The sequence below is a fragment of the Microtus oregoni genome, unplaced genomic scaffold (assembly GCF_018167655.1).
Source record: "Microtus oregoni isolate MIOR12 unplaced genomic scaffold, Mior012 000022F_ref0000154, whole genome shotgun sequence".
NCBI lineage: Eukaryota > Metazoa > Chordata > Mammalia > Rodentia > Cricetidae > Microtus > Microtus oregoni.
In genome coordinates, this window is record NW_024543081.1 from 12085863 (window position 1) to 12146810 (window position 60948).

At 50.3% G+C, this 60948-nt stretch overlaps 2 protein-coding genes across 4 annotated transcripts; both read right to left on the reverse strand.

Annotated features, from left to right (window-relative positions):
• Nucleotides 1-19656: 19656 nt before the first annotated feature.
• Txn2 (thioredoxin 2) lies at nt 19657-33809 on the reverse strand. Of its 3 annotated transcripts, XM_041672291.1 has the most exons (5): nt 33437-33690; nt 32401-32663; nt 29892-30015; nt 20270-20390; nt 19657-19844 (listed from the first exon to the last, which is right to left on the reverse strand). In XM_041672291.1, the coding sequence occupies exons 1-4, from the start codon at nt 33458-33460 to the stop codon at nt 20277-20279; spliced, it is 525 nt and encodes a 174-aa protein (XP_041528225.1). In that variant the 5' UTR covers nt 33461-33690; the 3' UTR covers nt 19657-19844; nt 20270-20276. The 3 variants fall into 3 exon arrangements, with proteins under 3 accessions (XP_041528225.1, XP_041528226.1, XP_041528224.1); XM_041672292.1 differs by lacking the exon at nt 33437-33690 and adding an exon at nt 33714-33809 and having other exon boundaries at nt 19657-20390; XM_041672290.1 differs by having other exon boundaries at nt 19657-20390; nt 33437-33686.
• Nucleotides 33810-45513: 11704 nt separating this feature from the next.
• Nucleotides 45514-60354, reverse strand: Foxred2 (FAD dependent oxidoreductase domain containing 2). The gene is made up of 9 exons (XM_041671710.1): nt 60274-60354; nt 59325-59825; nt 57510-57761; nt 56464-56733; nt 56142-56308; nt 51707-51872; nt 50442-50683; nt 48995-49165; nt 45514-47919 (listed from the first exon to the last, which is right to left on the reverse strand). Exons 2-9 carry the CDS (start codon nt 59822-59824, stop codon nt 47687-47689), a joined length of 2001 nt encoding a protein of 666 aa, XP_041527644.1. The 5' UTR covers nt 59825; nt 60274-60354; the 3' UTR covers nt 45514-47686.
• Between the last annotated feature and the right edge of the window lie 594 nt (nt 60355-60948).

Below are 60948 nucleotides of genomic sequence, written 5' to 3' on the forward strand. Positions count from 1 at the left end.
GGAGAGGAAAAGGCCCGGGCAGGTTGTGTCTGGAGACCTAGGCAGATGTGCAGGGGCAGATGGAGGATGCACACCCATGGCCTCCCATTCGCACCTTCTGAATTGTGAATCATGAATGTGAATATTTTATCCAGACAAAAAACAAATAAATAAGTAATATAACCTAACAGAGTAGTTTTGTCCTGACCCAGCTACCCGCCCCCTAACCTCTGCATGCTAGAAATACCCCAGTGTTTTTGTCTTATCCTTATCAGAATTCCTGGAGGCCTCTGACTCCTGACTCAGCCAGTCTGTGGCTGCCTGGTGGGCTGCAGGGGTGGGGTGAGTCAAGGCCACCCCAGCCTTCTGCTGTCTGCAGCTCACAGACCTTCCCTTTCCTGCTGGCCTTGGACTATCAGTCAAGAGAATCCCATGCCCATTTATTGGGTGTGCCAAGCACTGGGCTGGGAGCAAAGAAAACAGCACCCTGGTTATCTGAAAGGGAAGCTCACTAAACTGAGGAGAGAAGGGGGCTGCGCAGCCCTGATTGCTAGGAGGAGGGTGGGGGAGGGCTTCCTTGAGTGGATGGTCTGTGGGCTGAACCAGGAGAAGAACTCCAGGGACCATCATGAGTAAAGGCCAAACTGAGGAAAGGAGATATGAGGGGAAAACGCCGGAGGACGCCTAGTGTGGTCCTTCCTGGTTCTGGAGAGAGAGGGCTGGACAGAACTATATTCTAGCAAGCTCTTCCTAAAGTATCTCTTGTTGTCTCTGTAGCCGCTGGGGCTTGAATAATGGTATCCACCTGCCGGAAAGTGGAGGGAAAAGCACGATTCCCAGGCACCCTCTGCACAAAGATCTGTGGAACACAGGGCTGTAGGCAGAACAGGGGACACGTAGAGTCAAGCGGAAGTGAAAAATGCCCTGCATTAGGATGTAACTCCTGTGCTTAGACCTCAGCTGTGTCTGAGAGACAGGCAAGGCTGCAGGGCACCAGCTGGGACACAGCTTCACTTTTTTTGGATACCGAGTCTCTCTATATAGTTGAGGCTGTCCTAGAACTTGCTAATGTAGACCAGGCTAGCCTTGAATTCACAGTGCTTCTGTCCCTGCCTCCCAAGTGCAGGGATTAAAGGTCTGTGCCACCATATCCAGCACAGCTTCATATCTTACCCCAGGCTTCAGGCCCAGGGAGGAGCAGAGAACTGCGCAAGACTGAGGAAGCCAAGTAGAGGCAAAGCCAGGGCTAGACCCCCAAGCCCTGATCTCCAGTTCTGGGCTCTGCACAGCCCCCACACCTCCTGTAGGGCTGCTAACTCAGAGGTAGCATCACAAGGAGCTTCCAGAAACCGGGTCTAGCCACCTCTATGATCCCATTTTGCCAAACACTTGAGAAGTCGAAGGCATTCACGTGTTTTCTCTGGGTGGCCTGGACAAGGCTGAAATCTTACCTCCAACTCTCTTCCTTCCTATGTCCCAGGAATATGTCCTAAAAAGGAACAGGACCCCCCCCCAGTTATTATCAATCATTTATATTTGAGAGTGAATTAGTTATTAGACTCTGAAAGACTGACAGCTGCATTCGGGGCCCTGCCCAAAATGACACGGGATGGGTGAGAAGGGAGGGAGTGATCCCAGGCCTTGCAGCAGCTGGCCCTGGACCCTGTGTCCAGGTGACAGTGAGATGGGAGGGATCCAGGTGGATACAGGGTGATGTTGGAAGTGCACAGATTCTGCCTGGGTTGCGGCCATGTGCCAGTTTCCGACTTGTGAAGCCTGGGGTCAGCCTCTCTCTTCCAGGTCTCACAAACCTCTCACAGGCTGCTCCATGTCTCAGATATGGCTGGCCCTGAGACAACTCCTGAGGGTTAGGAGATAACTTAGAAAACAAGGAGGTGTGGGTGTCCCACAGCCTGGGATCCTGAGTACAAACCTCACCTTGTAAAGAAATTGCACATACACAGCACAGCTCCCCACATCGTTACAGCCAGATAAGGCTACACCCCACCATCACCACAACCAGACAGAGGATGCCCAACGAAGAGAAGTGGCATGAAGACCCCAGGGACTCCTAGGCTCTCTCTGGTATCCATGCCCATGAGCACCAAAGTCTCCCACAAAGCTTAGCATCCAGGGACTTGGGATATATACCACTCAGTTGATGACATGCCGGCCTGGCACTCATGAAACTCTGAATTTGAGTCACGGTACTGCATGGAACACACTTGGGAGGTGGAGGCAGGAGATTCAAGGATTCAAGGTCATCTTTGGTGATATAACAAGTTTGAGGCCAGTCAGGGCTACAAGTGTTTATGTCTGGTCCCTACTCAGAGCCACACTTCTTGGGCAGGAACTGAAAGCCTGTGTCTTCCATGTGGAAGCTGTACTAAGACAGGGGCTTCTGAGACTTGGTGTGGTGCCACAGGCATTCCAGGGGACAAGGTGGGAGGGCAGCACTGGAGGCCAATGTGGGCTACTGGAGCCTTGTTTTGTTTTGTTTTTTGAGATAGGATTTCTCTGTAGCTTTAGAACCTGTCCTGGAATTCGCTCTGTAGACCAGCCTGGCCTCGACCTCACAGAGATCCACCTGCCTCTGCCTCCTGAGTGCTGGGATTAAAGGTCTGTGCCACCACTGCCCAACTGAGACTCTATCTTAAAAAAAAAAAAAAAAATCAGGAGCTCCTGCCTGCTGATAGCCTCAGGGTATCTCGTCTAGCTTCTCTGCGCTCAGAATTCTCAGAACTTGGAAGGGAAATGAGGGACTGTGTTGAACCCGCCAGAGTTACTATGCCTGGCACTCAGCAGGTACTTAAAAGCTGTGAGGCATGGATCTGTTCATAACCTTTTGAACTGTGTGAAGTGCTTTGTCTGTGGTCTCTGAAGGTGCCTCTCGGGGGACCCATGAGGCCAATGTGCTGGCTGCCTGGTGCCTCATACAGTACCTGGAGGCTCAAACATTGAAAAGATCCCCTGGGATTCTCAGGTTCTTCCTAACAAGACTACACAGAGCTGAAGGGCTGTGCTTTGGCCTGCTCTTTCTTCTAGAAAGACTGTCATGCCAGCGTGAGCTCTTTTGATTGAGCACAGTGGGGTGGAGGGGGAGGCATTGGTAGGGATTCATCCAGCCTGGCTGCTAGATGCGGGGAGGAGGAAGGGCTGCTGTCAACACTCAGCTTCCCTGGGAAGTGTCTTCCCAGGCTAACTGCTTTTTGTGCCTTGGGTCACATGGATACTGAAAGAGATGAGCAACAGTTCCTCAACCTGTGGGTCGCGACTCCTCTGGGTTGAACAACCTTTTCACCGGGGTCACTTAGACCACCGGAAAACACGGATATTTACATTATGATTCATAACAGTAGCAAAGTTACAGTTATGAAGTAGCAACAAAATAATGTTATGATTGGGGGGAGTCCCCACAACATGAGGAACTGTATTAAAGGGTCACAGCATCAGGAAGGTTGAGAACCACGGCTGTAGAGCTTTAGGGCTAGAAGTGTTTTGTGAGTCTTTCCCGGATGTGACATGACACCAACATAGCCACCGCCTCCTATCTTTGAGTCTCTTGAGGTTTTCCAGTCCCTGGGAAAGGGAATCTGTTGCCATGGGTCACAGGCCTGAGCTGGAGAGGGGACAGGAGGGGAAGTCCCATCATAAATAAATAGAACAGGGAGGGGAGGGGTGGGGATAACTTCTACACCAGAATGAATGTTTGTGTCCTCTCAAAAATCGTATGTTGAATTCCTGTGCTCCCCACAACATTCATGCATGGGACTTTTGGATTAAAAGGTCACGGACGTGGTAGGACTAGTGATTTTATAAGATATGTTAGAATGTCCCCTCCCTTCCACCATGTAGACATCGTGAGAAGAGTCGTGTCTAGGAGCCTCCTCAGATACTTATCTCATAGTCCCAGCTTCCAGTACTGTGAACTATAAGACATGAACACCCCCTTTGTAAGCCAGCCAGTCTCCAGGAATTTGCTATAGCCACTGAAATGGCCTGAAACAGTCCCTTAGGAAGAGGCTGCTTCTTTGGTCAGAAGAGAGGCTGGCTAGATGGCTCAGCGGGTGGAGGGGCTTGCCACCAAGCCTGGCAACCTGAGTTCCAGCCAGGGAACACATGGTGGAAGGAGAGCTGTCCTCTAACCTCGGCCTGTGTGCGGTGGCTTGGGGGGCACGCTCTCTGTAAGTAAACATATGTAAAACAAACAAAACAGAGAAGGGATTGGAGATGCCCAGGAAACAGAGCAGAGGGGCTCAGCTCTCAGCCAGGGCCCTAGTCCAAATTCCACCAACTCATTTCTCTTTTTCCTCCCTGTTCCCGGTCCCTGTCCCTCAAACAGGAAGTGCCTGTTAGACCTGGAAGCCAGAATCAGAACCCAGTGAGTCCAGGACACTATTACTCGCCTAGAGTGGGCACTGCCAATCGATCCCTCAGAGCCTGGGTCCGGCTTCGTCTTGTCTCCACAGAGCTCTGGGCATCTGATTCTCACCAACTGGAGTTGGCCCAAATATGGAAACTACTGCTCCTGGCCAGCATTGGGCTTCTTGTGATGATTCTTCCAATGTTTTAAAAACAGCAAAATTCCTCTTTGTCTTCCCTGGGAGAGCTCTCTACAGAAGTGGTTTTGGTGCCTGACCCTGGCTGGCTGTTGAGTCAACATGTTTGAGGAACTTGAGCAATACAGAAGGGCTCCATCGGAGTCCCCTGCCCCCAAGACAGGGTCCTGAACAAGGTGTTTATCGCCACTGCAGCTGCAGACAATCAGTGCACACTCAGCGGCTTTAAACCTATCAGGGGAAGGCAGGGATTGTAGCCTTTGCCTGGTACGACCAAGGCCTGGTGTTTAATACTCAGTACCGTAGCCACGTGATGGTGGCACATACCTTTGGTCCCAGGACTCAGGAGGCAGAGACAGACAGATCTCTGTGAGTTTGAGGCCAGCCTGGTCTACAGAGTGTGTTCTGGGACAGGTTCCAAAGCAACAGAAAAACCCTGTCTCAAAAAACCAAAAACCAAACAAACATAAATACTCAATACTACAAAGAAAAAAAAGAAAGGGGGTGGGGGAGACAGAGAAAAGAAGGCAGGCAGGCAGGAAGGAAGGAAGGAAGGAAGGAAGGAAGGGAGGGAGCCAGGCAGGTTGGCTAGCAGGATGACTCAGCAAGTAAAGGTGATTGCCACTAACCTGAATTTGATCCCTGAAACCCACAGAGTGGAAGGAGAGAACCAACTCCTTCAAGTTGTTCTCTGACCTCCACACATCTAACATCCAATAAATAAGTTTAAAAGTTTAAAAAGGGGCCGGGCGATGGTGGCGCACGCCTTTAATCCCAGCACTCGGGAGGCAGAGGCAGGCGGATCTCTGTGAGTTCGAGACCAGCCTGGTCTACAGAGCTAGTTCCAGGACAGGCTCCAAAGCCACAGAGAAACCCTGTCTCGAAAAACTAAAAAAAAAAAAAAAAAAAGTTTAAAAAGGGGAAAAAAAGAAAGAAAAGCCGGGCCAGGTGTGGTGGCAAACATCTATAAATCCAGTAAGCTGAGACAGGAGGACTGTCACTAGTTCAAAGGCGGCCTGAGCTTCATCCCCAGTCCCAGACGCACAAGGAAGATAGAATGTCTTCCTAGGAACCAGGAAGGCTGAGGGTCGGGGATGGGGGTGGGGTGGGGTTGTAGGTGATTGGGAAGCAGGTGTCTCTGCCTGGATTTCAGGCCCTACCTAGTGTCTACAGAAAGAAAAGCCTGGAAGCTACCCACCATCCTAATCCTGAGGCCCCAGGGAAGCAGCTGCTTCCTGAGAGAAAACAAGTTCCCACAGGTTTTATCTTCCTCCTGTTGGCTTCAGTCAGAAGGGACCACACCCTCACCCCCATCTCACCCTCACCCCATCTCACCTCTATCCTCGCTCCCCTATCACCCCAACCCCATCTCATGCTCACCCTATGCCCCCTCCCTCCCTTCCCCCTACATGGGAGTGAGGTCTGGGGATGGCTTAGAACCGGAAGGGACACATGGTCACACCTGGTTCCGCAGACCCCATGGAGCATGGAAAGAAGGTGTCTCTGGGCGCTGTCTTCCTAGGCAGGTGGGCACATGGCCTAGCCTCTCCCAGATGGAATAGTTCCTGAAGCCTGTTCCCTGGTCACCCCCAGATCCTCTTATCCTCAGACCAAGAACACAGAATCACACAAATGAGAACTCTGCTGCCACACCCTAGACTCCACTGCACCCTTGATGCCTATATGAGCTGGGTGATTTCCTCCCCTCTCTGGGCCTCAGTTTCCCTATGATAAAAGGAGAAGGCTGGATTCCATTACTAAGAGATCTTCTATCCCCAAGACTCCAGACAGAAGAAAAAAATGGACAGAGACTTGGATTGGGTTGAGGGTAGGAGCTTGACCCCTGTGTGCAACCCCTGTGAACCAGCTATCAGGCCTGCAGGCAGGCAAGGTGATTGGAGTAGGCAAGAGTCTGGCTGAAGGATAGGGCTTAAATTACTTTCTTCCCGTCCCCACTACTCAACTCCAGGGGCTGGTAGCACACAAAGGTAGTCCGCACCCTAGACTGATGGCCAAGTGGAGACATGGCTGAGCTGGGGGTGGAGGGCCGAGAGGGACAATGTCCTGATGACGTATTTTCTTTCTGTTTGGCTCTCAGGCCTACCTGGGCCTTCTGATGATGGGGGCTGGGAAGGGAGTGATGGGGGAGACTTTCCACCCCATCTCACCCTCACCCCTACCCCACCCTTTTGGCTGCGTTACAAACTAATATAGGTGTGTGGTGAAGGGCCACTCCCCAAGAACCTAAAATAAGAGACTGGATGAATCAGGAAGTACTTCATAGCCACTAAGAGATGGAAATCTCAGACTTAAGACTGGAAATGTTTTTTGTTATTATTTTTATTTAGATGTGAGTAGCTTGTGCTGTCACCTGAGACCATGTTGATGTCCATAACCCATGCTGCCTCTGGGTGCCATGTCTGGGTCTGTGGGCCAGGCTGCAGCTTGGACTGTGTTGGTGTCTGTGGCCTGTGTTGCCCCAGAGGCAGTGTCCATGACTGTGACCCGTCCTGTGGCTGAGGACTAAAATGGTGACCTTGGTCTGAGCTGTGGCAGAGGGCTGTGTTGATGTCATGGTCTGTATTGCCACTGGAGATCATGCCGAGGTTCACAGCACATGGTGACACCAGAGACCAGGTGGGACAGAAAATCCCAGCATGCATCCAGGTCAGTAGGAGCATGCTGACGAAACTTATTTCAATGCTATAGCCTGTGCCAGGTTGTGATGCAATGTGTTTCTTATTCCTGATTATGGTCACAAATCCCGAACAGACAAGACAAAGGGAGTCCACTGAGAGGCCTCCCACTTGGCTGCAGTCCTCCTTCCTCACAGGCCTGACCACCTGCTCAGGTGCAGCCCACACGACCGCACATGCTTATGCCTGCCTGTCTATTTCAAAATCCTCTTCGTAGCCCAAGAGCACCCTTGCCTTTACTCAGCAAGGCCTATCAAAACATGGTGACCATCCCTGTCTCCAAACAGGGTGATTTTCCACAGCTCAGCAGTCCAGGGCTGGGTCTGACAGGAGGAGGAGCGAGCTGACTCCAATGTGGAGATCCATGAAGAGGGCAAACTGATTCAAACTACACTGCTGCGGGCAGGGGACGGCCTGCGGTTTGTGTTTGTTTTGAGACAGGTCTTGTCTATAGTCCTAGGTAGCCTGGTACCATTATGTAGCCCAAAATGACTTCAAACTCTTAGTAATCCTCCTGCCTCTACCTCTAGAATGCTGGCACAGACTTTGTAATGTTGACTACTCATGCCACTGTGTGTGTGTATATGTGTGTATGTGTGTGTTGCTGGGGACTGAACCAGGGATTTGCGCATGCTTAGGTAGGAGTCCTAACAGTTGAGCTTTACCCACTTGGCTGTTTTATGCTTCTGGTTGGACCCACTATCCTGTAACCTTCACAAGGGCCTGGACCATGCCTCCTGACCTTCTCATCACTGTAAGCCTGGGAGTTCTAGTGTCTAGTCCTAGTGTCTTAAAAAAATGTATCTGGGGGGACTGGAGAGATGGCTCAGAGGTTAAGAGCACTGGCTACTCTTCCAGAGGTCCTGAGTTCAATTCCCAGCAACCACATGGTGGCTCACAACCATCTGTACTGAGATCTGGCGCCCTCCTCTGGCGTGCGGGTATACATCGAGGCAGAATGTTGTATACATAATAAGTAAATCTTAATGTATCGGCTGGGCGGTGGTGGCGCACGCCTTTAATCTCAGCACTCGGGAGGCAGAGGCAGGCGGATCTCTGTGAGTTCGAGACCAGCCTGGTCTACAGAGCTAGTTCCAGGACAGGCTCCAAAAAGCCACAGAGAAACCCTGTCTCGAAAAAAACAAACAAACAAAAAAATGTATCCAGTGGCTGGGTGGTAGCAGTGCACACCTTTAATCCCAGCACTCGGAAGGCAGAGGCAGGCGGATCTCTGAATTTTGAGGCCAGCCTGGTCTACAAAGTGAGTTCCAGGACAGCCAGGACTGTTACACAGAGAAAGCTTGTCTTGAAAAACCAACAAATTAGCCAGTAACATTCAGGAAACTGTGAAGGGTTAGCCCAGGAGGAAAGCGTACATGATACAGCAGGCAGGATGGAGAGATGACTCAGTGGGTGAAGGCGCTCTGCGAAGCCTTCTATCCTCAGGACCTACATGATGGGAGGATGGAAGAAGAAAGCTGACTCCTGCAAGTTGTCACACACAATAATAAATAAAGGCACAGAGTTTAAACATTGACAGCAGAGGGGGCTGGAGAGATGGCTCAGTGGTTAAGAGCATTGCCTGCTCTTCCAAAGGTCCTGAGTTCAATTCCCAGCAACCACATGGTGGCTCACAACCATCTGTAATGAGGTCTGGTGCCCTCTTCTGGCCTTCAGACATACACGCAGAAAGAATATTGTATACATAATAAATAAAAATAAATATTAAAAAAAATGTCCTTGGACAGCCTGACAGTTTCCTGTTGGGTTTTTCTTAAAAAAAAAAAAAAAAAAAAAAAAAACATTGACAGCAGAGGGGCATTAGAACCTGGGCCCAGCATAGCACAGAACGCAGGTGTACCCTGGGAAGAGCATGGTGTTTTTCCTGCAGGGGCTGGAACCATGGGCGGACAGAAAAGGTGGAAGACTCCGGATAGTCAGAATTTTAGTTTTGAGAATTCCTCAGATTCTGCTGCTGGGGTGGATATCAGGGGCCAGGTGGGCAGTGAGAACCAAGGCTGGAAGACCCAGGTGTCTTGAGGTAGCTGAGAGGCACACTCTGGTGCGCCAGCATTTGCGTGCAGCAGGTGTGTGCCACTGAGGCCCAGCCAGGCTCCAGGTGCTCTTTCCTCCCTGCCACAGAAGGGAGGGGTGAGATGCCCTGTTCTCTCAGCAGGTGTCATGGCTTGTAGCCACGGGAGGGGGGGGGTGCACACAGCAAGCTTCCTAGTGCGCCCTTGCCTTCTCAAGAGTTTTCTCATCTTACCTTCCTGTCTTCCTCATTCTCCTGCTTGTAGGGGAGAGAAAAGGGTGGGGGAAGAGGAGAGGGAGAACCAGCACTTAGGAGGTGGAAAGGATCAGGAATTTAGGATCAGCTTCTCCCTACATAGCAGGCTCAACGCCAACCTGGGGGACACCGAGCCCCTTTCTCAAAACAATAAAAAAGAAACGCTAAATCACAAATACCCCTAGCTCCATCTCCTGTCCAAGGCTCCTAGTTTAAGACTTCTCTTTATCTTAAAGGAGAGATCCTAATAAGAGCTGTACTTGGCCAAGTCTTAGTCTTTCTTCTCGACCTTAGGATGAATTGAGATGTGAAAAATAACGGAGTCCGGTTCTGGGGGGACGGCTCAGCGATTAAGAGACTGGCTGCTCTTGCAGAGTTCAGTTCCCAGCATCTACATGGTGGTTCACAACTATCAAAATTTCCGTTCATATGAAATAGAACTAAAATAAATACAAAATAAAGAGGCGAGTTCAATGCCACGGTCAGAATTTCCGCCGTGCGGAATGTGCAGAAACCCCCCGCCCTAGGTTCTCAAGCAGCCCAGCACCTATCCTGCCCACTCTCGCCCACTGCTGGTTATGGTTTTCAGGTCCTGTGCAGGCGCAGGTGCTGAGCCGGCGCCCCTCCCAGCAAGAAGGCGTGGTGGAGGCGGGGCCTTGGGAAGGTGCGCTGTGAGGCCGCTCGCCTTATACGGGCTTGCGCTGAGCTGAAGGGCGGGGCATCGCGGGGCATCCCACCCTCCTGGCCCTTGCCGCAAGCCACGCCACGCCCATCCCTGGGTCTCACTCTACAGAAAAACCTGGTTCCTGCTTACTCCCGGCTAGGTTAAGGTGCTACTATTGGCTTTCGACTTCACCGTCACCCCCACCCCGCCTTCCATTTAGCCATGGTCCTTACTAGGCAGCTGGGGCAGGACTAAAAACAGGTCTCGGAGCTCCACAGAATGAACTGGCCTTATGGGGCGACTTTCTCTAAGGGTGCAAAGAAGTGTCCAACCCTAGATTGAGCCCGGATCCTTCGTCCATCAAAGGTTAACTTGCTCCTTTTCGGGCGGGTCAAACCTTTAATCACAGGGGAAGTTCATCTGGAAGCTACCTACTGGTCACCATATTATAATCTTCTCCCTTCAAGTTATCCTCTACTTGTTAAAAACCCAGATCTGTTCGAGGCCAGCCTGGTCTACAAGAGCTAGTTCCAGGACAGGCTCCAAAACCACAGAGAAACCCTGTCTCGAAAAATAAAAAAACAAAACAAAGCAAAAACAAAAACAAAACGAGAAAACCCAGATCTGAAGGGGAGCAGAGAAAACTGTAGACCTCAATAAAAATCAATAATAATAATAACAACAACCCAGATCTGTTTGAGCCTCCACTTGTCTCTGTAAATTCCTTCACACACCCTAGCTCAGGGTACAAGCCTAAGAGTTGACTTCTTCCTTCCTTCCTTCCTTCCTTCCTTTCCTTTTTTCTTCCTTTCTTTCTCTTTTTCTTTTCTTTTTTTCTTTCTCTCTTTCTTTTCTCCCTCCCTCTCTCCCTCCCTCCCTCCCTCCGTCTCTCCTACCCTCCCCCTCTCTCCCTTTTCCTTTTTTTGAGACAGGATTTCTCCAGGATAGCCCTGGCTATCCTGGAACTCACTCCGTAGCCCAGGCTGGCCTCGAACTCAGCAATCCAGCTGCCTCTGTCTTCCTAGTGCTAGAATTAAAGGTCTGGACATAAGTGCTACAAGATATCTGTATGTCTCTGCTTCCAGAAAGCAGGAATTAAAGGCAGGTACTAACAAACATGCTGTTCCTGTTTGTACCATGCTGTTCTGTTTCCAACCTTTGTACCCGCCCCCCCCCCCGCCCCCATTCATCCTTCAGTGTCCTCTTTTTGACTTTTCTACCCATTACTTAACCTTTCTGCTCAAACCCTTGCGTTTTAGACATTCTGTGTCTTCCCAGGGCCAGTTAACCCCTGTTTAAGCAAACTGCTGGTCAACTGGAGACTTTAAGAAACCATTCCTGACTCAGTCATTCATCAGCTGACCCAATCCGCCCACCCCCAATTGCGACTGAGCCGGGGCCTGCTCTGTGAGTAGGAGTTGGTCTCTGGGGGCCTTCTGCCCAGAAGGTCATGACCAATCATCTAGGGCAGCTGAGTTCTGGGAAGTGCAGCCTCTAGAGAGGAGCTGGAAGGCTAAGCTCCGCTGACCGGGTGGGGGTGGTCACTTCACTGCACAGAACCTTGTCTTCCCCAGCTGCTGCGGCCTGCTACATCCTCCAGGGTCACACTGTTCAGGAAGTCCCTCCAGCCCACAGAGGCCTAGGCAGGGAGGGTTGGGCCTAGCCCGGCAGAGTCCCTACTTCCTTTGCTGAGGAGGAGACTCAGGGCCTGAGGATGGACACCCTGTGGTCAGTGGTCAGGGCCAAGTGCCAGGCCAACACGGTGGTCACTGGGCACAGTTCTCCATCCATGGCCACTGTGTGGAGTTCTGACTGCTTAGGCCAGGGCAGCATGGAACGGACAGCTATGGCTGAGCCTTTGCACTGGACATGGCAGGGGAAAGGACTAGTCCTTGTTCACTAGAAGCAGTTTCTTTTCCTCAACCTCACTGACAAGGGAAAAACAACCCTGGGGCTTGATGCAGGAGCTCAGGTCACGTGTCTGGAATTCCCCCTCTTGTTGGATAAACCCATTGGATAACCCCCCACCCCCCACCCTGTTTCCAATCCCTCTCCTGGTCCAAGCCTAGTGACTTCTTTGCCCAGGTCAGTGCCACAGGGGTCTGGTGAGATGGGAACTGATATGCCACCTGGATTGATGATCACTGCCTGGCCCTGGGCAGAGGGGACTCTAGCGGTGCTTTGGGCACAGGTGCAAGCAGCCTGCCAGATGGGGCTGGAACCTTAGGACCTGACCTTGCTTTGGGGAGTCCAAGGCTTCAGGATCTGTTTGGAAAGACACCTTCTCAGCTCCCCGCCCAGACCCCAACCTGGGCCAGAGTGTAGGAACTGGCGCTTGGACTCTGGCTCCCAGGAACACCGGAATCAAAGCCTAGAACGTTCTAAGGCAAAGGTAGAGGAGACAAGAAAAGGTGACTGTGGGGTGAGCCAAGAGAAGGACATTCCTTTCCCTCAGTCTCCCCTCCCCCTATGTAAACTGGCAGGTGGGAGGTGCAGGCGGAGGCCTGCTCCTCCAGTTTCAAGTTAGAGACTCTCCTTCCATGCTCTGAGGACAATAACAGGCTCCCTTTACCCTGGAAATCCTGCTCTATAAAAATCGAAAAGCTGTGTCCGGGCATGTTTGTCTCAACCTTGTTTATAGTGGAAAAGCAATTAACTGAAAAATACCTGAATATCCCACAAGAGAGCCAAGGTCAGCAATGTGACCCCGGCTGGTCAACTGACTTCCCTCCCTGAAGAGCAGACACACGAGAGGGTGACTGCAGGATGGCAGAAGCCCTGCTCTGGGCTGAGGTAAGGCCCTTGAACTGGAGATGGCTAGTGACATTGGTCACAAGGAGACCCAGGTGTCAGTGTCAAAAGATTGGATTTAAGACCTCTGGCCCCTCCTAGCTGTGAATGTTCTCTGGGGCTACAACCTAAAGGCCTAGCTATCTCCAGGTCTTTAGTATAAAGGTTAACTGATCCTGATTATAGGACCAACCTCCTGGTGTGTGTGAGCAATTTGCCTCTTGGGGAGAGCATTAGAATGGCTTGGGTAGAGTCCCTGCATTGTTAAACTACTTAACACGAGGCAACTACATAACACGAGGCAAGAGCGAAGCTGTGTCCCCTTCAAGTTCATCTCTCAAAGCCCTGGGCTTCAATACTTCAGAATGTGACTGGACTCATCGAGAGGCCCTTTGAAGAGGCAATTATATTAAAATGAGGCCATTAAGATGGCCCTAATCTGTACTAATCAATGTCTTTATAAGAAGAAATTTGGTCTGGCAGACATGTGGCACTCACCTATAACCCTAGCACTCAGGAGGCAGAGGCAGGAGGAGGATCATGAATTCCACACCAGGCCTGGGCTACATAGTGAGCCTCTGTGTTTAAGAATAAAACAAAAAAAGAATTGGGGGTGGTGGCTCCATACCTGTAACTCCACCACAACCGGCTAAAATGTGTAGCCCAGGCTGGCCTTGAACTCGTGATCCTCCTGCCTCTGCCTCCTTCAGCAAATCCTACCTGCGTGCGCCACCACAACCATACCTGTAACTCCAGCACTCCTGAGGCAGAGGCAGGAGGATTACAAGATTGAGGCTAGCTTAGGCTATCGTGAGACCTTGCCCCAAAAAGCCAAAAGAGGGTATTGGAGTTCCCTTCGTGGTTAAGAGTGGTTCATAGTCGTGAGGACCACAGTTCTGGCCCCAGTTTTCATGTAATAAGATGGGTGTTCATCCCATGCCTGGAACCTCAACTTCGGGTCGGGCAGAGTCAGGGAGATCAGTTGCTAAGGCTTGCTGATTTCCAGCCTCGCTCAGGGAACGGAAGCCCAACATTGAGAGACTCTGCCTGGAAGGCATAAGTGGAAGATGATAGATGATAGAGGAGGATTGCTGATGTCCTCTTCCGGCCTTCATGCACGCATAGGTCCATGTAGCCATATGTTCTCTCTCTCTCTCTGTCTCTCTCTCTCTCTCTCTCTCTCTCTCTCTCTCTCTCACACACACACACACAGAGGATCTCTGTGAGTTCAAGACCTGCTGACCTGCTACAAAGCAAGTTCCAGGGACAATCACAAAGTCAGACTCTGTTTCAAAAATCCAAACCAAACAAAACCACCCAAAACAACAACAACAACAACAAAAACACAAAATAGAAAAAAAATGGATATACAAGGAAGCAGTTGAGGTGTGTGTGTGCACAGGAAAAAAAAATCCATGTGAGGGCATAGCAAGAAAGCCGTCATACACAGGCCAAAGACAGAGACCTCAGAAGTAATCGACTCTGCCTTCTTGGGTAGGGTCCCCCTCAGCTCCCATTCCTCCTGGGAGCCTGCTTGCTTTCTTGCTTTGTTTCTTTTTCCATTTTTTCTAGATATGAGTTTCTCTGTGTAGCCATGGCTGTCCTAGAACTCACTCTGTAGTCCAGGCTGGCCTCGAACTCACAGAGATCCACCTTTCTCTACCTCCTGAGTGCTAGGATTAAAGTGTTGGACCATCACTGCTCAGAGGGAGTATGTTTTCTAGTTTGCTCACAAGCCACCCCACCTCCCTGGGTGAAGATCTCCTCCTGTAGGAAGTAGGAACAACAGCCTTGAGCTCAGGTGGGTGTGGTAAGATGCACAGGGGAGACTTAGAGGTGTGGGCACTGAGGGGCCCACAGGAGGCCGAGGAAGGCAGTGGGTCAGGGTTCACCCGGTGGGCTGGCGGCAGGTAGAGCCCTGACACACCCCCAGGCAGGAACAGCAGCTGAGAAACGGTGGTGTGCCAAGAGAGGCAGTCAGAATTGGCAGGAGGCATGGCAAGTTGAGGACTCAGAATTCCACTGAGCATTCTCCAGAGGTGAGGTCACCTCTGGCTCTCCAGGGCTGCGAGTAGAGCAGGAGGGGGCAGTGTCAGAGATCAGGGAGGACACAGGTCTAATGGAAGCCATCAGCCTGGTCTACCTGTGAAGCAGGTTAGAGCAGGGAGAACCAGCGAGGGGAAAGTTTACCTAACACTTCTTTTTTGTAAAAAAATAAATAAATTTAACTATTTTATGTGCATTGGTATAAAGGTGTCAGATCCCCTGGAACTGGAGTTGTAAGCTGCCATGTGAGTGCTTGGGACTTAAACCTGGGTCCTCTGGAAGAGGAGTCAGTGCTCTTAACCTCTGGAGCCCTCTGTTCAACCCTCCCTAACACTTAGAATCTCATTGAATGTTGCATGTTTAAACCTGCTCCGCCCCCTAATCCTTCCCAGGACCTCAATCAACTCTGCTGTGAGGCCCAATTTACAGGGGTGCATTTGGGGGACAGCACAGTGAAAACCTGCCCCAGAGGGAAAGCAATCTGGCTGGCGGGTAAGACAGACTTGGAATCTGACACCTGTGAGTTCTAATCCCAGCTCTGACACGTGAGTCATGCTACCCTCTGGGATCCTCAGTTTACCTTATGTGTAAAATGGCAATGACAATAGTTCCTGCATTGAAGGTTATTGTGAGGACTGGGTAAGACAATAGATGATACTGGCCAGGGAATGTGGGCGATCATCATCACCCTCATTCCTCTGATGCAAAAACTTATCAGCTAATACTTTTGTTTTTGTTTTTTGTGTTTTTTATTTGTTTGCTATGTTTTTTGTTTGTTTGTTTTTCGAGACAGGCTTTCTGTATAGCTTTGGAGCCTGTCCTGGAACTTGCTTTGTAGACCAGGCTGGCCTCGAACTCACAAAGATCCACCTGCCTCTGCCTCCCGAGTGCTGGGATTAAAGGCGTGCGCCACCACTGCCCAGCTCTGATCAGCTAATGGTAAACTGAGTTGTGTAAGCCTGTGCAACTTTTAGGTACAACGGAAAGATTTGAACCCAGACCTGATTCCTCCTGCACTGTGGAGTGAGTGACCTGCCAGGAAGTAACACTTCTTGGAACAACGATCAGTTCAGGCTTCCTGTGTGCCCATAGACTCTGGCCTTCAGCTCCTGGCTCCTGGGACTGGGGCTCAGGATTAGGCTTGTAGCTGGTGCTCCAGGCACTGGTGAGGAACCACAGCAGAATGCCTGGAAGTCCTGCTTGCTGCTGGCATCCTGTCCAATGAGGACATGGTCCTGACATTGTTCTCTGGACCCTGCCTGCTAAGGGCCCACAGGTCAGGAATTTCTGAAGCCTGGCCAGAACTGCCTTCCCTTTCTGGGAAAGCTGGGTAGCCATTGTATGGGGTGAGAAGGCCTTGCTCCCCTGGCCAGGCAGAGACTTCTGGTAAGAGCAGCTGTGGCGAGACTGTCAACATTCTATTAGCTTTCCAGGTTCTGGGCCTGGAGGCTACCTCCATGGAGACACAGTGACCTCCATACTCACCTCTCCTACAGTTAAGGGTAAAAACACTGCTTTAGGGCTAGTAGAAGTCAGGGAGCCAGGATTCAGGTCTAGCCTACCCTTCCCTATGCACTAAAGAGGGAGGCTGGATGGAATCATGTGCCCCAACGCCAGCTCAGAGATAACATGCAGGCTTCTCTGGGGTATTTGGAATGCAAGCTTCTAGTTAGCACGGCCAGCATCCTTTCTGTGCTGACCATTAGAAGGCACTCACGTACTGGGAATATGACTCAGTGGTGGAGGATGTGCCTAGCATGTGTGAGGCCATGGATCTCATTGACGGCAGTGCAGTGAAAGGGATCTGTGACCTCCCCAGTCATCCCGGATGTCTGTGTCAAATGCCAAGGCTCCTGGTGGCCGTCCCTGTGGAATGCAGTCCCAGTGTCCATTGCTGTCCCTCTGGGCTTGCTCTCCCGTGACTAGGGAGGCTCTTGCCTGCTGGTAGGGTCTAGCTGAGGGCTGTAGGAGCTAAGGTTGCTTCCACATCTGCTTCCTGCCTCCAGGCCAGCCTCTGCAGGAGAATACTGGCAGGCAGCCCCACACAGATGGTGGAGAGTGCAGGGGAACCTGTGGTCCGTTGTCTCTCTCGGGTTACCCACCTGGTGATAAATGGCCTTTAGTAACGTCAAGCATTGTGCTGTGTGTTTACAATTCCAGCATTCAGGAGGCTGAGGCAGAAGAATGGTCTTGAGTTCCAGGCCAGTTTGGGCCATAGAATAAGACCCTATCTCAGCTGGGTGGTGGTGACGCACACCTTTAGTCCCAGCACTTGGGAGGCAGAGGCAGGCAGATGTCTGTGAGTCTGAGGCTAGCAAGCTCCAGAGCAGCCAAGATTACAATGAGAAACCCTATCTCAAAAACAAAACAAAACAAAAAACCACCAAACCAAACCAAACCAAACCAAAAAGAGCCTATTTCAAGTTAGTAAGTGAAGTGAAAGGCGATTTGTCTTTCTCCACATTGCAGCTGGGCTGCCCACCCTTGTTTCATAGACCCAATGCCCCATGGGGTTCCAAGGCCACTGTGGGACGGCAACATCCCGGTGAGATCAGCACCCAAAACTTTCTGTGCTCCTAGCCCGTGACTCATGGCAGAGGTTGCCAACCTGGGACAACTGTGTCCCTAGCCTTGGGCTCACCTTGCCCGTGGAAGCACCTTTTAAGGAAGAGGAACATGGTTTCCCTCCCTCTCTCTGCCAGCTCTCCATATCCATCTAGGACAAGTCAGACTCCCACCTGGGTTCCTATCTGGTAACATTGTTTTTTTTTTTAGAAGTGACATTGGGCAGGTCAATTTCTCTGAACCGGTTCCTTCACTTATAATATGGGAATAATTCTTGCCTCATCAGAGTGGAATTAAATGAGGTAATGTGTGAAAAGTGCTTGGTGAATGGTACCTTTTAAGGGGTGGCAGTGGGGTATAGTAGGGCAGCCTCTAAGTTCTGACACACCCCTTCCTTACCTGATATCTTTAGTTACTCAACTCTGCTGGGTTCTTCTAAAAAAAAAAGCCCACATTCTATACAATTCTACACATTCTATACGATGACAGAGGGCTGGGGAGGTAGCTCAGTTGGTAGAGTCCTTGCCTTCATATATGAAGACCTGGGTTCAATCCTCAGCACTAAATATAACTAGGGGTGTATGCCAGCAACCCCAGAACTCCAGAGGGGGAAGAAGGAGGATCAGGAGTTCAAGCTCACCCTTAGCAAGTTCAAGACTAGCTGGATATACACGAGACTGGCCCTAAGCAACATGAAGACACAGAAACGTTTGGCCACTGGTGGGTTTCATGACCTTGGCCATGCTCTCTAACCTCTGACCTTAATGTACTTCTTGGAGGCTGCTATAAATGAAGACACTGAACACGCCTGGTACCCGGGACATGCTCGACAATGGTTATCATTCATTTACCTTGTGTAGCAGTCACTAGCTCAGTTTCCTTCTGGACTTGAGGGTTTTTCTAGTTTTACAAGACAGGGTTTCTCTGTAGCTTTGGAGCCTGTCCTGGAACTAGCTCTTGTAGACCAGGCTGGCCTCAAACTCACCAGGATTCGCCTGCCTCTGCCTCCCTAGTGCTGGGATTTAAGGCGTGCGCCACCATCACCCGGCTTTTTTTAAAGAAATAATTATTTTATTTTGTTCTCATGTATACAGTGTTCTGCCCATATGTATCCCTGCAGGCCAGAAGAGGGCGCCAGATCTCATTACAGATGGTTGTGAGCCACCATGTGGTTGCTGGGAATTGAACTCAGGACCCCTGAAGAGCAGTCAGTGCTCTTAACCACCGAGCCCCTAACCGCCGAGCCCCAAGGGGGGGCTGAGGTTTTTTGTATACCCGCCCCCCTTCTGCTTCAGCAATGGCAGCGTCCTTGCCAGTCTGCAGGTCTCAGTGAGAAGACGGAACGTGTGCCACTGTGAACAATGCACACAGCAAAGGGCACCGCAAACTCGGTTCAGAGTGTCAGGACTTTCTGTCATCAAGTGGTCAAGGCTTGCAGAAAGCAGATATCGGGTGACAGTGGCTGCTTAGCCCCAGAAAGGCGTTAGGCTGGTTTTCTTGGTTGGGCAGCCTGGCACTCTTAACGGCCAAGGGCACTGGAGAGGGAACAGGATGGGTGGAGGGTCCGGTACCAAGATTAGAACTTCCTGTGGGCATACATGGGAAGGAGTACCATCCAGCCAGAGGCCAGATGCCAGTCTAGGAAGAAGGCCCCAGAAGGTCTGAGAGTGTCAAAGGTCAGAGTTCAGGTCTTTTATTCTTTAGGTTTTTTTGAGGCAGGGTTTCTCTGTGTTGCTCTGGCTGTCCGGGAACTCAAAATGTAGACGAGGCCGGCCTTGAAGTCACAGAGCTGGGATTAAAGGTGTGCCTGCCACCACCACACGCGGCTCAGAGTCCAGGTTTCTGAGACAACCACTTTTGGTAGAAGTCCCAGCCTGCATTCCTTGAGGCCACATTCACATATGGAAACAGTACAATACCCTCTGGGCTTTAGAGGGCATGGGGACGTGTGTGATGTAATGGACAGGAACAGAAGTCACAGAGGGTGGACAATCTAAGAGGATTCAGGGACAGTCGTGGCCCAGGAACACCCACCCACCCCAGTGCTTGGCACCCACAGACAGAAGCTGGTGGCAGTGCAAACCTGGTTTTATTGGTCTGACTTCTTCACAGCTCCCCCTCCTGCTCAGGGAATCAGAACCAAGGTCCAGTTAGCCCAGGAAGGGGACAAAGGAGAGGGGACAGCTAGAGGGTGTGGGGTGGGCTCTGTTCTTCACAGCAAGAGGTAGAAGGGTCATAGAAAGTTCTTTATTATAGACCTACGAAAAATGAGAGAATCACACATTACTCTCGCTTGTTCAGCTTCTGGTTTCTGTTTTCAAACTGGGGCAGAAGAGAGTGTCAGAGGCGGGAGAGGGGGGCTGGTGGTTCAGAGGACTGCTGATGGGGGCTGAGCCTGCCCAGGCTCTTCTAGCATGTGGGGGAATAAGGACAGGCCCTCGAAGGAGCAGACAGCAGGAGGTGCCCAGAATGCCCCCACGCCAGCAGCACTGCTCCCCTGCTGGCCACCCTGGTTGAGAGCTGGCTCTGCAGCACTGGTGGCTTCTAGTTTGGAGGTCTGCTGCCAAAGGCCGGACCCACGGGGACAAGACAGGGGTGGGGCAGGAAGGATGACAGCTCAGGGACTTCTACTAGGCTCCTCCCCAAACAGGCTCCAGCAAGCAAGGGCAGCCATGACTCTTTCCTGCTTGTCAGCCAATCAGCTTCTTCAGGAAGGCTTCCAGCTGGTCCTCATCCTTGATGCCCACAAATTTGTCCACCACGTCCCCATTCTTGATGGCCAGCACTGTAGGCACAGCTGATACCTGGGTGAGAGAACCACAGGCCAAATCACTTGGAGGTCAATGTGCCTCACTCACCTTCCCAAGCCCCTGCAGAGAAGGCTGAAATCAGACTATGCCAAAGGAAATGGGGTCTCCGCTGGGTGTGGGGCCTAGAGGCCCACCCATTGGAGCTTCTTCCACTGCAAGCTCCCAGCAGTACCCTCCTCCTTGAACCACATAACTGACTCACTGGCCCCGCGGTTTGGCTGGAATGACGAGATGAAAATAACCCGGGTGTGCGCCACACACCAGGCTGCTTTCTGAGCCTCGTGACCTTTCTCTGTATACTGGGCAAGGCATGGTTTACCTTGAGTGTTTGGGATAGATATCAGAGTCCCACTGCAGTGGTCAGGGAAGCAAGCTTCAGGGCTGGCTGACCCTGGTAATCCCTTTACTACCTCAAGCCTCAGCTTTCCTCAGCACATGGGGACACTAACAGTACTTTTAAGTATGATAGGAATGCAAAATGACACACTCTAAGACACAGCACAGGGCACATGGTACACAGTGGGTGTCGTGAAGCTTGGCCCCACGAGAACCACTTTGGTGGATATAGTTAATGGTATCAGGGACCAGACATACATAGCCTCTTCCTGTATAGCGTGGAAGGGAGACAGCCATATGTGACCTGAGGTTTATCAGGGCTGGCAAAAGGCAGAAAATGGACATTCCTGGTCCATGAGGCCCCATTTCTACAGTTCTGGGGACCCATATAGATTACATGAAATATAGATGAGGCCAGCGTGTCTGGCATGTGTTGCCCAAAGCTTGGTATTTGCTGGCATTTGAGAACCTATATAAACAGAGTAAGATAAACAAGGCTTAATTTACATACAAGTTAACTACAAAGTAACAAGAGCAATGGACAGAAACCCATAGGGTCTTCCTACAGCCCGAGGGCTGTGGGGTGAGTCATCTTACAGGCCAGACTGAGATAATATCCAAAGTGGGGCAAAGAGAAGTGAAAGTCACCTTGGCCCTATGGTATAGTCCTCACTTGCTACCTGACAGGCCCTACAGCCATTCCTAATGGGAAAAACACAGCATGGAGAACACAGTCCCTGCTCTTTTTAGTGCCTCTGGCCCCTTTAAAGACGGTCCTGGAGGTGATGTGGGGGACCCAGGGTATGTGCCAGCACCATGGGTGTCCTCGCCTCAGCCTCTCTGCTGGCTCTTGTCCTGGTCAGACTCTAGCATGGGTGGTGGCATTAACAGCCCACAACCAGGCTTGCACTGTCTCCAGGAAAAGGCAGGGAGCAGCAAAACAGGCTCCAGGAAGCGCCACTGGGTGTGTTCCTGCACCATCTAGTGGCTGATGAAAGAACTGCAGCACCTTAAGGCTGGCTCTGCAATTAGAGGACAAGCTCAACCACTTAACTTCCAACTTGGCAGAAACGTTCCGTTGGTGGACATTCCGTCCCCTTAAAATAAATACTCCACTTTTAAGATGTGGTCTGGGGCTGAGGGTGTGGCTCAGCGGTAGAGTACTTGTCCACTAGGCATGAGGCCTGGGTTCCATCCAGCACCAAAAAAACCCCCAAAACAAACAGCTTCCCTTTGTCCTGGCACTTTAAGTAGGCCTCTCCACTCCCTCCCTGAGACAGTCGGAATGGATGGAGTCTCCCTCTTGTGAGGTTCTGCTGTGTGTGCATGCCTCTGTGCATGTTGGGACACGAAGGTCAGGCTGGTGTCCCTGACAGTTGAGGTCTGGTCACTACTGATCAAGCGCTTTCTCAAAACTCTGAGCAACACACACTGTAAACACGCATGCACACAGCTACAGGCTCCCAGAACAGTTTCTAGCTGGGTATCTGGGCTGTGACAGGAGGCCAAGGCATTTGCTGCTCCGTAATCAAGAGGCTTGGTGTTTAGAGCATGGCCATCAATGTCAATGCTCAGGCCCCTGTATGTGGTCCTAGGAAGGTGATGGGTGCCAGGCGGTGGTGGTGTACACCTTTAATCCCAGCCCCTGGGAGGCAGAAGCAGGTGGATCTTTGTGAGTTCGAGGACAGACTGGTCTACAGAGAGTTCCAGCACAGTCAGGAATGTTACACAGAGAAACCCTGTCTCAAAAAACCAAGACTCCCTACCCCCACCCTCCACCCAAAAGATAAAGGTGATGGGAACTGAGACAACCTTGGCTTCCCCTCAGTTTTTTTTTTTTTTTTTTTTCGAGACAGGGTTTCTCTGTGGCTTTGGAGCCTGTCCTGGAACTAGCTCTGTAGACCAGGCTGGCCTCGAACTCACAGAGATCCGCCTGCCTCTGCCTCCCGAGTGCTGGGATTAAAGGCGTGCGCCACCACCGCCCGGCTCCCCTCAGTTTTTGACAGGACAACAGGAACCAAGGGCTAGGGAAAGGACATGCTCAACCATGCTGCCTGTGCTGTCCAAGAAGCCACCCGGGGCCTCCTAGCCTGGAGGAGTCCGTCCGTGGGAATGCTCATGAGGCCCCTGCCCACTGATCTGCAGCATCTTGTCTCACCCACTAGCAACACGGCTAAGAAACCATCAAAGGCTAGCACAGTCGAGAGATACCACAGGAAGCTGGTGACCTCTGTGGCCAACTGAAGGGCGTTTTTAGGTGTCATTGGAGATCCTGGGTTGGTACATTTTTCTTGTTTTCTTGCATACAAGAGCGGTCACTGAGCGACATCCTAACCCTCCTATCCCACCATCTTAGAGATGAGAAGACTGAGGTTCAAAGCACCTATTCCAAGAGGACTCAGAGAGGGAAAGTGGGGATTCAAACAGGAAACAAAGTCTGTTTATCTTTGCTTCTGCCGGAGAGTGAAGGATCAGAACCAGAGAACACAGACCCCAGCAGGGGAAAGGCAATTCAGAGAAGCGGTCAAAGACTTCATGCTTTAAGTGAGAAGAGTCTCGACTACTTAGAGTTCTTAACAAACAAACAAAAGAGGGTGGAAAGGATGGCTCAGTGGGCAAAGGCACTTGCCACCAAACTTGATGACCTGAGTTCAATCCATGGGAATCACGTGATAGGAGGAGAGAACGGACTTCTGCATGTTATCCTAAAAACGTTTAGATACGGAGCTGGGGAGACAGTTCTAATGCCATGTAAGGATGAAGACCAGAGCTTGTGTCCCCAACATCCATGTAAATGCTGGGTGGGTACGGTGACCACCTCAACTCCCAGTGTTTCTGAGGCAGAGTATCTGCCACCAGCAGGCTAGCTCAACTGATCAGTGATTAGCTGATCAGTGAGCTCGGTGCTCAATTGAGAGACCCTGCCTCAGTGAATAAAGCGGAGAGCGAGCAAGAGAGACACCCAACAGCAACTTTAGGCCTGCACAGCACCCACTACACACACATTTGTGTGTACACGCAACCATTAAGGAATGAAGAAATTAAGTCCTTCCTGGAACTCTGGGTCATAATCTGTTCTTTATTTCCCTCTTCAGGGAGAAACCCAGGGCTTTTGGCATAGGTGCTCTAGGCACATGCTTTACCACTGAGCTATACCCTCAGTTCAAGTCCACTCTTTGAGGAGTCCATAGTGCTAGGTAGGTGTGCTGTAGTTCAGCCTCACAAGGCAGGGACGGGATCCTGGTAGCAACATGGCTACTAGCTTTAGGTTTGAGAGACCTTGTTTCAATGGATAGGTAGACAATTCCCAACGTCTAGCATGGGCCTCTGTATGGATGCACATGCATGTGCACACAGGCTCCCACACAAGCAAAACCATGCATTACACATGATACGAAAAACGGAAAGAAAAAACGAATATTCCACAGGGTGGTGGCGCACACCTTTAATCCCAGCACTTGGGAGGCAGAGGCAGGCGGATCTCTGTGAGCTCAAGGCCAGTCTGGTCTACAGAGCGAGTTCCAGGACGTAGGTACTGAAACCCTGTCTTGGGGGGAAAAAAAGAATATTCCAGGAGGACCAGTGAGGTCACTTGGTGAGTAAATGCACTTGCCACAAAGCCTGACAACCTGAAATCAATCACTGAAACCCACATAATGGGGAGAACCAATTCCCACATGCTGTCCTCTGACCTCCACATGTGTCATGGCATGTGGACCCATGCACACACATATGGTAATGATAAAAACAAAACAAACAACAACCCAGTCATATTCAAGTTTGAGAGGCACTTATTTCCAAACAAAGTAATTAGAAATGATTAAAATACCATATATTTTAAACCAGTTAATTGCTGTGGGATAATGCTCTTGTACTCTGTAGAGAAGTGTCATTTGTTTTAGTTTAATAAAATGCTGACTGGCCAGTAGCCAGGCAGGAAGCATAGGCAGGGCGACCAGACTACGAGAATTCTGGGAAGAGGAAAGGCAGAGATGCAGTCACCAGCCAGATGCAGAGGAAGCAAGATGAGAATGCATTACTGAGAAAAGGTACCAAGCCACGTGACTAAAACACAGACAAGAATTACAGGTTATTTTAAGTTGTAAGAGCTAGTTAATAATAAGTCCGAGCTAATAAGTCAAACGGTTTATAATTAATATAAACCTCTGTGCATTTCTTAGGGACTGAACAGCTGCAGGACTGGGTGGGACAGAAACTTCCTTCTACAGTTAATGATTTGTCTACTGAGGTATATGTATGCTAAAAAGGAAAAACAAAAAGAAAAGGCCAAACCAGGCTGTAGACATGGATCAGTTGGTAGAGTGCTTGCTTAGCATGCAGAAAACCTTTAAACTGGGAGTGGTGGTGTATGCCTCTAACACAGTTCTCAGGAAGTGGAGGCAGAAAGATGAGGAGTTCAAGGCCATCCTCTGCCAGTCTGGATGGTGGGACCAGTCTGGAACACCCCACCCCCATCCCACCTGCCCCATCTCAGGAAAAAAAAAACTAAAGCTTTAGATAAGTCACCCAAGTAGTGACAGTGGATATGTCAGATGGTCAGGTCACAGGCGATGCTGGCGTGTTGGGATTATATGTTCAAGTATAAGGCTGAGAGAGATGCCTCAGGGGACAGCAGATGGCCCATTCCTTCCCTACTGCCTCCCCTCCACAGCCCCCGAACTAGGAAGGTCTCCATGGTCAGGAGAGATGGGCAAATGCAGGCCTTGCACCCTCTGAGACCATGCAGAATAGGAGTGGGGGTTGTCAGTGAAACCCTAAAAGCCTCAAGACCCCACCCCCAGGGACTGTGGTAATCAGAGTGGGCATGGAGGAAGCATGAGGGAGTTGGGAGGGCTTGAGGACTTGTAGGAAGCTTCCTAGGGGTTTGGGGATCACTTAGAGGCAATCTTCCTTCTTGGACTCTCTTTAGAAAGAACAGGTGTGGGAGAAGGGATGCGATGGCCAAGATGATCCTGTTGGGATTCTTGAGCCCTCAGGGCTTGACCAAACAAGGAGGCCAAGAGGAGGATGCTGCCCAGATACCCTTCTCTATAACCAGGGTACTATGTGGATGGTGGGCAGGGGGAGGAGGAGGGTCCCAGAGGACTCCTCACCTTCCTGCCTTGCCAAAGGCTGTCCTTACTCACACCACCCCAGGTTTGCTGGAGTGCAGGAGTGCTGGAACTTGTCACCTGTGGGACCCCTGTTAGTGGGAAGTCTGCTTTCTGTCTTACTAGTTCCCAGGCCTTGGCACGTGGTTGGTCTGCAGTAAAAGAAACTGAAGCTGATGTGGTAGCATCCGGAGGTCTCAGGAGGTAGCCTGGAAGTCTTAGTCTGACCGTTGCCCTGTGTGGTTCCAGTCTTGAGTTTCTACCAGAAGTTTCTACCCATTCGCACTTGGACCTGCAGGGGCCCTGAGGGGTGCACTGAGTAAGCTAGGGAAAGTCAGGGGTGGCTCAAAGGTTGAAGGCCCCCTCTGATCAAGCAACTGGTGGGAGGGCTCAGAAACCAGCAACCCCTCCTCCACCCACGCCCTTGAGCGACCTGGGCTATGAAGTTTCCGGGATGGCCTTGCATCAGCAGTGGTCATGGTCATCAGCGGCCCTGTCTTCCCAAAATTAATTTCCTCTCCTCTGCCCCAGGCAGTCTGACTTCCTTTGACTAACCACCCCACTCTGTCCAGCTCAGGGGATGGATGACAATTCTCACACTACCCACCCCTGTTTCCCACCATGGGCTCTGGTCAGAGCATGGGTAACTGTACTTTATAGCTGGTGTGGGGAAGGTAAGCAAAGTTAACAGAGCCTGGATGCCTGAATTCGGAAAAAGAAGTCATCGCCCCCCCCCCCCCACGCCAACTTCCTCCAGTCTTGACAGGGTTTCTCTGTTCTCTCTGTTCTCTGTGTATCTTTGGATGTTCTGGAACTCACTCTGTAAACAGGCTGGCCTCGAACTCACAGAAATCTACCTGCTTCTGCCTCCCGAGTGCTGGGATAAAAGGTGTGCACTGCCACCACATCCAGACAAGAACTTTTTTTTTTTGGTTTTTTGAGACAGGGTTCCCCTGTAGCTTTGGAGCCTGTCGTGGAACTAGCTCTTGTAGAGCAGGCTGGCCTCGAACTCACAGAGATCCGCCTGCCTCTGCCTCCCAAGTGCTGTGATTAAAAGCATTGCCACCACCTGGGCTGGAGAGATAGCTCAGAGGTTAAGAGCATTGCCTGCTCTTCCAAAGGACCAGAGTTCGATTCCCAGCAACCACATGGTAGCTCACAACCATCTGTAATGAGGTCTGGTGTCCTCTTCTGGCCTGCAGGCATATATGCAAACAGAATATTGTATCCATAATAAATAAATATATATTTAAAAAAAGCATTGCTACCACAGAATATTGTATCCATAATAAATAAAAAATATATTAAAAAAAAAAAGCATTGCCACCACAGAACTTGCTAACTATCCCAGGCTGTCCTGATGCTAGATTTATGGCTTGCACAAATCCTTCTAAGTATTAAATATCAATACCTGGCTTCCCCTTTCTTAAAACACTCTGAGAGCCAGACCAAACATGCCTGTGAACCAGAGCTGGCCCCCAGGCGGCCAGGCGTGACCTTGGCTCTGTGAAATCATTGTCAGCATAGCTTTCCTAGGACCCCCTGCTCCAGGCTGGTCTGCTTTCCTAGCTGCTGGGCCTCTCAGCCCTCGCTCTTCCACTCACACAGCCACAGGATAGCCACCTCCCTGGGTAGGGCCAGTGGTCAGCCCAGCGGCTGCTGCCTGAGCTGACACACTTCACTCATCACTGCTTTCAGGTTCTGCTCTCATGTAACCTCCTCGGAAAAGACAGTCCTCAGACAGATGTGACCACACACCTGGAAGCACTGCAGGGGGGGGGGGGGGGACACACGGAACACAGGACAGGGACAGAGGGTCAGAAATGCAAGGTCATTCTTACTTGGTGACATCAAGGCCAACCTGAGCTTCAAAATAAGTCTCCATCCTGTTCCCATCTTTGAACCACGCCCACCAGTGTTTGGAAATTTACATATATTTACTGAGTGTCCCCAAGCCAAAACTTTCAACTCTGAAACCCTCCAAAAGCCAAAGTGCTATCTGTGACTGCCAAGGCCTCTGTACCAGGAGCCTGTACCTGAAAGCAGTAAGCAGACCGCGGCCTTCAGGCCAAATTCCACTGGCTGTCCACGTCTGTAAACAGAGCTGCCGGAACAAGCCACGGCCTTTAGTCTGTCCTGTGGCTGGGGACTTAAGGGACAGCCTCATGCATTTGCCATCTGAGCCTTCAGAGAGTAAAAGTTCTATTTTAAAAAAGATGTATTTTGCCAGGTGGTGGTGGCACACACCTTTAATCCCAGCACTCGGGATCTGAGTTCAAAGCCAGCCTGGTCTATAGAGTGAGTTTCAGGACAGTCATGGCTACACAGAGACCCTGTCTTGAACCCCCATCACCCCCCAAAAGATATATTTGCAAACTTGTTTTGAACTTTGATATTGTTTATTTAAAAACAAGTATGGGACTTTTGTCAACAAAGGCCAGAAGAGGATGTTAGACCCCAGGAACTGGAGTTACAGATAGTTGTGAGCTGCCATGAGGGTGCTGGGAATTGAACCCACGTCCTCCGGAAGAGCAGCCAGTGTATTTAACCACTGAGCCATCTCTCCAGGCCCTCAACATTCTTTTTTTCTTTAATATTATTTCATTTTACGTGCATTGGTGTTTTGTCTGCATTCAAGTCTGCATGAGGGTGTCAGATCCCCTGGAACCGTAGTCACAGACAGTTGTGAGCTGCCATGTGGTTGCTGGGAATTAAACCTGTGTCCTCTGGAAGAGCAGCCGGTGCTCTTAACCACCAAGCCATCTCTCCAGCCCCTTCAACATTCTTGAATGCTGTTTGGTGAGGTCAGTGTGTTTTTTGTTTTATTTTTTCCTTTATTTCTATTTGATGTAAATGGGTATTCTGCCTGCCTACATGTCAAATGCACCTTGTATATGCAGTGCCAGAGGAAGGAGGGAGTCATATCCTCTGGGGCCGTTGTTATGATTGATTGTGAGCAGCCATGTGGGTGCTGGGAATTGAACCCGGGTCCTCTAGAAGAGTCAGTGCTCTTAACTGATGAGTCATCTCTCCAGTCCCAAGGTCAGTGTTGTCTGCTGCCAGCTACATTTATATTTAACTTTATTTTTATGTGTATTGGTGTAAAGGTGTCATCAGATCACCTGGAACTGGAGTTATAGACAGGTGTGAGCTGCCATGTGGGTGCGGGGAATTGAACCTGGGTCCTCTGGAAGAGCAGTCAGTTTTCGTAACCACTGAGCCATCTCTCCAGCTCCGCCAGTCACATCTAGCGCCTGACACCAGGACCTGCGCTGTAGCTGAATGCCCACATAAACAAGTCAAGTCAATTCCTTCCTGTCTTTTTGCTGTTTCTGTACTGAGACCAAGGCTCACTCTGTACCGAGCCTGGTCTCGAACTCCTGCCTCTGTCTCTGGATTGCAGGGGTAAGCCCTCACTTCTAGCTCCTTCAGGTCTCTTTGCTGATTGCTCTCAACTCTTTCCTTCCCTCGGTGTATCCTTTGCTTACACATCAGGTCAGAGGCCCTGGAATGCGAACTCTTCCTTGTCCTGGCCACTTCCTCCCAGAATAACCTGCAGTTTCTCTCCTCATACAACTTCTCATAGGTTGCAATGAGCATGTCATTATGTTTTCTCCTGGCAAGCCAAGAAACATCTGGGGACAAGGAAGTCTCCTTACCTGTGCCATAATTACCCATGCCTGGCATGTCAGCCAGGGCTCATAAGCAATAGCTGACTGCACATGAGGAGGGTAGCCAGATATGGAGGCAAAGTCCTATAATCCCAGCAGCTGAATGGCAGAAGCAGGAGCATCAGGAGTTCAAGGACAGTTTGGGGTATATGAAACCCTATCTCAAAAAATAAACAACAGGGAATGACTAGTGCTTCGGGTTGTGTAACCGGTTTCTGAAGGGTGTCAGAGGCTCAACAGGGCCCTGTGTGCAAAGCCCGGAGACCTTCCTCCTAAGAGCGCTAGAAGAATATCGGACATGCCCCTTACTGATTATTGGGTGATTCCCACCTCCCCTTCCCTGAGGCCACTCCCTGGCAAATCATGGTGATACATACCTCATACTCGATGGCAAGGTCTGTGTGGTCGTCAATGTCCACCTTGGCCATCACCACCTTCCCATGCTGTTTGGCCACCATCTTCTCTAACCGCGGTCCTAGGATCTTACAGGGGCCACACCACCTCAGAAGGTGAGAAGGGACACAGTCAATCTTCAGCGTGCTTGCTGCCCCACCTGCCTCCCCAGAGTCTCCCTGGGGCCCACATGGACTCTGACAGCGGAGCTAAAGAGTGCGAAACCCGGGAGAATATACGATGGCCAGTCTTTGGGCCTCCTTGGCGATATGCAGAGCCTTCAGAGAAGGCAGGCTCCGAGGAAAGGAAGGCCTGTGGCGTTCTTGCAGATGACACAGAGGTAAGAAGCAGAGCCTGGCATGGGGGTGCAGTCCAGTAACTTCTGAACTAGGGAGAGGGCATCTCAGGACATGTCTGTGGGGAGTATCTTGATGAGGTAAACTGAGGTAGGAAGACCCACAGCAGTCGTGGGTGGGTGGCGCCACTCTCTGAGCTAGGATTCTGAATCGTAGAAAAAGGAGAAAGTGAGCAAGCAAGACGGCTTAGCGGGCGAGGGCACTTGCTGCTGGGCCCGACACCCCAGTTTGTCTTGGGAGCTTGCATGGTAGTAATGAACCATCTCCAGAAGGCTGACCTGACCTCCACTGTGCACCATGGCTCCAGCATGCAAGTATGCACACATACAATAAATAATGTTACGGGGCGGGGGGGGGGAGCTAGGGAGCTGAACACAAATATTCACCCCCCTGCTTCTTCATTATGGACAGTGTGAGCAGCTGCCCCAAGCCCCTGCTACTGTGACTTCTCTGCCACGATGGACTGCACTGGCGCTGTCAGTCACAACCTTTTCTCCCTAAGTTTCTTTGGTCAGGGTATTTTATCATAGCAATGAAAACTAAGACAGAAAAAGAAGAGAATTTGAGGCTAGCCTGGACTACACAGGGAAGCCCGGTCTTGATAGAACAAGCGGAGCCAGGATCACAAAAAAGTATTTTTCCTTCTTTCCTTTTTTGGGGGATGGGTGGCAGTGTGAGACGGAGTCTCCCTATGTAGCCCTTGTTGGTCTGGACCTCACTCTGTAGACCAGGCTGGCCTCAAACTCAGAGGTCCATTAGCCTCTGCCTCCCGAGTGTTGGGATATTTTCTTTTACTTCTTTTTTTTAAGGCAAGGTTTCTCTGGTTTCTTATTCTGTGTCACCTGCTGAGGGTCACACTGCAATGGACATGAGTGGTCCCTCCTTAGCTGGGGAGTGGGAATTCCCCAAGGACAGATGCTGTGCTATCAGCTACCATCTTTGTATGTGGTGCCAGAGAGGTGCCTGGCACTAAGTGAACAAACCTGAATCATGCAATCAGCTACCTTATGAGGAAAAAAGGGTTAGCTCACTGACCATCCTTTTCCGAAGCCCTCCACCATAGCAGGAGGGCGGAATGACTGCCTCCCACAGATCCCTGGCTGTCAGTTCCTGCTTTACCCCTTTCTATGAGCTGGCACACACCAGCCATTTCATATATGTAGGAGGTGGAGGCAGGGGAAGCTCAGGTCTGACCTGGGCTACACGGTGAGACCAACTCAACCTGTCATCCTTACCCCCAAACTTCTACTCATAAATTTCAATCAATGAACAAATCTAAATATCTAAAAAGCCGGTCTGTAAGGCCTTCTGTCAGGTGACAAGGACACCCACTGGCCTACCCAAGGCAACTTGGTGAGTCAGAGAAAGGACCAGGCAGAAAAGAAAGAACCTGTGAGATGTGTCTAGAAAACCTCCTGATTCTAATTAGATACACCGGTTTCTTCTGGGATGCTGTTCTACGGGGTCTGCTGGCTTTTTCGGTTGAACCAGGTCTAAAGGCCTGGAAATGAAGACCAGGCTAAAATGCAGACATTTATATCTCTAAAATACATTTCTACAGTACTGAGAAGACACACCTCCTGCCTGCTCCATGTACACTTGGGTATGGGGGCACTGATAACGTTTTGCCCAGCCCTTCCCACAGTTTTACTGGGTGAGATATTAAAACAAAATGATGTTATTCCACACTGAAGAAGACTGAGCGTTTCAGGCAGCAAGATATAAGAGATAGGCGCGATGCAGCTCTTATCCTAGCCCGCTCTGAAGACTGGCAGCCTGTCTTCTCCTACCACACTGCATGCATGCTTCTTCTTCTTCTTTTTTTTTTTTTTTTTTTTTTTTTTTTTGGTTTTTCGAGATAGGGTTTCTCTGTGGCTTTGGAGCCTGTCCTGGAACTCCCTTTGTAGACCAGGCTGGCCTCGAACTCACAGAGATCCGCCTGCCTCTGCCTCCCGAGTGCTGGGATTAAAGGCGTGCGCCACCACAGCATGCATGCTTCTTAAGGGCAGGTATTGGGCCTCGAAGTCTTTATAACGAGTCTGTGTGGGAGAAGCATTGGGCAATGGCTGAGTCACAGTGGCATTCAATAAATCCTTGTTCAAGTGAGAGCCTGGCTCTTGCTGCCCCCAGTACTCACTGCGCATGGAAATCCACAACGACTGGAGTCTCACTGTTGACAACTCTGTCTTGAAAGTCAGGTCCGTCCTGGACATTAAAGGTCGTTGAGCAGACTCTGGTGGTGTGCAACATCCGGGCTGGGCTGGCCGTTCCTGGCAGACCACCATGACCGTGCTGTGGGGTCTGCTGGGTTCTAGGGGTGAGGGGAGCCCACCCACCCTGAGGGGGCATCCTGGGGATGATCGAGGTCAGGAACCTCCTCAGGAGAAGCCGCTGAGCCATCTGTGAGGGAAAGAGGCAGGAAGAGCTGGGGTACATAACAGGAAGGAAACACATCTGGAAAATAAGGCATTCTGGAGTACTGAGGTGTCGGGACACGCTGAGCTAGAAGCCAAATGCATGGAAATACTGTAATGTATGATTTCTGAGGGCCAGGACTCATCATGCCTGCATTTGGGAGGCTGAGGCAGGAGGATACAAATCAAGGTCAGTTTAGGCTATATACTAAAACTCTTGTTTCTGAAACCTCCACACAGCAACAACAAGATACCTAGGTGAGTGAGGAATGAGAACCACAGAACAGACATAAGTTAGAAAGGCAGAGAACAGGTGGACAACCGAAATGAAATCAAGACTGAGGTGGAGGGAGCTGGAGAGATGGCTCAGAGGTTAAGAGCATTGCCTGCTCTTCCAAAGGTCCTGAGTTCAATTCCCAGCAACCACATGGTGGCTCACAAGCATCTGTAATGGGGTCTGGTGCCCTCTTCTGACCTGCAGACATACACACAGACATAATATTGTATACATAATAAATAAATAACTATTAAAAAAAAGACTGAGGTGGTATTAAAAAGGTTGATGGAACAAGAACCGGGCTCAAGTGCGTTACGTCACCGGTTCTCCCAGACCAACTCTGAAGAAGCTGTTTTAACGCCGTCCACATTCAGGGCAACCCAGGTCTCAGGTAGGTTAAGTGACATGACCAAAGCAACCCAGTTTTTAAAGGACAGTTAATTGGAACCCAAGGCCGTCTGGAAAAGCTTTACTCTACTTACCGCTCTTTTAAAATGCGTTTCCATGGGAAATTAAGGAGGGAAAAGGGAGCTCTCGAAGGCTGGGCAAAGAACCCCAATTACGGAAGGAGGAACTAAGAAGCATAGGAACCAGACATGGGGTACCAAAGAGAAGGGGGAACGAGGGTACGGAGAGACCGAGAGCACAGGACGTGCGGCTGCCGAGACCAGGTCTCCCCTCTCGGGTGCTCTCTCCGCTAGTGGCCAGCGTGCACAGCAGCGCGCCACCGCCGCCCAGCCCACCCCGCGGGGCTCCTACCTCCCGGCAGCTCGAGCGGAGGGACCACAGCCCAGCCGGCCTGCCCGTCAAGGGCACTCCTGTTGTCACTTCCTCAGGGGCGGGTCTAGCGTCATTTCCGGGAAAGACTACCCGGACGATGGATCTCCGCAACGTGGGGGCGGCTCGTTGTTTTCCACCAATGAGGATGGCGGAAAAAGGTATAGGCGTAGGGAGGGCGCGACCGGAAGGAATGGGATCTTGGAGGAGGGACCGGAAGAAGGGTGGGACCAGTGAGAGTTGGGGGGGGTGAGGACGGGAGGAAGGAGTGGCTTTGGAACAAATCTCGGCGGCCTTGCGCCCTTTTGGCACCGCCCACCCCTGGATCGGGCTCAAGTAAGGGCTGGCAGGTTGTGTTATCCTATATACCGCGCGGGAGGAAGCAGTGTTCCTGCGGAGGCTTAATGTTTAAAGGCTCAGTTGGTAGAGTGCTTGCCTAGCACACACGAAATCTGGGTTCCGTTCTCAGTACACGTAAACCGGGTGTGATGGCACACACGTGCAATCCCAGAACCTCGAGGCAGAGGCTGAGGACTCAGAACTTCAAAATCAATCTTGACTACATGAGGAATACTTGCGATCCTCTCTCTCTCTCTCTCTCTCTCTCTCTCTCTCTCTCTCTCTCACACACACACACACACACACACACACTCTCACATATCCCTCCGTGGGATTCAAGGGTTTCTTCTGTGGTCCTTGGCCTTATGTCTTATGGTCATGAGCAAGTAATTGGTGGTGTTTCTGAACCCTCGAGCTTTTTGTGGAAGTGGGCTTGCCTTTGAGACCCAAGGTGAAGCTTGGGCCTGGGGCTTTCCCTTCATGCCCACTGGCATGAGTAACTGAGGTCTAAGCACCTTATTTCTGCATATTACAACTTGAAGGGGTTAACTCTCCCACTCTCACAACTGAATTTACGTTTCAGTTCTCTGAGAAGGGCAAAACAGGTGTCTCTCCCAACAAAGGGCTATTTATCCATATACCCTTCCATTCGGGCATGAGGAAGAGAACAAACGTGGGACCTAAGCCAGCCTCACAGTGTCTCAAGGCCAAATCCAGCAGCCCTCATCTGAGTCACGTCCAGACTTGCCCAAGCTTATGCAAGTATGTCCAAAAATGATAAGACTAAACCTCAGTCAATTCAAGGTATACTAGTATAACTGCTGCTTGCTTAATCAATTATGTATGACGTGACCTCACTGTCCCTAAAACGCCCCTTAGCTGTGCATAAAAGGAGCCTGCATGCTCCTCTTGGGTCGTCACCATTTTGTATAGGTGAACGGCCCCACATATGCTGGTATAATAAATGCTCGTTGCTCTTACATACTATTTGAGTCTGGGGTCGCCCTTCAGCGTTTCCTCCGATCTTAAGTATGCCAGCCCCTTATGGTTCTGGGAGCACACTGCTGCTCATATTGTCTTCCACACCTTTGCTTACTTTGAGCTTTGTCTCTCAGTAGTCAGAACACCTGCCATCATGTCTTCTCTGAATAGTTTTGCTTCCTTCTCTCTAGTGCTTGCTTTGTAACTCTTCATAACATATTACAGTGTCTATTCCACCAGGTCTGGGCTTTCTGAGAGGAGAAATTTGTGGTCGTCTCTCATCTGCATATGGAGGCCAGTAGATGCTTGCCGTTCAGTAAATTCTTACTAAATTGAGAATCTCTGCACATCTCAACAGGTTTTTTTTTTTTTTAAGACAGGATTTTTTGTAGGGCAGTGGTTGCGCATGACTTTAATCCCAGCACTCGGGGGTAGAGGCAGGCAGATCTCTGGGAGTTCGAGGCCACCCTGGGCTACAAGAGTTAGTTCCAGGACAGGCTCCAAAGCTACTGGAAAACTCTGTCTCGGAAAAGAAAAAAAAAAAAAAAGACAGGATTTTTCTCCCAAGTGCTGAGATTAAAGACGTGCACCACCACTGCCCAGCTCAGCAAATGGTTTCTGTCGAAGAGTTATGTGATGTCTCCACGCAGAAGCGGGAAAATTGGCTGCCACGCCATTTCAGCCCACTCTGCAGTGTGTGTGTGGTGGGATGTCTCCGCAAACACTACAGCCAACAGAGTAGTGACTTGTTATCTTTGTGAGGCAAGAAGGGAGCCTATTTCAGCATGATTCAGTAGCTGGTGTTGGTTCAAACTTTGAGAGTCTGACACCAGGTGGTTTATTTTAGGCAAATTTAAGCACAGCACAATTTGGAAAAAAGTTCCCTGGTGACAATGAACTCAGTTCCATGCTTACAATAAAGCATAAGACATGACTACATCCAAACTCTTTGTAAAGTACATGTGACCTCTTCCATAAAGATAGGTTCTTAGATTGACTACGTGGGACATCTTAAGGGTCTAGGGGAGGATCTGGTGTGGTCTCAGTCATACAGGTAGCACAGAGGTCACCAGGTTATTAGCCACCTCCACTCCAGCCTTCTAGGTGGAGAAGAGGCTATACATCTCTCCCTTTGAAGAGACAACCCCAAGTTAACATTCCCGGTTCCCACAGTGATTATCTGTGTGTTCAAGAACCTCTGTGCCCCTTACACATCAGGGTCTGTCTCCATTACTTGCCTCAGATTCTGACATCATAGGAGGTCCCCAGTGACTCTAGGAGGTGCAACTGTTGGGGACTACAGACCTTCAGAGAGTAAACAGTTTGTTTTCCTGTGCTTGCAGCTGCTCTGGCCATGAGACCCTCATGAGTTCCTGATGGCAGGGGAGTAGTTTCTGGTGGACTTGCAGCTGAAAAATCTCAAGAGCTAGGGCATGGCCATTAGTCAAGGAGAGCCCTATATAAGCTGCCCTGGAACACAATAAAGGGGGCATTCTTGTTTCAAGGATGACCCGTGTCTCTCTCTCTGTGTTTCAATCTCTAGCCCCTCGCCTGACTCACAAACCGTCCTGTAGTGCAGGCGTTACACTACATGCAGCAGGGTCCCAAATTGAGTCTTCTATCTTCAAATCCATTTTCCTCGCCACATTCCATGGCTCCGTTGTACCGTTCCAAAGCCGTCGTCATGCTCTCATCCCGCTCATTTTGGCCACATCCTGTTATTATTTGTCCTCTGTCTAGTTGGCAGTCCCAGTGCAGGGCACGGCTTTGCCTCTAGGATAGGTAGACTGAGGGAAACAAGTCTCCTTGCCCTAGGCAGCCACTCTTATGCCAATCTTCCACTTAGTAGAGTCTTTTGCCCACCACAGGTAGAAGACTAGGTCAGGTATGGGCAGACCCCATAAGTGGTTGCTCTACCTTGTCTGATCTCTTGTCTTAATGTCTGTCCTCATTCAGGATGACAACCATGGCAGGGGGGATACCCAGACTCCCCCCTCTCCCGGGCTCCTGAGGTCAGCCTCCCTTGCTGCAGCTGTTGCTGATAATGCCAGGCACCATCTGGCAGAGGCAGTCTTGCCCCACCTACTTCCATATCTGCTTTTCTCTGTCTCTAGCACTTTCTCTTCCCCAGCCACCTACCCATCCTATTCAGCATTTTCAGAGCAGTTTCTTGAGAGCCAATTTCCTTGCTTGATTTGCATTCTGAATTCTAAAGCAGGTCCAGTCCTGTTCATGCCTATTCTCTAATCACCTGACCTCTGTTGGCCCAGGCTTCTCATCTGAGAAATGAGAGCAAAGAGAGGTTGTGAGCAGGGTGGTGGCGGCCCATGCCTTTAATCTGAGCACTTGGGAGGTGAAGGCAGGTGGGCCTCTGAGTTTGAGATCAGCCTGGTCTACAGAGCGAGTTCCAGGACAGCCAGGACTACACAGAGAAACCCTGTCTCGAAAAACCTGTGGGAAGGACAAGATATGGGTGCTGGCATGACATTAGTTCCCTTTCCTCCAGCAGGTAGACTACCCTTGACACAGGCTGAGCTCCCAGCAGGTTGCCAAGGCTGAGCTCCCAGCAGGTTGCCAACCAGCCCCTCAGGTACTCAGTGGTAGGTACCTGGAACTGGTGCATCTTCCAGTCAGATTCAGGGTACAAGCCTGAAGCAGAGGGAAGGGAGTCAGGATAGGTAGCCACGGCTTTCAGGTTATGAATTATGAGCATTGGTGCGAACAACACTGTGGTCAGTTTAAAAACTGTTTTTTTAGGTTTACTGTTTATTAATATGTATGAGTGTTTAGCCTGCACGACTATATGGGCATCACATGTCTGCCTGATGCCTGCAGGGGTCAGAAGAAAGTGTTGAGTCCTATCAATTTCATGGCCAATCTGGGCTACCCGAGGAGACCTTGTCTCATACAAAATAAAACAACAAACAGAATAGAGTTGAAAATGCCAGAACATTCCAGGTGTCAGCATCGGTGCTTTGTGCAGCATTTGTATGTATGTGTGGCCAAAAAGACTCTTCTCAGGTCTTGTGAACTTAGCCTCCTGAATGCTGAGGCGACAGCCTTGGTTTTTTGTTTTTGTCTTGTCTTGTTTTGTTTTCTAGACAGGGTTTCTCTGTGTAGCCTTGGCTGTCCTGGAACTCACTCTGCAGACCAGGCTGGCCTTGAACTCCAGATCCACCTGCCTCTTCCTCCTGAGTGCTAGGATTAAAGGCGAGCGCCACCACCTCCTGGCCAGGTAACAGCCTTTAAGTGCTTCTTTTACTGTGGGTTCGGTCAAAGGGTTTGAAATGTGTGAATATGCTGAACTGTTCCCGTATAAATGGCTAGCATTGTTGTCAGACTCTTGCACGTTTAACTCTTCACATCCTGCCACTCACTCTCTGAAGCAGGAACATTTGAAGCCACAGCCTTCATCTTAGAGGAAGACACGGAGGCACACGGAAATCAAGAGGCTTCTTGGGACATGCAGTGAACAGGGGGTGGCATCTTAATGGGGCTTTTCCACCCCCAGAAGAATCTGCCTTGGCTCTAGGGTGCTGCCTCCTCTCCCAACCCCCAGAGAATTTCCAGCCAACTAGCACAGGTCATTTGAGTCCAAGCCAGGGAGGGTGCTTGGCAGCATGCCCTAAGCAAAACTTCCACACGATGGCGCTGTGGTACAGTTTCCACTTGGAAAAGCTGGCAGTCCAGGGCGCAGGCTCCTTAAACCCTGCAGGGCTGGACTGCGGAGGACAGGGCTGTAGGACAGTCGCAGTTCAGCCATTGGGACACTGGAGATGTCAGAGTATAAAGGAGGTACCTTCAGAAAATGAAATAAGCAAACAAAAGTATGGGGAGGCAGGGCCACACCCACAGGGATACCAATAGAGGACATTCGGTTTTTTTCTTTTACTTTGTTTTTTGAGACAGAGGTCTCACTATGTAGTTTTTGCTGGCCTGGAACTCTCTATGTAGATAAGACTGGTCTTGAACTCACAGAGATCCATTTGCCTCTAGAGTGAAGGAATCAAAGTTGAATTCCTCTCCTGGCTCAGTTTCCATGTTGTTGGTAACGTCTGATGTTACTAGCGCCATTGCAGAACAACCTAAGCCAGTCTCATGCCAGTTGTGACTCCCGTACTGTCCTGTTTCCAGCTATTGCACCATGTCCTGTCTAGTACCGTGCATGGCGGAGGTGGCCTGGGCAGCAGAATCGTTCCAGGTTCAGGCTGCTGGTGTGTTCCTGGGATAGGCAAGCCTGCAGCTGTGAGAAGAGGATGCAGGCTCCTTCCTCTTTGCCAAATCTTGCCGAGCTTGCTCCTCCTCGCTGGTCCTTCAACAGGAGGCAGCTGCGGGCAGAGGAGGGCCATGCTGGAGAACGGGAACCACTTCCACCCAGGGTTCTTCTCTCCCTCTGCCTTAGGAAGAGACCTGGGCCATCTCGGCAAGCTTTGAACAACGAGGGGCAGTCTGTGGTTCTCACCTCAGGCTTCCTGTCCAGGCACATCGCCTGGTTTAATTCTTGTTGTTTTGTTTGGGACATGATCCTTCTGCCTCTGTCCCCCGAGTATGGAGATTACAGATGTGTGCCGCCACCCCCAGCTTAACTCATCATATCTCAGAGGAAGTGAGGTGCTGTTGTCAGTAACATTTTACAGAGGAGCGAAACTGAAGTCTGGGAGAGCCCAGTGTCAGAATGGGAACTCAAACTCAGATATCCCCCGAAGGTTATGCCTAACAGTTCAGCTCTATGCATCTTTAACTATCTAAAATAAGAGGTAACATGGCAGACGGGCAAGTTAGTATACATCAGCCTAGCACTCAGGAGGCGGAGGCAGAAGAATTGAAATAAGACCAGCCTGTGGCATATAGCAAAATCCTGTCTCAAAAAAGAGGTGGGTTTTTTTTTTTGTTTGTTTGTTTTATTTTCCTCAAGGGACCAGCTTCCTTTCTGTAGAGATGACTGACATTCTGCTCAAAGGAACTGCTGGCCAATAAGGTCATTTGGCTTCTATTCTGGAGTCTAAGGTGTGGTGAGCAGTGTCCATCTCACAGTAAGGAAGGCAGAGAACCTACCAAGAGTGAAATGAGGCTTTTTATCTTTATTTAGGAATTAACTTTGAGGCAGAGTCTCATGTGGCCCATGCTAGCTTCAGATAGGCAGTATAGTGAAGGATGACTTTGAACTTCTGGTCCCAACAAGCCTGGCTTGTGTGGGGCTGGGATCTCTTGCACCTCAAGCCGGCATTCTTATGAACTAAGTCACATCCCTAGCCCTTATTTTTACCATTAATTCTATAAATCTTTTTGAGAAAGGGTCTTGCTCTGTAGTCCAGGATAGCTTCAAACTTGTGATCTTTATGCTCAGTCTTCCAGTTGCTGAGATTACAGGAGACACACACAGGGTTGGGGAGCGAGAGGAGAGAGACAGAGATGGAGAGGCTGAAATTTGGGTAGTACTTGATAATTGCAGGGACTCTCTGTTCCACATGGTACCCACTAGATCAGTGGTTCTCTACCTTCCTACTGCTGGGATCCTTTAACACAGTTCCTCATGTCATGATGACCCCCAACCATAAAGTTATTTTGTTGCTACTTCATAACTGTAATTTTGCTAGTGTTATGAACTACAAGGTAAATATTTTTGGAAGTAGAGGTTTGCCAAACGCTGCACTAGGGATAGTCAAGTGAGCCAGAGAACCTGTTTCCATGTAGCTCACTCATAGGCCTGCTGTGGAGCTGGCTGGCAACTCGGTCAGGTGCCTAACTCTTGTTCTTGTGAGCCTCTGTCTCCATGGGGCTTCCTCCCAGGGTAGCTTGGGTGCCTAGACAGGGAGCTGCCAATCTCCCAAGGCTCTGCCTGATAGTTGGGACATCACTATTTCTACCTCTCTTCTTTGGCCTACCTACCATGATTCAACAGGAGGACATGGATACACCCCCATGGTGGCCAGACTTTGAACCATGTTTAATCAATGGCAGTGCCTTAGATCGAGGCTTCTGGGTGCATTTCCCAACACAGTTTAAACCTCATTGAAGCTGTGGCAGGGATCACCTCATGCATTTTGTTGTCGCTCTGTTTCAAAACTGCAAGGCCAGATGACGATGCCACACACCGGACATTCTCAGACATTTCATTATCATCTTTTGCTGAGGGTTTTTTTTTTGCATTCAATTATTTACTGATGATTTGAAAGAACTTGAGAGACTAGGTTAGCAATGATAGCGTCTCAGAGAGAAGTGAAGAAGCAGGTGACAGACATCTCTTTTAATGGGGCTTCTGCATAAGAGCCAGCAAAGCAGACTTATTTATGCAGACCAGAGGAAGGAGCGAGACAGGCTCGCCTGCTGTTCCTTTCTTCCTTGCTGAAGTACATCTGTTGAGTTCTATTTTTTATTTCTGGTTGATGGATCGGTCGTGTGATGCACTTGGACTAGATACTTGGGCTGCAGCGTCTCCTACTTGCCCACCAGCTTTGCTCTGCGGCAGATTTGCATTCCGTCTGGGATGCCAGCTTGAATTAAATGCTTTTTTAAAGCCCGCAGTCTGACAGAGATCTTTATCCAGTCAGCGTTTCCCCCGTATTTTAAAACAAGCATTTGCAGTGGAAAGATGCCGTCGATGGCTTATTTTGGAGAGAAGAATCCAGTTTGGCTGGGTGGCTGATGTTCTAATTGGCTGTGGAGCCGCGGGCACAAGGGCTGGTGTACCGAGTCTAGGGGTCTCCCTTACCACTCCGAATCACCTACCATGCCTTTGGGGAGGAGGGGGTTCATTTGGCGCCTGCTATGTAATTAGTATCGCTCAACTGTCTCTTCACTTCACCCAACCCCCACCCTGTGGGAACCATATGTCTTTCTAGGTTTGAGAATTCTTGGGCTAGCAAGACAAGACAGCTCTGTGGATGAAGACATCTGCTGCTAAGTTTGACAATCTGAGTTCAATGTCTGGGACTTAGGTGGTAGGAGGGGAGAACCAACTCCCTCAAGCTGTCCTGATCTCCACATGTCTGCTGTGGTGTGCAAGCCCACACGTGTGTGGACACACACAATAAATAAATAAAGTGTAAAAAAAATTTGAAGCCCATGGAAGTTGGTGAGGACACATTAATAAAAAATTAAATAAAAGGAAACACACACACACAAAAACATAGCACCCCAATAAAAGAAAAAAGAACTGTCACTCAGGGTTCACTTGAAGGATACCCATGTGGAGGACGGCAGGACTAGGCAACCATGACAGTTAGTCCTCAATGAAACACATGTCTCTGAAGGACAGGGAAGACCTGCCCAGAATGTGGGAAGCAGCGCCCCATGAGCCGGGCTCCTGAACCGAATAAAAAAAGAGGAAGTGAGCCAAGAAGCAGCACTTAGTTCTTTCTGATTCCTAACTGGGGACGCAATGGGACTGGCAGCCTCACACTCTGGAGGCCAAGCCTTCTCCCCCATGACTGACTGTATCCTCACACTGTGAGTCAAAGCCAAACACATTTGGGCTAGAAAGACGGCAGTTAAGAGCACCGGCTGCTCTTGCAGAGTGCTGAGTTCAAGTTTCAGCCTCGCTCAGCAGTCATCTCTCCTCATGCGGTCGTGGTGAGGATGGAGTTGGTGTAAAGGATGCATGAGTCCTTAGATGCTGTGTAACAACGTCCATCCATGTAACAGCTAAGCTGCAGACACCGTTCCGGAGTGTCTGTGGTCCGGAATCTGGAGCAGCTTGCCTGGCTGGTTTCGGCTCAGGGTCTCTCATCAGGCCCTGTTGGGGCAGAGCTGTGGCTGTGGCAATGCATTGTGCTGAAAATGTCTAAGAAACTGGAACTTTTGCTGGATCTCACACCTAGAGCTCACTTAAGAGCGCTGTCCCTGTGTGTACTCAGCCTGTCTGCTTAACCTGCCCTCAAGAGAACCATGTAACAGTCTCGGATTTCCCATGTAACTTAAACCAATGCATAGCTGTAATCTTTTTTTTTGTTTTTGTTTTATTTATTTTTATTTTTTTAAATTTATTTATTAAAGATTTCTGCCTCCTCCCCGCCGCCTCCCATTTCCCTCCCCCTCCCCCGATCAAGTCCCCCTCCCTCATCAACTTGAAGAGCAATCAGGGTTCCCTGACCTGTGGGAAGTTCAAGGACCACCCACCTCCATCCAGCAGCCTGGATGGAGGTGCGTAGCTGTAATCTTAACTAAGTACTTTTTCATGCCCCTGATCCAAGAGTAGTGCGTGTGTTACTATAATCATTTGCTGGGAACATCAGCAATCTTATAAAAATACCCATAAATGTTGATTGCGTCGAATGGATATTGGTTGATAAACAGTAATGTTTGTAGTAGTGTTTGTTGTCTGGGTCAGTTGGTCTCAGTTGGAGCCAGTGACTGAATCCCTTATAAAACTCTGTTCAAGATTTCTATAAAGTGTCCCATTCCTTACCCCATCAAACAGCTTCTGCGCTGTTCAGTAAAGGAGAGGGCAAAGTCCCTCCTTAAAGACACACACTCAGATATACTCAGAGAAAGACGAGGGCCAGGTTCACAAGACAGCTTTCAGGTAGGCACCGATCCAGACTCATACAACAGACAGACAGGACGTAAGTCCCAGGGAGCCCGAAGCAGAGTTCAAATCGACTCACTCTTGATTAAATGACACTGGGGGATGTGCTTTGATTTCTTAATGTGACCCCAAAGCACTATTGGTGACTTGGACTTACTACTGCAGGTATTCCACTTACCTGGTTTGCCTAGGGTAGGGTCCATGCTTAAGGTTACCTGTGCTTGCAGGCAGGTCTCATGTCTTGTGTGTGTGGTTTAAGGTAGGGCTTACATACTTCATGGGGGGCTTCAAACTCACATGTGGCTGAGGTTGGCCTTGAACTACGGATTCTCCTCCCTTCATCTCCTAAATGTAGATTGCAGGATTTTAACATTATATCTAGCATATATGAGTTTTTATTAAATCATTTAATATATCCTAGGTTAGCTATAGCTGAGTACGACCTTGACTTTCTGATCCTCCTGTTTCTGCCCCCAGAAAGAACTGGAATTTCTGCTGTGTGCCACCACACTGGATGACCGTGAACCCAGGGCTTCGTGCATTATAGGCAACTGATCCACATCCCCAGGGCTTTTAGCCCACTGGTTTCCGGGCAGACTTCAGGGACACCTCCACTTTTGTCATACAGAAAGAATTTGGGGTATCCAAGGCATTGGAGATCAGTCCTGGGGGGTCTCTCCCAGAGGAGGAACTTTGTCTCTGGTTTCCTGTCATTCGGGAGAAGATGTTTCCAAGGATGGCCATGTGGTCATGTGTGCTCAGTCGTCATTAGAGACTCCGTGTGAGGAGCGAGTGCATGGTCTACCTACTCACTTCCTTTAGCCCGGACAGCCTTTTTATTTCCTTAGAGACAGGATCTCACTATGTGGCTTGTTGTTCTGGAACTCGGTATGTAGACCAGGCTGGTCTTGAACTTACCTGCTTCTGCCTACGCCTCCCGAGGGCTGGGATTAAAGATGTGGTGGTGTTTCTTTTTTTCTTAAAGACAGGATCTTGTGTATCCTAGGGTGACCTTGAACTTCTGATCCTCCTGTCTCTACCTCTCATTTTCCAGGTGCTAGGGTACAGGTGCGTCTCCCATACTCTGCCCTGAGCATGCTTACATCCTGACCCCCTCCCAGGTGCTAGGGAACAGGTGCGTCTCCCATACTCTGCCCTGAGCACGCTTACATCCTGCAGCACGGTGCTCCTTCCCTCTAGTGATTCTCTAGGGTAACCCACCCGGTCACCTCCTGGACCATCAAAGCAGAGCACAGTCTCTTGCAAGGGCTCCCATGTCCACTCTTTCCCAGCAATTCCAAAATTCAAGAGCAGAAATGGTTTAAAAATAAATGTATTTTTACTTCAGTAGCATAGAATCACATTTGAAAACTAAACACAAATTTGATCAAAAGAGGAAAAAAGAACCCATCCCCGGTCCCAGCAGAGCCACTGCTGGCATCCTGTGGTTCCTATCTTCACGGCTATCAACAGCCCCGGCTGCTGTCCCAGCTCACCTGGGGCAGTGTCACGTGTGGAGGCACAGACTCACCAGCCCTTCTCTATCTACACCACAGAAGAGATGATCATGAAAAGTTGCTTAGAATTTCTCACGCGTTTCAATCAGGCCCTTCACCATAACTATTTTTGCTCATGCTTTTCAAAAAATTTATTTACTTTTGGGACAGGATTTCATACTGTAGCTCTATTGGCTTGGAACTTCCTGGGTCAACCAGGCTGGCCTTGAACTCACTCACAAGCGCTGTTCCAGCCTATGCCTTAGGAGTGCTGAGATTAAGGCATGTAACACCGCACCCAGTTTATTTCTGCCTTTTTAAAATTTCTTTTTTGAGAGCCGGGCGGTGGTGGCGCACGCCTTTAATCCCAGCACTCGGGAGGCAGAGGCAGGCGGATCTCTGTGAGTTCGAGACCAGCCTGGTCTACAAGAGCTAGTTCCAGGACAGGCTCCAAAACCACAGAGAAACCCTGTCTCGAAAAAACCAAAAAAAAAAAAAAATTTCTTTTTTGAGACAGGATCTTGTTCAGTTGCCCACATTATCCTAGAACTTTGCATGTAGCCCAGGCTGGCCTTGAACCTCCATTTTCCTGCCTTGGCCACCCTATTGCTGGGATATTGGTGTGTACCCCATCCAGTTGGCTTTATCTTTAATCTTTTCTTTGAAATAGTTCTGGGGCAGGAGGAACTGGCTCAGCACTTACTGTTCTTTAGAGGACCTGAGCTCAGTTCTCAGCCTCCACATAGGCTTGCTCATAGCCTCCTGTAACTCCAGCATTAAGGGGCTCTGACATCCTCTTCTGACCTCTGGGCACCTGTGCTCACGTACACATACCCACAAACAGACACATACAAGTACACATAATTAAGAATAAACCTTAAAAAAGCTCATGTGGTTCGAGCTTGTAATCCCAACTCCTGGAAGGCTGAGGCGGGAGAATGACCATGAATCCAAGTGCAGGCTGGGCTATGTAATATGTACCAGGCCAGGCAGGACATGGTGAAACTCTCTCGGGGGGTGGGGTGGGGGAAGTAGAAATCATCTCTAGCCAACTGAGCAAGAACAGAATCCTTCATGTTAAAAACAAACAAGGCTGCCTGATACTGTAACAGAATCAATGATCTGGCAGATGACAGGAAGCAGCAGATGTCATATACAAGGGTGTCAGCCAGCTACTTGCTAAGGCACCGAACAAGTGGCTCAGCCAGCCTCAGTGAGTAGAGGGTAAGATGTGAGGAATAGGATTCGATGTCATGGGATAGCATTAAATCAACGACTCACTTAAAAATACCTTGTGAGCGAGGGTGGGATGGCAGGGTCCCAGTTTGACTTGCCAATCAACCTGTGTGACTCTGACATCCTGGGCTAGGGAGGTCTGGCCCTGTGCAAACTACCCCAAGTAGGTACAGGGGACACAGTTCCTCCTGGTGACATGAACTTGTTGGATTGCCCTGTTAGAACCTGGTAAGCACCGGGGAGGAAGGTGGCTGCAGACGGGTCAGGTGACCAAGAAGGCTTAGACCCAGAAAAGACTCTTCTTTGGAGAAGAGGACATTCTCAGGAAGGGGCTTTGGGTTGACAGGTCCCTGAGCATCTGAGTGGCTGGTGAGAAACAGTACCTGCGTTCTGTGGCTATGGGAAATCACGTGATCACCAGGCTGCCCTTGTGGGTCACGTTTTCCTCCTGGCTTATTCATCAGTGAGACTAATCTGTTGGCTGAATGTGGACTCTGGTGAGGAAAGCAAGAAAGAGGAGAGGAACATCAAGGCAGCCAGGGGCCAGCAAGTGTCAACATTTCCACGCCCAAGGCAGCAGGCGCAGCAACACCGTAAACCTGCCCAGGCAGGTCTCAAGGAAGACAGGGCTCAGGATACCAGACAGCAATGGGGGAGAGGGACACAGAGGCCGCTGATCCCTGGGAGTGTGATCTCGGGGACAGGGCAGTTCTGAAGTGCCCTGCTCCTGAGAAGTCAGCTGGGCAGATGACCTTGTAGACGTTTACTGTCCCCACCCTGACTGGAGTTCCGCCAAGGGCCAGTGCCGGGGAGGGTGAGACGATGTGGAAAGAAAGAGCGCCATGGGGGCAGACCCTCCTGGACGAGGACCCTAGGAGATGCTTGATGCTTCTGAGTCGGGGTCCATAGCTATACTGGGAAGCAGAGATCTCAACAGTCTACCCCACGGCTGAAGCCCTCAGGCTTTCCTTATAACATGCCTGCTACAGAAATGAGGGGATTTCAGCTGTGAGCCGTTCCCCAGGCAGACCCAAGCCCATCTGCAGAGTGAACCAGAGGGGAAAGGAGCTTGGTCCTAGCAGCAGACACACCAGACCAGGGTGGTGCTTAGTGATGCTCTAAGTTGGACACAAGCAGGCAGTGGAAGGCAGCTCCTACTTGACAGATGGTACCCTCCTCTTAACTGTGCATCTAGCACCCAGGGACCAGCACAGGACGGGACACTACTGTGTGACTGTGTCCCAGCCTTCGGCACTCTATAGGCTGTCTTGTCGTCTGTTATCTCTGTGATGGTCCTGAGCAGCCTGAGAGGTAGGAGAGAGCCTGGGGAAAGGGCCCCCGAGGAGGCACTACCTTCATAGCCCGGGAGGGGATGTTCAGAGCTCCTCCTTGTTGCTGTCAAGGGTCTGAGTGAGAGACCCTGGAGCCGAAGGGTGGTTACCAAGTCGATTGCTGCTGTCCTCCATGGCTGTGTAGTCCTGCAAGAGCCTGCTTTCCACACCATGTTGCCAAAGGCTCTTGGTGCTTGAAAGCCCCTGCATCTTTAGGTACCCCTGCTGGCAAAAGGGGGGCAGCTTCTGGCGTGTGAAGGTGAACAGGAAACAGGATTCTATACAAAGGCAAAAGAAGGTGTCAGGTCAGGTAGAGAGGACAGAGAGAAGTGGGCAATGCTGGGGACCTAGGGGAAGTGTTCATCAGGGGCCTGCACAGTCCTTTCCAGCGCTTCAATCTAAGCTGCTGTGGTAGTTTGAGTGTAATTGGCTCCTATAAGCTCACACGGAGTAGCACTGTTAGGAGATGTGGGTTTGTTGGAGGAAGTGTGTAACTGTTAGATGTGTACAGGTGCTCAGCTCAGCTCAGCTCAGCTCTATGGGCTAATCAAGAGAGGAAGATGCTTAGATGATCAGGGACAGGATGCCACTCAGCAGCAGATCAGCTCCCAAACCATCACTTCAAAGCAGAGTCAGGACAAGGCAGGATGCTTGCTGTTTGACTAGGGTGGAGTCAGTCTCTAACTTGACTTTGTATGAATAGTGTCACACATTTGACAGGTGTCTTGACGTGTTCTTTTCATAATAGAAAAAGCACTGGATTCGGAACATCCAGAGGTTTAAAAGGACAAAGATATTGGCTTGTTTCTATCACTTTCTCCTCTAGATCATTTGAGTTCTTGCCTCAGGCCCCTCTTTGCATTTAGCTATCAGATCTGCCTTCCAGTTCACCAATTCTCTCTTCACCTCTGTCTAGTGCACCACCAGCTCCTTATACTGAGCTTCTTATTTCAAGAATATTTTATCTCCATTAGTTTCGTCTCCATCTTTTTTTAAATTTTATTTATTTATTATGTATACAATATTCTGTCTGTGTGTATGCCTCTAGGCCAGAAGAGGGCACCAGACCTCATTACAGATGGTTGTGAGCCACCATGTGGTTGCTGGGAATTGAACTTTGGAAGAGCAGGCAATGCTCTCACCCTCTGAGCCATCTCTCCAGCCCCTCATCTCCATCTTTTTCAAGATTGTACAATCAATTTTGATAGCCTCTAGCTCTTGGCTTCTTCTCCTTTCCTCCCTTCCCTGCTCCTGTGCTGGAGCCCAAACCCATGCACACTAGCACACTAACACACCAGCACACTAGCACTAAGGTGTTCACCCCACCCTCAGCCCTCTTGGGCACTTGCTTACCTGCATAGAAGCTTCGCAGATCTGTGTCCAGACAGTTTTCCAGGAAGCGCCTCAGTGGGAGGATGTGCCCCACTGGGGCTGTCCAGTCAGTCAGAAAGTCCTCCACTATGTGATGGATGGCCACGGGCCGAGGCAGGGGCCACTGTGCAGGCCGGAACCGCATATCTTGCTCTGTGGGAGGAGGGAGGCATCAGGGCCGGGCCCTTCATTCCGGCACCTCCCCCTGCTCTCATGGTGGCCTTCCTAGGGTGCTTCTGTCAGGCTGTGGTCAGCTTGGCCACCAGCCACCGTCATGCAGCAGGAGGAAGAGGAACCAGACCTGCTGCCTGTGGTTTCTGTGTGCAGCACAGGAACCATTGGCTGCACGGGGCTCATCTAGGCTCACTTCCCACTGCTGTGGACCCTGCTCCATGTGGGCCCAGCCCACAGGCCGCTAGACCAACACCTGACCATCCCTGGAAACTAGACCCTAGGAGGTGACCAATCCTAGCTGGCCAGGGTTTGGGCCACCCCAAATCTGCACTCCCTACCCGCGGCCTTCCACCTGTTGAAACTGCCTTTGCCGTTGGGAACAATCTCCACCTGGGCCACCTTTTTCTTCTTTTGAGACAGTCTCAAATAGCCCAGGATGACCTCCTGCCTCTATTTCCCAAATGCTGGCATTACAGAGGGGTGCCTCACCACACTCAGTTCTGAGACAGGAACTCACTGTACAGCCTAGGCTGGCATTGAGTTTGTGGCAAACCTGCCTCGCCTCCCCAGTGCTGGGGTGACAGGCACTGGAGCATCCTCTTCCACCCGAGGCCCTTCATGTTCTGAACTGAAAGGCACGGTACCCAGGCTGTGCCTTAGCACTGCTGGCACTGTTCTACCCTCCTGCAATCCCGTATGAAATAATCATTATCATCCCATCTTACAGAACAAGACTCAGAGAGGTTAAGTAAAATGGCAGTGAGGACAGAACTGGGAGTTGGGCGTGGCATTTCTGTACTGTGCTGGCCTGCTCAGTCCTTGTCTGGTTTATTATTACTGTCATTTTGCTGTTTGTATGGGCACACACGCCAGAGAGCCTGTGGGGAGGTCGGAGGACAGTTTTGTAGAGTCGATTCTCTTCTCCCACCATTAGGTGGGTTCCAGGGATTGAACTCAGGTCTCTAGTCTTCCATGGTAAGTGCCCCTACCATCCAGTCATCTTACCCACCCTCATCCTTTCTTCTTAATACTCAGCTGCAGCACCTCCCCCCACTTTGAGACACCGCATGACAGCACCCCTGTCACTACATAGTGCCCAGAGATCATGCATGGCTTATGTAGGTCCCCTTGGGGTTCCCTCTGTCAGCTGCAAAAGCAATGCGTGGCCTTCTGGTGACTGCTGTCTAGACAGAGGTGGTCCAAGAGGGACTCCCCCTGAGGAGGCTGAGCTCAGGGAGGGTAGAGGCCAGCTCACCAGTGGGGAGGTGTCTGTAATAGTAGATGACAGGGTGCAGGAAGTTAGAACGCCAGGCATCTTCTATATGTGCTACGGACCGGTCGTAATAGAAGACGTCCTTCTCAGGCCCAGAGAAATTTTTGCCATATTCCATGTTGATGATGAAGAGCCCATGGCGTGCTGTCCTCCCTGTGAGCGACTCCAGCTGGGCCAGCATCTGCATGGGAAACTCTTCCAGGTACTCAAATGCTGTAGCGTTCCTGTGGGTGGAATCCCAGGAGAACTCAGGACCAGGGAGGGGTTCGGGCTCATTGGGTGTGGGTGGGGACATAGAGCTCTCCACAGGTGCAGTGGTGTGGACCAAGCAGGAATCTCCCACCCTATAATATCACGGTGGCAGCTGTGCCTTCTGGTACACTTGGTGAAGTTCTAGATGAGGGAAGTGGGGAGAAGCTTGCCACTGTAGGTAGAAATGAGAGTAATGGGGTCGGGGGGTCCCAGGGCATGAGTAAAGGAGGTGTGGGGTGATAATGTGTTTAAGTGGGTGGAGAAGGTAAGGCTGTGGGGAGCTGGGACTCAAGGATAACAGTGTGACTGTCCTTTTAAAGGACGGCTGGTGGCTGCAGTGAGGGCAGACTGGCTGTGTTGGGAGGCTGCTGGACTAGAGTGGGTGACAGGCCTGGGATACTGACTGAGCACTGGGTCCTGCCAGGAGCACCCTGATCTAGACAGCTCTGGACTCATGGACAGGATGCTGAGGATGAAGCAAGGTGGTGTGCTGAGCTTCTGGACTTCCTGTGCTCCTGAACTTCACGTTGAGTGGCCAGGGCTTTGGATCAGGGCATGTTCTCTGACTCAGGGGTCCTCCTCCACGTCTCACCTGCCTGTCTTCTCTAAGTCCTCCCTTGTCCTCTCCTCACACACACTGTACGGGTCCTCAGGCTCTGTGTGTCCTGTGATTTGCCAGTAATCTCTTGATCTAAAAGGGCCAACCTGGCCGGTGCCTGAGGGGACTCTTATCTTCATCCTTCATCCTCATTTTGCAGATAAGGCAAGAAAGCACAGAGCTTAACTACCTCCCCAAACCCACAGTAAGAAATCCATAACAGATCTTGTGGTATTTACCTCCCTGATTTCCCTGCCAGGACAGATTTAGCCTCTGCAGGCCTCCCTTGCACAGGAAACAACTGGGCCACTCAGCACACAGAATAGTACCAGAAGCAAGGGGTGGGGTATATGGGTAAAGCAGGGTGGGGGGAGATGGAGTGGGAAGGGTTACTCACTCCTTCAACAGGATGATGTCAGCCAGCACACTGAACATCTGGTACAGCCCAGAAGCCTCATTTACACGCCGGATGATGGAACTGGTCAGCTGTGTGATGGGGTACTCCGTGGACGGCCAGTCGATGCCATGGTGCCGATGTTCCAGGAGCCGGTGGACAGCACGCACTGAAATGGCCAGAGGGAGGAAGGGCCAAGATTTTATCTTGGCTCACTGGAGGGAGGTTCAGGCCTGGGAAACCATGGCAGTGAGAGCTGTGTGTAAAAGGCCAGATGACAAAGGTTCTTTCTTCATTGTCACACACACTCAGGGGCCCTGCTCCATTCCATCTCCTGGGCATTGCGCAAAGTATGGGTGGGGGTGGATTTGGGTCTGAATGACCCACCCTTGCCTGAGGCCATCTGCACAGCGAAATTTCTCTGCCAACTGCAGTCCTTTACAGTGGGACCATCCAACCCAGACACAGGGCTTGTCCATCCCCCATTTCTAGCTAGAGCCCGGGCCGCTTCATCTTTTTCAGCCCAAATCTACCAGTCCAAGTCTACCCTGTCTTGTTCTGAGATCTTTCAGAGAAAGCAACTGCTGCCCAAGCCACCAGCAAGGTGGTTTTCTTCACACCTGGGGCTGTTTTACCCTGCTGTGGGACGGCCCAACACAGACGCTTGTCCTTCCAAAGTTAATAAAACACCCAATGCAATGAGGATATGGCACAAACCAGGTGTTCATGAGAAAGGAGCCATGGTGGGCCTCTGTTTAGGCCTCTGACCCCTTGGAGGAGATGACGGTCAAGCCCAGTTTGCAAGGCGTAGGAGCTGAAGCTAGAGGAGCCTGGGAGATGCCTGGGATGGAGAACATGCTTGGCACCTGGGGAAGGCGAGACCTGTGCAGAGCAGGCGGCAGCATGCTGAGTCATGGGACTTCCCAGGAGATGGAAGAGAAGTCATGAAAGAACAAGACTCAGAGAATGGCGAGATTTTCCTCATTGTTTTTGGTACTGTGGAGGACACCTGGAGCCTTGTACTTGTTAGACAACTGCTCTGTCACTAAGCCACCTTCTTATCTCTTTTTTACTGCAAGACAAGGTCTAGGCTGCCCAGGTTTGCCTTAGACTTACTGTGCAGTGTTCCCTGCCAGCTGGAAAGGGTAAGGAAGAGTAAATCCTAGGCCTGAGGTGACACAAGTCATCAAACTAAATGGAAACAGAGGAGGCGGACTCGAGGACCTTGGGATGTGGATGTGGCCCATGCAGAAGTAGCCAGGCAACGTGGCACCCACTCCACGGACTAAGGGTCTACGTTAGGTGCTAGCACATTCTGGGGGGATGTGAGGGGCAAGTTGGATCTCCTACTGATATCTTTCTGCTGCAGACCAGGGGGTGACAGCGGACCTCCAGGGCTGCTCAGATGAGCTGTCGTGTTTACCGCCACCTGCCAGGAGAGCCAGGGACTGAGGCAGCTCAGTTGTCCCTACAGTGCCCACTCTAACCTAGAGGCAGGGCGCAAATCTCCCCATGAGGAAGACCATGAGGACCCATGAGTCTATGCTGAGTTTGCTACTACCTCTTTTTATGTTACAAAGAGAACCACTGGGCTGGTGAGATGGCTTGGCAGGTAGAGACACCTGCTGTCAAGCCTGACTTCAATCCCCAGGTCCTGCATGGCAGAAGGAGAACACAGACTCCTATAGGCTATCCTCTGATCTTGACACATGTGTGCCCCCCAGTAAGTGATTCCAGAGAGCCCTTTTCTGTGCTATTTTGTGTTTTAAAACATTTCTACAATAAGCACACAATTCTTTGCCTGGAGATCTTTGCAGTGGCCCCTTCACCGATCTCCACATCATCTGTCTTATTGTCTTCATGAAGAAAACAAAGCACAAACCAGGTATTGTAGTGCACATCTCTAATCTCAGAACCAGGGAGCTGAGGCAGGAGGATTGGGAGTTGGAGGCTAGCCTGGGCTACCGTGCCCTGATCCTAACAGAATGCTTCATTACCATTACTTCTTACAGGTCGTCTTTCTCTGGTCTCAGCACTGTGGACCCTGGGCTGGGAGGGGCGGATTCACAGAACAATATTCAGGCCCCTGAGTGAAAGCTTTCTATTGGAGTCCTGGTAAGAAGGATTCTAAGGCTCGATCCTCCATCCTCTGAATGAATGCAAAGTAAGCACTGCAAGAAAAACCCATACCAAGCTGGTGGCACCTGACCCCGAAAAATGTGGGTAACAGCTATTTAGCTGTTTAGCTATTTAACTCACTCAGCTGCTTCGGTCCATTGCTTCCTCCATTGAGGGGAGAAAAGGGCAGGAAAGGACGCTCTTTAAAAACCAGAAACCAGGCAATCTTACCAAAAGCAATCTACATATTCAATGCAATGCCCAGCAAAAATCCCAGCAAAATTCTTCAAAGACCTCAAAAGAATGGTACTCAACTTCATATGGAAAAGCAGAAAACCCAGAATAGCTAAAAACAATCCTGTACAATAAAAGAACATCTGGAGGCATCAACAATCCCTGACTTCAAACTCTACTACAGAGCTTCAGTACTGAAAACAGCCTGGTATTGGCATTAGAACAGACAGGAGGACCAATGGAACCGAATAGAAGACCTGGGTATCAATCCACACATCTTCGAACACCTGATTTTTGACAAAGAAGCAAAAAATATCAAATTGAAAAAAGAAAGCATACTTAACAAGTAGTGCTGGCATAACTGGATATCAACATGTAGAAGAATGAAAATAGACTCATATCTATCACCGTGCACAAAACTCAAGTCCAGATGGATCAAAGACCTCAACATAAAGCCAGCCACACTGAACCTTACAGAAGAGAAAGTGAGAAGTGCACTTGAATGCATTGGCACAGGGAACCACTTCCTAAATATAACTCCAGCAACACAGACACTGAGAGAAACAATTAATAAATGGGACCTTCTGAAACTAAAAAGCTTCTGTAAAGCAAAGGACATGGTCAACAAGACAAAATGACAGCCTACAGAATGGGAAAAGATCTTCACTAACCCCACATTAAACAGAGGTCTGATCTCCAAAATATACAAAAAAACTCAAGAAATTGGTCACCAAAAGAACACATAATCCAATAAAAAAAAAATGGAGTACAGACCTAAACAGAGAACTCTCAACAGAGGAATCTAAAATGGCTGAAAGACACTTAAGGAAATGTTCAACATCCTTAATCATCAGAGAAATGCAAATCAAAACAACTCTGAGATTCCATCTTATACCTGTAAGAATGGCCAAGATCAAAAACACTGATGACAACTTATGCTGGAGAGGTTGTGGGGGAAAAGGGAACACTTCTGCATTGCTGGTGGGAATGCAAGCTGGTATAACCCCTTTGGATGTCAGTGTGGTGATTTCTCAGAAAATTAGAAAATAACCTTCCTCAAGACCCAGTAATACTACTTTTGGTTATATATCCAAAGGATGCTCAATTGTGCCACAAGGTCATGTACTCAACTATGTTCATAGCAGCTTTGTTTGTCATAGCCAGAATCTGGAAACAATCTAAATGTTCCTCAACCAAAGAATGGATAAGGAAAATGTGGTACATTTACACAATGGAGTACTTACTACACAGCAGAAAAAAATAATGACAGCTTGAATTTTGCAGGCAAATGAATGGAGGTAGAAAACTTTATTTTGAGTGAGGTAACCCAGACACAGAAAGACAATTATCACATGTGCTCACTCATAGGTGGTTTTTAAACATAAAGCAAAGAAAGCCTACAAACCACAATCCCAGAAAACTTAGACAACAATGAGGACACTAAGAGAGACTTACATAGATCTAATCTACATGGGAAGTAGAAAGTAGAAAAAGACAAGATCTCCTGAGTAAATTGGAAGCATGGGGACCTTGAGGGAGGGGAGAGGTAGGGAGAGGATCAGAGAAAAATGTAGAGCTCAATAAATATCAATAAAAAAAATCAAAAAACAAAGAAAAAAGAAGAGAAAGTGGGAAATACACTTGAACGCATTGGTACTGGAGAACACTACCTAAATATAACCCCAGTAGCACAGACACTGAGAGAAACAATAAATGGGACCTCCTGAAACTGAAAAGCTTCTGTAAAGCAAAGGACACGGTCAACAAGACAAAACAACAGCTACAGAATGGGAAAAGATCTTCACTAACTCCACATCAGACAGAGGTGTTCTTGCACGTTGCTGCTTCATGGCTACATACGCTAGGGTACTGCCTTATTTAGCCCTGTGAAAGCGGCATGTGTGAGAACACCCATCCCTGTGAACACACTTAAGTTCAAAGTGCACAGGAGAAGCATGTCACAGACTACTGTTAGAGATATCTACTGTTACGCTTTTCCTAGACATAGCCCCGGTCCATGAAAACATCGTTTTGATGCGTTTGGAAGTTGGGAGCCCTGGGATAGTGGTCCTTCAGCCAGGCTCACCTGTGTATCGGAATCCATGAATGAAGCCGCCAGCAGATTTCCGGTAGTCCACAGAGTGGCTGGCGGTCCCAAGGATAAAGAGACCCCGGCTTCCTTTGGACTCATAGCTAGCTCTGATCAGTGGGTACTTCTTACTGAATTCAGTCCCTGAGGAGAGTCTGAGGGACCTGCCAGTGGAGAGGGTTGTTAGAAACAATAGTTTCTGTGGATAAGGCCCTTGCATCCTCCTCCCCTCTTGCACTGCCCTTCTGAAGCCTAGAGTCCCCAGGGAGGTCTGAAGGTGCTGGCTGGGGTTCCCTACCTCCGCCCCACTTGGACTCACTGGTTGAAAATGGAGAAGTCAAACTTCCAGCCCAGGCAGCGGATGACACGGTCATAGGCCACCCGCATGGCAAAGTTGTCATTGTCATCCTCAGGGAGGGGAATGGAGTCCACACTCTGGCTGCTGTTGTTCTCCTCCAGGAAGAACTTGAGGGTGATGTGGAACTTGCCCTTGCTGTCCTTCACGAGGGCCAGGTACTCCAGGTCCGACTCCAGGAGTCCGTCTAGTGACTTCAGCTGGTAGGTGTCCAGCAGGCCATTGTTGATGGCTCTGGGGCCCCACGAGCAGGCAAGAGAGGAAAGAAGGCTCAGGAAGGTTGTCTAGACCAGCTGAAGATGGGGAAGCTCCCTTGTTTGGGGCTTTCTAGGGATTGAAAGCAAGGGAAGCTCAATCTCCATAGAGGTAACGCTGGGAGGCGGTGAACTTTTCTCTTCTCTTCTCCTTTTGTTCTTTTTGGTAAATATAAGATCCTATGTAGCCCAACCTGGCCTCAAATTCACTTAAGTAGCCAATGACCTTGAACTCTGACTTCCAACCTCCACCTCCTAAGTACCTGCGTATTGAGTTTACAGGTGTGTCACCACACCTTGGTTATGGGAACCTGGGGACTGAACCCATGGATTTAGTTCGTGGGAATTGAGCTCCCTACCAACGGAGCTATATTCCCAGGCCCTGGTGGTAGATCCTTAAGAGGCAGAGCCCAGAGGCAGCTCACTGGGGTAAAGCCTTTGGAGAGATTAAGACAGTTCTGTTGGAATTCCCTGCTAGGTCCAGGTAGAGGATTGCTATAGAGGAAGGGAGCCCAACTTCCCCCTTGTTCTGGCTTCCCGTCTTGTTCTGCAACCTTCCTCTCTGGCATGTGTCCCTGCTGCTGTGACACCATCTGCTATGGGGTAGACGCTGGTGGTGTGTGCTTAGAGAGCTACATACGGCTGGATGTAGCATCTGAAATCATGAACCCCGCCTCAGGCATTTTCTTACAGTACCAGGACACAGACTGGTACAGGATCGACAGCGTGGAACACACAAGCAGGGATGTAGCATACCTGACATCTCCAACATAGTGGGTGGCCCAGGAGAGCCGAACCCGGGAGCGGCTCAGCATGTGGACAAAGTTTGTGACACCCAAGATGTTCTCTGCTGTCTCGAAGGCTGAGTTCCCACGGCCCAGGATCAGCACATTCTGACCCACAAAGTCTTTCGGGTCCACGGATATGGACTCGTAACCTTCCACATGTTCCGAGCCAGGGAAGTCAACCAGTTTGGGGACCGACAAACCAGTGGCTACCAGCAGGACGCTGCAGGTGGGGGACAAAGAAAGACGACTCAGTTCTTCAGCTGTGCAGTCACACAGTGTGGCTTTCCTTGCCTCATCCTGATTCCAGGCTCCCAAAGATATGTCCACTCATCTGTTTACCCGCTTACTCCACATACTGACCCATCTTAGTGTGCCTCGCCCCAGGGTAGCTACAGTCCTTCATTGCCTTCCATACCTGGGATTAAGTTTGCTCATGGATATTATGAGAAACCAAAAACATTTCCTCTAACTGAACACAGCAGTGAGGTTACTCCCCCCATCCCACCCCCTCCGGCAACCACTCCAGCCTGGCATTAAGACTGGCAGGCCAGGCCCACACATCTAGCCACACTGCTGGGTGCGGTTATCCTATCATCTTATCTATTCCTGGATCTCATACACTCTGTGGCTGGTGTCCCAGTTCGTTTCACAGGTGAGAAGACAGCGTCCATGGGTCAGGGCAGCCAGAACTTTTCACAGTCTGAGCACAGAAGGGCCTGATTCCAAAGTCCTGCTGTTGAGATGTGGACTTGATGTGTAGCCTGGGCTAGCCTGGGATCTGGCAATCATCCTGTCTCAGTCTCCCAAATGCTGGGGTTACAGGCAAGTGTGCCATCATGCCCGGTTCTGCCCTTTACACTGCTGGGGATTATAGCGGAGTGGTGCCCCCTTCTCTGGGCTTCAGGAACAGATGAACAGTAGTTAGACACTTGTCTGGAGCCAGAGTGAAGCTGACAGCCAGGACAGGAGCCTGGAGTAGCAGAAAGAACACTGGCTTAGGGGTCAGCAAAATCTCAACCCAAAGGTAGCCCCACCGTTTTAGTGACACAACGGGGTGACCAAGGTCACGAGAGCCCCAGATCTGCACCTGCCGAATGGGTTTTGGGGAACATTTGCTCTAGGTCCCTTGTGAGGATTGAATAAGTTTGAGGTGCCCACATGCCTCCCAGGCCAAAGCAAGACAATATCGGTGTCTGAAAGCCATGCTTGCTGGGCTTCTGCTCTCGTTCTGTTCTGAGATCCTTCTGGCCAGTGTCTGATGCTGGCTGGACACTTCACCCTTTTTTTCTCACCATGGTTTTGGGGATACTTATTTTAAGAAACTATCAGATGTGTCCAACCGATGGTTTCTAGGCCACATGGGGTCCACGCCAGCTATGAATGCGGCCCAACATAACTGGCGAGTTTATTTAAAACATCATGAGATTTGTGTATGGTGTGCATTTTGTAACTTGAATGCATGGTTTTTGAGCGTGAATCCTGAATGACAACGTAGTGTTGCACTGGCAAAAGGCTGGACCTGCCTGCAAGGGTTTGTGGGTACAAGCTATGCAATATGTGCAGTACCCAGCATCAGAGGATCATAGAGAAGGTGATAAAGCCTGACAAATACTAGAGGATAAATTTTCCAAACATACTCAGCTACAGCTTTTTAAGGACATACCTTAAAAAGTGCTGGCTGTACCAAACCTCAGCACTGAGCCCCAGTGGGAGTAAGTGGTGCCCCTTTCAGATTTCGAGGCCAATTCTGGACGAGGTCCAGTTCCGGCAATAGGGTCCTTACCTGCACCGGTAAGCCTGGCCATTCTGGTCGGTCAGAATGAAGTAATGGCCATTCCAGGCTTGTGGATTCTTGTCCAGAGTCACGTGGGTGATGTTTGTGTTGTATAGCACGTGGAGCCCCAGGCGCTTCGCGAAGTCACCCAGGTAGTGCACCATGTCGCTGGCGTCTGGGAAGTAAGCCTGCGAGTAGTGTCTGAAGAGCAGGTGTGGGTCGTCGCTGAGCAACGAGTTCCAGTCGTGGCGGAGGTTGAACTCGGCGTTGGCCTTGCCCGTGTACCGCTTGTTGATGCTGATGAGCTTGCGGTGGCGCGGATAGCGCGTGAAGAAGCTGCCGGGCGCGGACTCGCGTTCGAACACCTCGTAGTCCCTGCCGGCCCGTTGCAGGAGGGCGGCCATCTGCAGCCCCGCGGGACCCGCGCCCAGCACGCAGTAGTCCCGGTGAGGACGGGAGCACACCGCCAGGTGCAGGCCTAGGGCCAGCAGCAAACCCGAGGGACCCATCCTGCAGCACAGCAGAGGGGAGGCCTCGCACTTTGTGGCTGGTAGCAGGAACCAGAAACCCGGGGCGTGCCTGAGCCTCCCAGGGACCAGGGTAGGAGCCAAGACTGAGCCCTGGTACCTAGGGGGCTCATCTAACACGCCCCCATTCCCTCCAGATGGGATCAAGGGCCCATAAGAATCCTGAACTCCCACAGCTCATCTCCATAGTCTTCTTTCCCAGGGCTCCAGACTCCCTTATTGTCATGGTAGCTTCCACCCTAGGGGAGAGGCAGTTTCCCCAGTTTTCGCACATTCTGGATATGCCCTACATTTTAGGGGGGTCTCCCCAGGTAGGACCCTTCAGAGGCACTTCTACCCTCCACCCTCGGGAGGGGGAACAACCTGAGGGAGGTGTGGCCTCTAAGGCCCCGCCCCAGCCCCCTAGATCACTAGAGGATGCCCCGGCACACCTGCCGCAGCCTCTGCGACTCCGCGCTCCTTCTGGCGCGTGCGCGGTACCCAGGCTGCGCTCCCCAGCCGCACGCCGCTGTCGAGTGGCCCAGCGATGCTCCGAAGGCTGCAGCGGAGGGAAGCTCCGGCAGGCTCGCGCCGAGGCGGCCACGCCCCTCCCCCGCCTGGCCAATGGCAGGGGGCGGGGTCACGTGCGCCACGCGCGGCACGCCGGGACCGGTGGGGTGATCCGGGCCGGAGTGCGGGCACGTGCTGTGAGCGCTGCTCCTGAGGGTAGAGGAACCCGGAGGAACAGCAGGTCTATGATGGGACACCCGGCCCCTTCTTTTGATCTGTACTAATCCATATCTCAAGAGTTGATTTTTGGAGAAAATCTGGGCATTTATATCCCTAGATTACTGTAGCCGAAGACTAAAACTAATTGGCTAGTCAGTTTTGTGGGACTGGTAAGAGCAATGGGACCAACTCAGATGACCAATTGTTTGCCACACAGAATTGATTATCCAGTTGTTGGAGGTGGGCAAGGGAAGCAATTCCCAGCACCTTGTAACTGGCTTGTTAATACACATTTAAAAGTGACGTTTGCGTAAGACAACAGCTAAGTGGATTTTGAGACAGCATGGTGACTCACTCTTGTAAGCATAAATGTCATGAGACTGAGGTAGGGGATTGCT

What these genes read in the sequence shown, in the direction of transcription:
- Foxred2 (XM_041671710.1), bottom strand. Translation starts at nt 59,824, where the DNA reads ATGGGTCCCTCGGGTTTGCTGCTGGCCCTAGGCCTGCACCTGGCGGTG. An exon ending in GACATCATCCTGTTGAAGGA is followed by an intron (nt 50,684 to 51,706) that starts GTGAGTAACCCT and finishes TTCCACCCACAG; the next exon opens with GAACGCTACAGCATTTGAGT. An exon ending in TCTGCGAAGCTTCTATGCAG is followed by an intron (nt 47,920 to 48,994) that starts GTAAGCAAGTGC and finishes GCCTTTGTATAG; the next exon opens with AATCCTGTTTCCTGTTCACC.
- Txn2 (XM_041672291.1), bottom strand. Translation starts at nt 33,460, where the DNA reads ATGGAAACGCATTTTAAAAGAGCG. An exon ending in GTTGTGGATTTCCATGCGCA is followed by an intron (nt 30,016 to 32,400) that starts GTGAGTACTGGG and finishes TCACCTTCTGAG; the next exon opens with GTGGTGTGGCCCCTGTAAGA. An exon ending in ACCTTGCCATCGAGTATGAG is followed by an intron (nt 20,391 to 29,891) that starts GTATGTATCACC and finishes TCTCTCACCCAG; the next exon opens with GTATCAGCTGTGCCTACAGT.